This window comes from Lonchura striata, chromosome 6, assembly GCF_050655825.1.
Source record: "Lonchura striata isolate lonStrDom1 chromosome 6, ASM5065582v1, whole genome shotgun sequence".
In the NCBI taxonomy this organism is placed as follows: domain Eukaryota; kingdom Metazoa; phylum Chordata; class Aves; order Passeriformes; family Estrildidae; genus Lonchura; species Lonchura striata.
In genome coordinates, this window is record NC_140708.1 from 6,404,875 (window position 1) to 6,474,787 (window position 69,913).

A 69,913-nucleotide genomic window follows, 5' to 3' on the forward strand; every position below is an offset into this window, starting at 1 on the left:
TGAGGTGGGGACAACTTTGGTCTGCGATCCATCCTTTGATATAAGGATTTTTTGCAGTCAGGGCCCAGCCCAGGGCCAGCGGCCCCTGGGCACATCCTTTGTCCCTTTTCCCTGGGAAAGAAAACTCACAGGTCCAGGTTCCTGATGTCAGTTTGTAGGGCTCCCTTGGGTCTATCAGGGCAGCACAAGATTGAGGTGGGGACAACTTTGGTCTGGGGTCCATCCTTCGATATAAGTATTTTTTGCAGTCAGATCCCAGCCCAGGAGCCCCTGGGCACATCCTTTGGCCATCTTCCCTTGGAAAGAAAACTCACAGGTCCAGGTTCCTGATGTCAGTTTGTAGGGCTCCCTTGGGTCTATCAGGGCAGCACAAGTTTGTGGAGGGGACAACTTTAGTCTGGGGTCCATCCTTCGATATAAGGATTTTGTGCAGTCAGGGCCAAGCTCAGGGCCAGGGGCCCCTGGGCACATCCTTTGTCCCTTTTCCCTGGGAAAGAAAACTCACAGGTCCAGGTTCCTTATGTCAGTTTGTAGGGCTGCCTTGGGTCTACAAGGGCAGCACAAGTTTGTGGTGGGGACAACTTTGGTCTTGGGTCCATCCTTCGATATAAGGATTTTTTGCAGTCAGGTCCCCGGCCAGGGGTCCCTGGGCACATCCTTTGGCCATTTCCCCTTGGAAAGAAAACTCACAGGTCCAGGTTCCTGATGTCAGTTTGTAGGGCTCCCTTGGGTCTATCAGGGCAGCACAAGTTTGTGATGGGGACAACTTTAGTCTGGGGTCCATCCTTCGATATAAGGATTTTGTGCAGTCAGGGCCCAGCTCAGGGCCAGGGGCCCCTGGGCACATCCTTTGTCCCTTTTCCCTGGGAAAGAAAACTCACAGTTCCAGGTTCCTGATGTCAGTTTGTAGGGCTCTCTTGGGTCTATCAGGGCAGCACAAGTTTGTGGTGGGACAACTTTAGTCTGGGGTCCATCCTTCGATATAAGGATTTTTTGCAGTCATGTCCTGGGCCAGGGGCCCCTGGGCACATCCTTTGTCCCTTTTCCCTGGGAAAGAAAACTCACAGGTCCAGGTTCCTGATGTCAGTTTGTAGGGCTCCCTTGGGTCTATCAGGGCAGCACAAGTTTGAGGTGGGGACAACTTTGGTCTGTGATCGATCCTTCGATATAAGGATTTTTCGAAGACAGGTCATGGGCCTGGGGCCCTTGGGCACATCCTGTGTCCCTTTTCCCTGGGAAAGAAACTCACAGGTCCAGGTTCCTGATGTCAGTTTGTAGGGCTCCCTTGGGTCTATCAGGGCTGCACAAGTTTGAGGTGGGGACAACTTTGGTCTGGGGTCCATCCTTCGGTATATCGATTTTTTGAACTCAGGGCCCAGCCCTGGGGACCCTGGGCACATCCTTTGTCCCTTTTCCCTGGGAAAGAAAACTCACAGGTCCAGGTTCCTGATGTCAGTTTGTAGGGCTCCCTTGGGTCTATCAGGGCAGCACAAGATTGAGGTGGGGACAACTTTGGTCTGGGGTCCATCCTTCGATATAAGGATTTTTTGCAGTCAGGTCCCGGGCCAGGGGCCCCTGGGCACATTCTTTGTCCCTTTTCCCTGGGAAAGAAAACTCACAGGTCCAGGTTCCTGATGTCAGTTTGTAGGGCTCCCTTGGGTCTATCAGGGCAGCACAAGATTGAGGTGGGGACAACTTTGGTCTGGGGTCCATCCTTCGATATAAGGACTTTTTGCAGTCAGGTCCCAGCCCAGGGGCCCCTGGGCACATCCATTGGACATTTTCCCTTGGAAAGAAAACTCACAGGTCCAGGTTCCTGATGTCAGTTTGTAGGGCTGCCTTGGGTCTACAAGGGTAGCACAAGTTTGAGGTGGGGACAATTTTGGTCTGGGGTCCATCCTTCGATATAAGGATTTTTTGCAGTCAGGTCCCGGGCCAGGTGCCCCTGGGCACATCCTTTGTCCGTTTTCCCTGGAAAAGGAAAGTCACAGGTCCAGGTTCCTGATGTCAGTTTGTAGGGCTCCCTTGGGTCTATCAGGGCAGCACAAGTTTGAGGTGGGGACAACTTTGGTCTGCGATCCATCCTTTGATATAAGGATTTTTTGCAGTCAGGGCCCAGCCCAGGGCCAGCGGCCCCTGGGCACATCCTTTGTCCCTTTTCCCTGGGAAAGAAAACTCACAGGTCCAGGTTCCTGATGTCAGTTTGTAGGGCTCCCTTGGGTCTATCAGGGCAGCACAAGTTTGAGGTGGGGACAACTTTGGTGTGTGATCGATCCTTCGATATAAGGATTTTTCGAAGACAGGTCCCGGGCAAGGGGCCCTTGGGCACATCCTGTGTCCCTTTTCCCTGGGAAAGAAACTCACAGGTCCAGGTTCCTGATGTCAGTTTGTAGGGCTCCCTTGGGTCTATCAGGGCAGCACAAGTTTGAGGAGGGGACAACTTTGTTCTGCGATCCACCCTTCGATATAAGGATTTTTTGCAGTCAGGGCCCAGCCCAGGGCCTGGGGCCCCTGGGCACAACCTTTGTCCCTTTTCCCTGGGAAAGAAAACTCACAGGTCCAGGTTCCTGATGTCAGTTTATAGGGCTCCCTTGGGTCTATCAGGGCAGCACAAGTTTGAGGTGGGGACAACTTTGGTCTGGGGTCCATCCTTCGATATAAGGATTTTTTGAACTCAGGGCCCAGCCCTGGGGACCCTGGGCACATCCTTTGTCCCTTTTCCCTGGGAAAGAAAACTCACAGGTCCAGGTTCCTGATGTAAGTTTGTAGGGCTCTCTTGGGTCTATCAGGGCAGCACAAGTTTGTGGTTGGGACAACTTTAGTCTGGGGTCCATCCTTCGATATAAGGATTTTTTGCAGTCAGGTCCCAGCCCAGGGGCCCCTGGGCACATCCTTTATCCCTTTTCCCTGGGAAAGAAAATTCACAGGTCCAGGTTCCTGATGTCAGTTTGTAGGGCTCCCTTGGGTCTATCAGGGCAGCACAAGTTTGAGGAGGGGACAACTTTGGTCTGCGATCCATCCTTCGATATAAGGATTTTGTGCAGTCAGGGCCCACCTCAGGGCCAGGGGCCCCTGGGCACATCCTTTGTCCCTTTTCCCTGGGAAAGAAAACTCACAGGTCCAGGTTCCTGATGTCAGTTTGTAGGGCTGCCTTGGGTCTACAAGGGCAGCACAAGTTTGAGGTGGGGACAACTTTGGTCTGGGGTCCATCCTTCGATATAAGGATTTTTTGCAGTCAGGTCCCAGCCCAGGGGCCCCTGGGCACATCCTTTGTCCCTTTTCCCTGGGAAAGAAAACTCACAGGTCCAGGTTCCTGATGTCAGTTCGTAGGGCTCCCTTTGGGTCTATCAGGGCAGCACAAGTTTGAGGTGGGGACAACTTTGGTGTGTGATCGATCCTTCGATATAAGGATTTTTTGAAGACAGGTCGCGGGCCAGGAGCCCTTGGGCACATCCTTTGTCCCTTTTCCCTAGGAAAGAAACTCACAGGTCCAGGTTCCTGATGTCAGTTTGTAGGGCTCCCTTGGGTCTATCAGGGCAGCACAAGTTTGAGGAGGGGACAACTTTGTTCTGCGATCCATCCTTCGATATAAGGATTTTTTGCAGTCAGGGCCCAGCCCAGGGCCAGCGGCCCCTGGGCACATGCTTTGTCCCTTTTCCCTGGGAAAGAAAACTCACAGGTCCAGGTTCCTGATGTCAGTTTGTAGGGCTCCCTTGGGTCTATCAGGGCAGCACAAGATTGAGGTGGGGACAACTTTGGTCTGGGGTCCATCCTTCGATATAAGGATTTTTTGCAGTCAGGTCCCGGGCCTGGGGCCCCTGGGCACATGCTTTGTCCCTTTTCCCTGGGAAAGAAAACTCACAGGTCCAGGTTCCTGATGTCAGTTTGTAGGGCTCCCTTGGGTCTATCAGGGCAGCACAAGATTGAGGTGGGGACAACTTTGGTCTGGGGTCCATCCTTCGATATAAGGACTTTTTGCAGTCAGGTCCCAGCCCAGGGGCCCCTGGGCACATCCTTTGGCCATTTTCCCTTGGAAAGAAAACTCACAGGTCCAGGTTCCTGATGTCAGTTTGTAGGGCTGCCTTGGGTCTACAAGGGCAGCACAAGTTTGAGGTGGGGACAACTTTGGTCTGGGGTCCATCCTTCGATATAAGGATTTTTTGCAGTCAGGTCCAGCCCAGGGGCCCCTGGGCACATCCTTTGTCCGTTTTCCCTGGAAAAGGAAACTCACAGGTCCAGGTTCCTGATGTCAGTTTGTAGGGCTCCCTTGGGTCTATCAGGGCAGCACAAGTTTGAGGTGGGGACAACTTTGGTCTGCGATCCATCCTTTGATATAAGGATTTTTTGCAGTCAGGGCCCAGCCCAGGGCCAGCGGCCCCTGGGCACATCCTTTGTCCCTTTTCCCTGGGAAAGAAAACTCACAGGTCCAGGTTCCTGATGTCAGTTTGTAGGGCTCCCTTGGGTCTATCAGGGCAGCACAAGATTGAGGTGGGGACAACTTTGGTCTGGGGTCCATCCTTCGATATAAGTATTTTTTGCAGTCAGATCCCAGCCCAGGAGCCCCTGGGCACATCCTTTGGCCATCTTCCCTTGGAAAGAAAACTCACAGGTCCAGGTTCCTGATGTCAGTTTGTAGGGCTCCCTTGGGTCTATCAGGGCAGCACAAGTTTGTGGTGGGGACAACTTTAGTCTGGGGTCCATCCTTCGATATAAGGATTTTGTGCAGTCAGGGCCCAGCTCAGGGCCAGGGGCCCCTGGGCACATCCTTTGTCCCTTTTCCCTGGGAAAGAAAACTCACAGGTCCAGGTTCCTGATGTCAGTTTGTAGGGCTGCCTTGGGTCTACAAGGGCAGAGCAAGTTTGAGGTGGGGACAACTTTGGTCTGGGGTCCATCCTTCGATATAAGGATTTTTTGCAGTCATGTCCTGGGCCAGGGGCCCCTGGGCACATCCTTTGTCCCTTTTCCCTGGGAAAGAAAACTCACAGGTCCAGGTTCCTGATGTCAGTTTGTAGGGCTCCCTTGGGTCTATCAGGGCAGCACAAGTTTGAGGAGGGGACAACTTTGGTCTGCGATCCATCCTTCGATATAAGGATTTTTTGCAGTCAGGGCCCAGCCCAGGGCCAGGGGCCCCTGGGCACATCCTTTGTCCCTTTTCCCTGGGAAAGAAAACTCACAGGTCCAGGTTCCTGATGTCAGTTTGTAGGGCTCCCTTGGGTCTATCAGGGCAGCACAAGATTGAGGTGGGGACAACTTTGGTCTGGGGTCCATCCTTCGATATAAGGATTTTTTGCAGTCAGGTCCCGGGCCAGGGGCCCCTGGGCACATCCTTTGGCCATTTTCCCTGGGAAAGAAAACTCACAGGTCCAGGTTCCTGATGTCAGTTTGTAGGGCTCTCTTGGGTCTACAAGGGCAGCACAAGTTTTAGGTGGGGACAACTTTGGTCTGGGGTCCATCCTTCGATATAAGGATTTTTTGCAGTCAGATCCCAGCCCAGGGGCCCCTGGGCACATCCTTTGGCCATTTTCCCTTGGAAAGAAAACTCAGAGGTCCAGGTTCCTGATGTCAGTTTGTAGGGCTCCCTTGGGTCTATCAGGGCAGCACAAGTTTGTGGTGGGGACAACTTCCGTCTACGATCCATCCTTCGATATAATGCTTTTTGCAGTCAGGTCCAGCCCAGGAGAGCCTGGGCACATCCATTGGACGTTTCCCCTGGGAAAGAAAACTCACCAGTCCAGGTTCCTGATGTCAGTTTGTAGGGCTGCCTTGGGTCTACAAGGGCAGCACAAGTTTGTGGTGGGGACAACTTTGGTCTGGGGTCCATCCTTCGATATAAGGATTTTTTGCAGTCAGGTCCCGGGCCAGGGGCCCCTGGGCACATCCTTTATCCCTTTTCCCTGGGAAAGAAACTCACAGGTCCAGGTTCCTGATGTCAGTTTGTAGGGCTCCCTTGGGTCTATCAGGGCAGCACAAGTTTGAGGAGGGGACAATTTTGGTCTGCGATCCACCCTTCGATATAAGGATATTTTGCAGTCAGGGCCCAGCCGAGGGCCTGGGGCCCCTGGGCACAACCTTTGCCCCTTTTCCCTGGGAAAGAAAACTCACAGGTCCAGGTTCCTGATGTCAGTTTGTAGGGCTCCCTTGGGTCTATCAGGGCAGCACAAGTTTGAGGTGGGGACAACTTTGGTCTGGGGTCCATCCTTCGATATAAGGATTTTTTGAACTCAGGGCCCAGCCCTGGGGACCCTGGGCACATCCTTTATCCCTTTTCCCTGGGAAAGAAAACTCACAGGTCCAGGTTCCTGATGTCAGTTTGTAGGGCTGCCTTGGGTCTACAAGGGCAGCACAAGTTTGAGGTGGGGACAACTTTGGTCTGGGGTCCATCCTTCGATATAAGGATTTTTTGCAGTCATGTCCTGGGCCTGGGGCCCCTGGGCACATCCTTTGTCCCTTTTCACTGGGAAAGAAAACTCACAGGTCCAGGTTCCTGATGTCAGTTTGTAGGGCTCCCTTGGGTCTATCAGGGCAGCACAAGTTTGTGGTGGGGACAACTTTGGTCTGGGGTCCATCCTTCGATATAAGGATTTTTTGCAGTCAGGTCCCCGGCCAGGGGTCCCTGGGCACATCCTTTGGCCATTTCCCCTTGGAAAGAAAACTCACAGGTCCAGGTTCCTGATGTCAGTTTGTAGGGCTCCCTTGGGTCTATCAGGGCAGCACAAGTTTGTGGTGGGGACAACTTTAGTCTGGGGTCCATCCTTCGATATAAGGATTTTGTGCAGTCAGGGCCCAGCTCAGGGCCAGGGGCCCCTGGGCACATCCTTTGTCCCTTTTCCCTGGGAAAGAAAACTCACAGTTCCAGGTTCCTGATGTCAGTTTGTAGGGCTGCCTTGGGTCTACAAGGGCAGCACAAGTTTGAGGTGGGGACAACTTTGGTCTGGGGTCCATCCTTCGATATAAGGATTTTTTGCAGTCATGTCCTGGGCCAGGGGCCCCATGGCACATCCTTTGTCCCTTTTCCCTGGGAAAGAAAACTCACAGGTCCAGGTTCCTGATGTCAGTTTGTAGGGCTCCCTTGGGTCTATCAGGGCAGCACAAGTTTGAGGTGGGGACAACTTTGGTCTGTGATCGATCCTTCGATATAAGGATTTTTCGAAGACAGGTCGTGGGCCTGGGGCCCTTGGGCATATCCTGTGTCCCTTTTCCCTGGGAAAGAAACTCACAGGTCCAGGTTCCTGATGTCAGTTTGTAGGGCTCCCTTGGGTCTATCAGGGCAGCACAAGTTTGAGGAGGGGACAACTTTGGTCTGCGATCCACCCTTCGATATAAGGATTTTTTGCAGTCAGGACCCAGCCCAGGGCCTGGGGCCCCTGGGCACAACCTTTATCGCTTTTCCCTGGGAAAGAAAACTCACAGGTCCAGGTTCCTGATGTCAGTTTGTAGGGCTCCCTTGGGTCTATCAGGGCAGCACAAGTTTGAGGTGGGGACAACTTTGGTCTGGGATCCATCCTTCGATATAACGATTTTTTGAACTAAGGGCCCAGCCCTGGGGACCCTGGGCACATCCTTTGTCCCTTTTCCCTGGGAAAGAAAACTCACCGGTCCAGGTTCCTGATGTCAGTTTGTAGGGCTCTCTTGGGTCTATCAGGGCAGCACAAGTTTGTGGTTGGGACAACTTTAGTCTGGGGTCCATCCTTCGATATAAGGATTTTTTGCAGTCAGGTCCCAGCCCAGGGGCCCCTGGGCACATCCTTTGGCCATTTTCCCTTGGAAAGAAAACTCACAGGTCCAGGTTCCTGATGTCAGTTTGTAGGGCTCCCTTGGGTCTATCAGGGCAGCACAAGTTTGTGGTGGGGACAACTTCCGTCTACGATCCATCCTTCGATATAAGGATTTTTTGCAGTCAGGTCCAGCCCAGTGGAGCCTGGGCACATCGATTGGACATTTCCCCTGGGAAAGAAAACTCACAGGTCCAGGTTCCTGATGTCAGTTTGTAGGGCTCCCTTGGGTCTATCAGGGCAGCACAAGTTTGTGGTGGGGACAACTTTAGTCTGGGGTCCATCCTTCGATATAAGGATTTTTTGCAGTCAGGGCCCAGCTCAGGGCCAGGGGCCCCTGGGCACATCCTTTGTCCCTTTTCCCTGGGAAAGAAAACTCACAGTTCCAGGTTCCTGATGTCAGTTTGTAGGGCTGCCTTGGGTCTACAAGGGCAGCACAAGTTTGAGGTGGGGACAACTTTGGTCTGGGGTCCATCCTTCGATATAAGGATTTTTTGCAGTCAGGTCCCGGGCCAGGGGCCCCTGGGCACATCCTTTGGCCATTTCCCCTTGGAAAGAAAACTCACAGGTCCAGGTTCCTGATGTCAGTTTGTAGGGCTCCCTTGGGTCTATCAGGGCAGCACAAGTTTGTGGTGGGGACAACTTTAGTCTGGGGTCCATCCTTCGATATAAGGATTTTGTGCAGTCAGGGCCCAGCTCAGGGCCAGGGGCCCCTGGGCACATCCTTTGTCCCTTTTCCCTGGGAAAGAAAACTCACAGTTCCAGGTTCCTGATGTCAGTTTGTAGGGCTGCCTTGGGTCTACAAGGGCAGCACAAGTTTGAGGTGGGGACAACTTTGGTCTGGGGTCCATCCTTCGATATAAGGATTTTTTGCAGTCATGTCCTGGGCCAGGGGCCCCTGGGCACATCCTTTATCCCTTTTCCCTGGGAAAGAAAACTCACAAGTCAAGGTTCCTGATGTCAGTTTGTAGGGCTCCCTTGGGTCTATCAGGGCAGCACAAGTTTGTGGTGGGGACAACTTCCGTCTACGATCCATCCTTCGATATAATGCTTTTTGCAGTCAGGTCCAGCCCAGGGGAGCCTGGGCACATCCATTGGACATTTCCCCTGGGAAAGAAAACTCACAGGTCCAGGTTCCTGATGTCAGTTTGTAGGGCTGCCTTGGGTCTACAAGGGCAGCACAAGTTTGTGGTGGGGACAACTTTGGTCTGGGGTCCATCCTTCGATATAAGGATTTTTTGCAGTCAGGTCCCGGGCCAGGGGCCCCTGGGCACATCCTTTGGCCATTTCCCCTTGGAAAGAAAACTCACAGGTCCAGGTTCCTGATGTCAGTTTGTAGGGCTCCCTTGGGTCTATCAGGGCAGCACAAGTTTGTGGTGGGGACAACTTTAGTCTGGGGTCCATCCTTCGATATAAGGATTTTGTGCAGTCAGGGCCCAGCTCAGGGCCAGGGGCCCCTGGGCACATCCTTTGTCCCTTTTCCCTGGGAAAGAAAACTCACAGTTCCAGGTTCCTGATGTCAGTTTGTAGGGCTGCCTTGGGTCTACAAGGGCAGCACAAGTTTGAGGTGGGGACAACTTTGGTCTGGGGTCCATCCTTCGATATAAGGATTTTTTGCAGTCATGTCCTGGGCCAGGAACCCCTGGGCACATCCTTTGTCCCTTTTCCCTGGGAAAGAAAACTCACAGGTCCAGGTTCCTGATGTCAGTTTGTAGGGCTCCCTTGGGTCTATCAGGGCAGCACAAGTTTGAGGAGGGGACAACTTTGGTCTGCGATCCACCCTTCGATATAAGGATTTTTTGCAGTCAGGGCCCAGCCCAGGGCCAGGGGCCCCTGGGCACATCCTTTGTCCCTTTTCCCTGGGAAAGAAAACTCACAGGTCCAGGTTCCTGATGTCAGTTTGTAGGGCTGCCTTGGGTCTATCAGGGCAGCACAAGATTGAGGTGGGGACAACTTTGGTCTGGGGTCCATCCTTCGATATAAGGATTTTTTGCAGTCAGGTCCCGGGCCAGGGGCCCCTGGGCACATCCTTTGGCCATTTTCCCTGGGAAAGAAAACTCACTGTTCCAGGTTCCTGATGTCAGTTTGTAGGGCTCTCTTGGGTCTATCAGGGCAGCACAAGTTTTAGGTGGGGACAACTTTGGTCTGGGGTCCATCCTTCGATATAAGGATTTTGTGCAGTCAGGGCCCACCCCAGGGCCAGGGGCCCCTGGGCACATCCTTTGTCCCTTTTCCCTGGGAAAGAAAACTCACAGTTCCAGGTTCCTGATGTCAGTTTGTAGGGCTGCCTTGGGTCTACAAGGGCAGCACAAGTTTGTGGTGGGGACAACTTTGGTCTGGGGTCCATCCTTCGATATAAGGATTTTTTGCAGTCAGGTCCCGGGCCAGGGGCCCCTGGGCACATCCTTTGGCCATTTCCCCTTGGAAAGAAAACTCACAGGTCCAGGTTCCTGATGTCAGTTTGTAGGGCTCCCTTGGGTCTATCAGGGCAGCACAAGTTTGTGGTGGGGACAACTTTAGTCTGGGGTCCATCCTTCGATATAAGGATTTTGTGCAGTCAGGGCCCAGCTCAGGGCCAGGGGCCCCTGGGCACATCCTTTGTCCCTTTTCCCTGGGAAAGAAAACTCACAGTTCCAGGTTCCTGATGTCAGTTTGTAGGGCTGCCTTGGGTCTACAAGGGCAGCACAAGTTTGAGGTGGGGACAACTTTGGTCTGGGGTCCATCCTTCGATATAAGTATTTTTTGCAGTCATGTCCTGGGCCAGGGGCCCCTGGGCACATCCTTTGTCCCTTTTCCCTGGGAAAGAAAACTCACAGGTCCAGGTTCCTGATGTCAGTTTGTAGGGCTCCCTTGGGTCTATCAGGGCAGCACAAGTTTGAGGTGGGGACAACTTTGGTCTGTGATCGATCCTTCGATATAAGGATTTTTCGAAGACAGGTCATGGGCAAGGGGCCCTTGGGCACATCCTTTGTCCCTTTTCCCTGGGAAAGAAAACTCACAGGTCCAGTTTCCTGATGTCAGTTTGTAGGGCTCCCTTGGGTCTATCAGGGCAGCACAAGTTTGAGGAGGGGACAACTTTCTTCTGCGATCCACCCTTCGATATAAGGATTTTTTGCAGTCAGGGCCCAGCCCAGGGCCAGGGGCCCCTGGGCACAACCTTTGTCCCTTTTCCCTGGGAAAGAAAACTCACAGGTCCAGGTTCCTGATGTCAGTTTGTAGGGCTTCCTTGGGTCTATCAGGGCAGCACAAGTTTGTGGTGGGGACAACTTTAGTCTGGGGTCCATCCTTCGATATAAGGATTTTGTGCAGTCAGGGCCCAGCTCAGGGCCAGGGGCCCCTGGGCACATCCTTTGTCCCTTTTCCCTGGGAAAGAAAACTCACAGTTCCAGGTTCCTGATGTCAGTTTGTAGGGCTCCCTTGGGTCTATCAGGGCAGCACAAGTTTGTGGTGGGGACAACTTTGGTCTGGGGTCCATCCTTCGATATAAGGATTTTTTGAACTCAGGGCCCAGCCCTGGGGACCCTGGGCACATCCTTTGTCCCTTTTCCCTGGGAAAGAAAACTCACAGGTCCAGGTTCCTGATGTAAGTTTGTAGGGCTCTCTTGGGTCTATCAGGGCAGCACAAGTTTGTGGTTGGGACAACTTTAGTCTGGGGTCCATCCTTCGATATAAGGATTTTTTGCAGTCAGGTCCCAGCCCAGGGGCCCCTGGGCACATCCTTTATCCCTTTTCCCTGGGAAAGAAAATTCACAGGTCCAGGTTCCTGATGTCAGTTTGTAGGGCTCCCTTGGGTCTATCAGGGCAGCACAAGTTTGAGGAGGGGACAACTTTGGTCTGCGATCCATCCTTCGATATAAGGATTTTGTGCAGTCAGGGCCCAGCTCAGGGCCAGGGGCCCCTGGGCACATCCTTTGTCCCTTTTCCCTGGGAAAGAAAACTCACAGGTCCAGGTTCCTGATGTCAGTTTGTAGGGCTGCCTTGGGTCTACAAGGGCAGCACAAGTTTGAGGTGGGGACAACTTTGGTCTGGGGTCCATCCTTCGATATAAGGATTTTTTGCAGTCAGGTCCTGGGCCAGGGGCCCCTGGGCACATCCTTTGTCCCTTTTCCCTGGGAAAGAAAACTCACAGGTCCAGGTTCCTGATGTCAGTTCGTAGGGCTCCCTTTGGGTCTATCAGGGCAGCACAAGTTTGAGGTGGGGACAACTTTGGTCTGGGGTCCATCCTTCGATATAAGGATTTTTTGCAGTCAGATCCCAGCCCAGGGGTTCCTGGGCACATCCTTTGGCCATTTTCCCTTGGAAAGAAAACTCAGAGGTCCAGGTTCCTGATGTCAGTTTGTAGGGCTCCCTTGGGTCTATCAGGGCAGCACAAGTTTGTGGTTGGGACAACTTCCGTCTACGATCCATCCTTCGATATAATGCTTTTTGCAGTCAGGTCCAGCCCAGGAGAGCCTGGGCACATCCATTGGACGTTTCCCCTGGGAAAGAAAACTCACCAGTCCAGGTTCCTGATGTCAATTTGTAGGGCTGCCTTGGGTCTACAAGGGCAGCACAAGTTTGAGGTGGGGACAACTTTCTTCTGCGATCCACCCTTCGATATAAGGATTTTTTGCAGTCAGGTCCCGGGCCAGGGGCCCCTGGGCACATCCTTTGGCCATTTCCCCTTGGAAAGAAAACTCACAGGTCCAGGTTCCTGATGTCAGTTTGTAGGGCTCCCTTGGGTCTATCAGGGCAGCACAAGTTTGAGGAGGGGACAACTTTGGTCTGCGATCCACCCTTCGATATAAGGATTTTTTGCAGTCAGGGCCCAGCCCAGGGCCAGGGGCCCCTGGGCACATCCTTTGTCCCTTTTCCCTGGGAAAGAAAACTCACAGGTCCAGGTTCCTGATGTCAGTTTGTAGGGCTGCCTTGGGTCTATCAGGGCAGCACAAGATTGAGGTGGGGACAACTTTGGTCTGGGGTCCATCCTTCGATATAAGGATTTTTTGCAGTCAGGTCCCGGGCCAGGGGCCCCTGGGCACATCCTTTGGCCATTTTCCCTGGGAAAGAAAACTCACAGGTCCAGGTTCCTGATGTCAGTTTGTAGGGCTCTCTTGGGTCTATCAGGGCAGCACAAGTTTGAGGTGGGGACAACTTTGGTCTGGGGTCCATCCTTCGATATAAGGATTTTTTGCAGTCAGGTCCCAGCCCAGGGGCCCCTGGGCACATCCTTTGGCCATTTTCCCTTGGAAAGAAAACTCAGAGGTCCAGGTTCCTGATGTCAGTTTGTAGGGCTCCCTTGGGTCTATCAGGGCAGCACAAGTTTGTGGTGGGGACAACTTCCGTCTACGATCCATCCTTCGATATAATGCTTTTTGCAGTCAGGTCCAGCCCAGGAGAGCCTGGGCACATCCATTGGACGTTTTCCCTGGGAAAGAAAACTCACCAGTCCAGGTTCCTGATGTCAATTTGTAGGGCTGCCTTGGGTCTACAAGGGCAGCACAAGTTTGAGGTGGGGACAACTTTGGTCTGTGATCGATCCTTCGATATAAGGATTTTTTGCAGTCAGGTCCCGGGCCAGGGGCCCCTGGGCACATCCTTTGGCCATTTCCCCTTGGAAGGAAAACTCACAGGTCCAGGTTCCTGATGTCAGTTTGTAGGGCTCCCTTGGGTCTATCAGGGCAGCACAAGTTTGTGGTGGGGACAACTTTAGTCTGGGGTCCATCCTTCGATATAAGGATTTTGTGCAGTCAGGGCCCAGCTCAGGACCAGGGGCCCCTGGGCACATCCTTTGTCCCTTTTCCCTGGGAAAGAAAACTCACAGTTCCAGGTTCCTGATGTCAATTTGTAGGGCTGCCTTGGGTCTACAAGGACAGCACAAGTTTGAGGAGGGGACAACTTTGGTCTGGGGTCCATCCTTCGATATAAGTATTTTTTGCAGTCATGTCCTGGGCCAGGGGCCCCTGGGCACATCCTTTGTCCCTTTTCCCTGGGAAAGAAAACTCACAGGTCCAGGTTCCTGATGTCAGTTTGTAGGGCTCCCTTGGGTCTATCAGGGCAGCACAAGTTTGAGGTGGGGACAACTTTGGTCTGCGATCCATCCTTCGATATAAGGATTTTTTGAACTCAGGGCCCAGCCCTGGGGACCCTGGGCACATCCTTTGTCCCTTTTCCCTGGGAAAGAAAACTCACAGGTCCAGGTTCCTGATGTCAGTTTGTAGGGCTCTCTTGGGTCTATCAGGGCAGCACAAGTTTGTGGTTGGGACAACTTTAGTCTGGGGTCCATCCTTCGATATAAGGATTTTTTGCAGTCAGGTCCCAGCCCAGGGGCCCCTGGGCACATCCTTTGTCCCTTTTCCCTGGGAAAGAAAACTCACAGGTCCAGGTTCCTGATGTCAGTTTGTAGGGCTCCCTTGGGTCTATCAGGGCAGCACAAGTTTGAGGTGGGGACAACTTTAGTCTGGGGTCCATCCTTCGATATAAGGATTTTGTGCAGTCAAGGCCAATCTCAGGGCCAGGGGCCCCTGGGCACATCCTTTGTCCCTTTTCCCTGGGAAAGAAAACTCACAGTTCCAGGTTCCTTATGTCAGTTTGTAGGGCTGCCTTGGGTCTACAAGGGCAGCACAAGTTTGTGGTGGGGACAACTTTGGTCTGGGGTCCATCCTTCGATATAAGGATTTTTTTCAGTCAGGTCCCCGGCCAGGGGTCCCTGGGCACATCCTTTGGCCATTTCCCCTTGGAAAGAAAACTCACCAGTCCTGGTTCCTGATGTCAGTTTGTAGGGCTCCCTTGGGTCTATCAGGGCAGCACAAGTTTGTGGTGGGGACAACTTTAGTCTGGGGTCCATCCTTCGATATAAGGATTTTGTGCAGTCAGGGCCCAGCTCAGGGCCAGGGGCCCCTGGGCACATCCTTTGTCCCTTTTCCCTGGGAAAGAAAACTCACAGTTCCAGGTTCCTGATGTCAGTTTGTAGGGCTGCCTTGGGTCTACAAGGGCAGCACAAGTTTGAGGTGGGGACAACTTTGGTCTGTGGTCCATCCTTCGCTATAAGGATTTTTTGCAGTCATGTCCTGGGCCAGGGGCCCCTGGGCACATCCTTTGTCCCTTTTCCCTGGGAAAGAAAACTCACAGGTCCAGGTTCCTGATGTCAGTTTGTAGGGCTCCCTTGGGTCTATCAGGGCAGCACAAGTTTGTGGTGGGGACAACTTCCGTCTACGATCCATCCTTCGATATAATGCTTTTTGCAGTTCAGGTCCAGCCCAGGAGAGCCTGGGCACATCCATTGGACGTTTCCCCTGGGAAAGAAAACTCACCAGTCCAGGTTCCTGATGTCAGTTTGTAGGGCTGCCTTGGGTCTACAAGGGCAGCACAAGTTTGTGGTGGGGACAACTTTGGTCTGGGGTCCATCCTTCGATATAAGGATTTTTTGCAGTCAGGTCCCGGGCCAGGGGCCCCTGGGCACATCCTTTGGCCATTTCCCCTTGGAAAGAAAACTCACAGGTCCAGGTTCCTGATGTCAGTTTGTAGGGCTCCCTTGGGTCTATCAGGGCAGCACAAGTTTGTGGTGGGGACAACTTTAGTCTGGGGTCCATCCTTCGATATAAGGATTTTGTGCAGTCAGGGCCCAGCTCAGGGCCAGGGGCCCCTGGGCACATCCTTTGTCCCTTTTCCCTGGGAAAGAAAACTCACAGTTCCAGGTTCCTGATGTCAGTTTGTAGGGCTGCCTTGGGTCTACAAGGACAGCACAAGTTTGAGGTGGGGACAACTTTGGTCTGGGGTCCATCCTTCGATATAAGTATTTTTTGCAGTCATGTCCTGGGCCAGGGGCCCCATGGCACATCCTTTGTCCCTTTTCCCTGGGAAAGAAAACTCACAGGTCCAGGTTCCTGATGTCAGTTTGTAGGGCTCCCTTGGGTCTATCAGGGCAGCACAAGTTTGAGGTGGGGACAACTTTGGTCTGTGATCGATCCTTCGATATAAGGATTTTTCGAAGACAGGTCGTGGGCCAGGGGCCCTTGGGCACATGCTTTGTCCCTTTTCCCTGGGAAAGAAACTCACAGGTCCAGGTTCCTGATGTCAGTTTGTAGGGCTCCCTTGGGTCTATCAGGGCAGCACAAGTTTGAGGAGGGGACAACTTTGGTCTGCGATCCACCCTTCGATATAAGGATATTTTGCAGTCAGGGCCCAGCCGAGGGCCTGGGGCCCCTGGGCACAACCTTTGTCCCTTTTCCCTGGGAAAGAAAACTCAGAGGTCCAGGTTCCTGATGTCAGTTTGTAGGGCTCCCTTGGGTCTATCAGGGCAGCACAAGTTTGAGGTGGGGACAACTTTGGTCTGCGATCCATCCTTCGATATAAGGATTTTTTGAACTCAGGGCCCAGCCCTGGGGACCCTGGGCATATCCTTTGTCCCTTTTCCCTGGGAAAGAAAACTCACAGGTCCAGGTTCCTGATGTCAGTTTGTAGGGCTCTCTTGGGTCTATCAGGGCAGCACAAGTTTGTGGTTGGGACAACTTTAGTCTGGGGTCCATCCTTCGATATAAGGATTTTTTGCAGTCAGGTCCCAGCCCAGGGGCCCCTGGGCACATCCTTTGTCCCTTTTCCCTGGGAAAGAAAACTCACAGGTCCAGGTTCCTGATGTCAGTTTGTAGGGCTCCCTTGGGTCTATCAGGGCAGCACAAGTTTGTGGTGGGGACAACTTTAGTCTGGGGTCCATCCTTCGATATAAGGATTTTGTGCAGTCAGGGCCCAGCTCAGGGCCAGGGGCCCCTGGGCACATCCTTTGTCCCTTTTCCCTGGGAAAGAAAACTCACAGTTCCAGGTTCCTGATGTCAGTTTGTAGGGCTGCCTTGGGTCTACAAGGGCAGCACAAGTTTGAGGTGGGGACAACTTTGGTCTGGGGTCCATCCTTCGATATAAGGATTTTTTGCAGTCATGTCCTGGGCCAGGGGCCCCTGGGCACATCCTTTGTCCCTTTTCCCTGGGAAAGAAAACTCACAGGTCCAGGTTCCTGATGTCAGTTTGTAGGGCTCCCTTGGGTCTATCAGGGCAGCACAAGTTTGAGGTGGGGACAACTTTGGTCTGTGATCGATCCTTCGATATAAGGATTTTTCGAAGACAGGTCGCGGGCCTGGGGCCCTTGGGCACATCCTGTGTCCCTTTTCCCTGGGAAAGAAACTCACAGGTCCAGGTTCCTGATGTCAGTTTGTAGGGCTCTCTTGGGTCTATCAGGGCAGCACAAGTTTGTGCTTGGGACAACTTTGGTCTGCGATCCATCCTTCGATATAAGGTTTTTTGCAGTCAGGTCCCAGCCCAGGGGCCCCTGGGCACATCCTTTATCCCTTTTCCCTGGGAAAGAAAATTCACAGGTCCAGGTTCCTGATGTCAGTTTGTAGGGCTGCCTTGGGTCTATCAGGGCAGCACAAGATTGAGGTGGGGACAACTTTGGTCTGGGGTCCATCCTTCGATATAAGGACTTTTTGCAGTCAGGTCCCAGCCCAGGGGCCCCTGGGCACATCCTTTGGCCATTTTCCCTTGGAAAGAAAACTCACAGGTCCAGGTTCCTGATGTCAGTTTGTAGGGCTCCCTTGGGTCTACAGGGGTAGCACAAGTTTGTGGTGGGGACAACTTCCGCCTACGATCCATCCTTCGATATAAGGATTTTTTGCAGTCAGGTCCAGCCCAGGGGAGCCTGGGCACATCCATTGGACATTTCCCCTGGGAAAGAAAACTCACAGGTCCAGGTTCCTGATGTCAGTTTGTAGGGCTGCCTTGGGTCTACAAGGGCAGCACAAGTTTGTGGTGGGGACAACTTTGGTCTGGGGTCCATCCTTCGATATAAGGATTTTGTGCAGTCAGGGCCCAGCTCAGGGCCAGGGGCCCCTGGGCACATCCTTTGTCCCTTTTCCCTGGGAAAGAAAACTCACAGGTCCAGGTTCCTGATGTCAGTTTGTAGGGCTGCCTTGGGTCTACAAAGGCAGCACAAGTTTGAGGTGGGGACAACTTTGGTCTGGGGTCCATCCTTCGATATAAGGATTTTTTGCAGTCAGGTCCTGGGCCAGGGGCCCCTGGGCACATCCTTTGGCCATTTCCCCTTGGAAAGAAAACTCACAGGTCCAGGTTCCTGATGTCAGTTTGTAGGGCTCCCTTGGGTCTATCAGGGCAGCACAAGTTTGTGGTGGGGACAACTTTAGTCTGGGGTCCATCCTTCGATATAAGGATTTTGTGCAGTCAGGGCCCAGCTCAGGACCAGGGGCCCCTGGGCACATCCTTTGTCCCTTTTCCCTGGGAAAGAAAACTCACAGTTCCAGGTTCCTGATGTCAGTTTGTAGGGCTGCCTTGGGTCTACAAGGGCAGCACAAGTTTGAGGTGGGGACAACTTTGGTCTGGGGTCCATCCTTCGATATAAGTATTTTTTGCAGTCATGTCCTGGGCCAGGGGCCCCTGGGCACATCCTTTGTCCCTTTTCCCTGGGAAAGAAAACTCACAGGTCCAGGTTCCTGATGTCAGTTTGTAGGGCTCCCTTGGGTCTATCAGGGCAGCACAAGTTTGAGGTGGGGACAACTTTGGTCTGTGATCGATCCTTCGATATAAGGATTTTTCGAAGACAGGTCGTGGGCCAGGGGCCCTTGGGCACATCCTTTGTCCCTTTTCCCTGGGAAAGAAACTCACAGGTCCAGGTTCCTGATGTCAGTTTGTAGGGCTCCCTTGGGTCTATCAGGGCAGCACAAGTTTGAGGAGGGGACAACTTTGGTCTGCGATCCACCCTTCGATATAAGGATATTTTGCAGTCAGGGCCCAGCCGAGGGCCTGGGGCCCCTGGGCACAACCTTTGTCCCTTTTCCCTGGGAAAGAAAACTCACAGGTCCAGGTTCCTGATGTCAGTTTGTAGGGCTCCCTTGGGTCTATCAGGGCAGCACAAGTTTGAGGTGGGGGCAACTTTGGTCTGGGGTCCATCCTTCGATATAAAAATTTTTTGAACTCAGGGCCCAGCCCTGGGGACCCTGGGCACATCCTTTGTCCCTTTTCCCTGGGAAAGAAAACTCACAGGTCCAGGTTCCTTATGTCAGTTTGTAGGGCTGCCTTGGGTCTACAAGGGCAGCACAAGTTTGTGGTGGGGACAACTTTGGTCTTGGGTCCATCCTTCGATATAAGGATTTTTTGCAGTCAGGTCCCCGGCCAGGGGTCCCTGGGCACATCCTTTGGCCATTTCCCCTTGGAAAGAAAACTCACAGGTCCAGGTTCCTGATGTCAGTTTGTAGGGCTCCCTTGGGTCTATCAGGGCAGCACAAGTTTGTGATGGGGACAACTTTAGTCTGGGGTCCATCCTTCGATATAAGGATTTTGTGCAGTCAGGGCCCAGCTCAGGGCCAGGGGCCCCTGGGCACATCCTTTGTCCCTTTTCCCTGGGAAAGAAAACTCACAGGTCCAGGTTCCTGATGTCAGTTTGTAGGGCTCCCTTGGGTCTATCAGGGCAGCACAAGTTTGAGGTGGGGACAACTTTGGTCTGTGATCGATCCTTCGATATAAGGATTTTTCGAAGACAGGTCATGGGCCTGGGGCCCTTGGGCACATCCTGTGTCCCTTTTCCCTGGGAAAGAAACTCACAGGTCCAGGTTCCTGATGTCAGTTTGTAGGGCTCCCTTGGGTCTATCAGGGCAGCACAAGTTTGAGGAGGGGACAACTTTGGTCTGCGATCCACCCTTCGATATAAGGTTTTTTTTGCAGTCAGGACCCAGCCAAGGGCCTGGGGCCCCGGGGCACAACCTTTGTCCCTTTTCCCTGGGAAAGAAAACTCACAGGTCCAGGTTCCTGATGTCAGTTTGTAGGGCTCCCTTGGGTCTATCAGGGCTGCACAAGTTTGAGGTGGGGACAACTTTGGTCTGGGGTCCATCCTTCGGTATATCGATTTTTTGAACTCAGGGCCCAGCCCTGGGGACCCTGGGCACATCCTTTGTCCCTTTTCCCTGGGAAAGAAAACTCACAGGTCCAGGTTCCTGATGTCAGTTTGTAGGGCTCCCTTGGGTCTATCAGGGCAGCACAAGATTGAGGTGGGGACAACTTTGGTCTGGGGTCCATCCTTCGATATAAGGATTTTTTGCAGTCAGGTCCCGGGCCAGGGGCCCCTGGGCATATTCTTTGTCCCTTTTCCCTGGGAAAGAAAACTCACAGGTCCAGGTTCCTGATGTCAGTTTGTAGGGCTCCCTTGGGTCTATCAGGGCAGCACAAGATTGAGGTGGGGACAACTTTGGTCTGGGGTCCATCCTTCGATATAAGGACTTTTTGCAGTCAGGTCCCAGCCCAGGGGCCCCTGGGCACATCCATTGGACATTTTCCCTTGGAAAGAAAACTCACAGGTCCAGGTTCCTGATGTCAGTTTGTAGGGCTGCCTTGGGTCTACAAGGGTAGCACAAGTTTGAGGTGGGGACAATTTTGGTCTGGGGTCCATCCTTCGATATAAGGATTTTTTGCAGTCAGGTCCCGGGCCAGGTGCCCCTGGGCACATCCTTTGTCCGTTTTCCCTGGAAAAGGAAAGTCACAGGTCCAGGTTCCTGATGTCAGTTTGTAGGGCTCCCTTGGGTCTATCAGGGCAGCACAAGTTTGAGGTGGGGACAACTTTGGTCTGCGATCCATCCTTTGATATAAGGATTTTTTGCAGTCAGGGCCCAGCCCAGGGCCAGCGGCCCCTGGGCACATGCTTTGTCCCTTTTCCCTGGGAAAGAAAACTCACAGGTCCAGGTTCCTGATGTCAGTTTGTAGGGCTCCCTTGGGTCTATCAGGGCAGCACAAGTTTGAGGTGGGGACAACTTTGGTGTGTGATCGATCCTTCGATATAAGGATTTTTCGAAGACAGGTCATGGGCAAGGGGCCCTTGGGCACATCCTGTGTCCCTTTTCCCTGGGAAAGAAACTCACAGGTCCAGGTTCCTGATGTCAGTTTGTAGGGCTCCCTTGGGTCTATCAGGGCAGCACAAGTTTGAGGAGGGGACAACTTTGTTCTGCGATCCACCCTTCGATATAAGGATTTTTTGCAGTCAGGGCCCAGCCCAGGGCCTGGGGCCCCTGGGCACAACCTTTGTCCCTTTTCCCTGGGAAAGAAAACTCACAGGTCCAGGTTCCTGATGTCAGTTTATAGGGCTCCCTTGGGTCTATCAGGGCAGCACAAGTTTGAGGTGGGGACAACTTTGGTCTGGGGTCCATCCTTCGATATAAGGATTTTTTGAACTCAGGGCCCAGCCCTGGGGACCCTGGGCACATCCTTTGTCCCTTTTCCCTGGGAAAGAAAACTCACAGGTCCAGGTTCCTGATGTAAGTTTGTAGGGCTCTCTTGGGTCTATCAGGGCAGCACAAGTTTGTGGTTGGGACAACTTTAGTCTGGGGTCCATCCTTCGATATAAGGATTTTTTGCAGTCAGGTCCCAGCCCAGGGGCCCCTGGGCACATCCTTTATCCCTTTTCCCTGGGAAACAAAATTCACAGGTCCAGGTTCCTGATGTCAGTTTGTAGGGCTCCCTTGGGTCTATCAGGGCAGCACAAGTTTGAGGAGGGGACAACTTTGGTCTGCGATCCATCCTTCGATATAAGGATTTTGTGCAGTCAGGGCCCACCTCAGGGCCAGGGGCCCCTGGGCACATCCTTTGTCCCTTTTCCCTGGGAAAGAAAACTCACAGGTCCAGGTTCCTGATGTCAGTTTGTAGGGCTGCCTTGGGTCTACAAGGGCAGCACAAGTTTGAGGTGGGGACAACTTTGGTCTGGGGTCCATCCTTCGATATAAGGATTTTTTGCAGTCAGGTCCCAGCCCAGGGGCCCCTGGGCACATCCTTTGTCCCTTTTCCCTGGGAAAGAAAACTCACAGGTCCAGGTTCCTGATGTCAGTTCGTAGGGCTCCCTTTGGGTCTATCAGGGCAGCACAAGTTTGAGGTGGGGACAACTTTGGTGTGTGATCGATCCTTCGATATAAGGATTTTTTGAAGACAGGTCGCGGGCCAGGGGCCCTTGGGCACATCCTTTGTCCCTTTTCCCTAGGAAAGAAACTCACAGGTCCAGGTTCCTGATGTCAGTTTGTAGGGCTCCCTTGGGTCTATCAGGGCAGCACAAGTTTGAGGAGGGGACAACTTTGTTCTGCGATCCATCCTTCGATATAAGGATTTTTTGCAGTCAGGGCCCAGCCCAGGGCCAGCGGCCCCTGGGCACATGCTTTGTCCCTTTTCCCTGGGAAAGAAAACTCACAGGTCCAGGTTCCTGATGTCAGTTTGTAGGGCTCCCTTGGGTCTATCAGGGCAGCACAAGATTGAGGTGGGGACAACTTTGGTCTGGGGTCCATCCTTCGATATAAGGATTTTTTGCAGTCAGGTCCCGGGCCTGGGGCCCCTGGGCACATGCTTTGTCCCTTTTCCCTGGGAAAGAAAACTCACAGGTCCAGGTTCCTGATGTCAGTTTGTAGGGCTCCCTTGGGTCTATCAGGGCAGCACAAGATTGAGGTGGGGACAACTTTGGTCTGGGGTCCATCCTTCGATATAAGGACTTTTTGCAGTCAGGTCCCAGCCCAGGGGCCCCTGGGCACATCCTTTGGCCATTTTCCCTTGGAAAGAAAACTCACAGGTCCAGGTTCCTGATGTCAGTTTGTAGGGCTGCCTTGGGTCTACAAGGGCAGCACAAGTTTGAGGTGGGGACAACTTTGGTCTGGGGTCCATCCTTCGATATAAGGATTTTTTGCAGTCAGGTCCCACCCAGGGGCCCCTGGGCACATCCTTTGTCCGTTTTCCCTGGAAAAGGAAACTCACAGGTCCAGGTTCCTGATGTCAGTTTGTAGGGCTCCCTTGGGTCTATCAGGGCAGCACAAGTTTGAGGTGGGGACAACTTTGGTCTGCGATCCATCCTTTGATATAAGGATTTTTTGCAGTCAGGGCCCAGCCCAGGGCCAGCGGCCCCTGGGCACATCCTTTGTCCCTTTTCCCTGGGAAAGAAAACTCACAGGTCCAGGTTCCTGATGTCAGTTTGTAGGGCTCCCTTGGGTCTATCAGGGCAGCACAAGATTGAGGTGGGGACAACTTTGGTCTGGGGTCCATCCTTCGATATAAGTATTTTTTGCAGTCAGATCCCAGCCCAGGAGCCCCTGGGCACATCCTTTGGCCATCTTCCCTTGGAAAGAAAACTCACAGGTCCAGGTTCCTGATGTCAGTTTGTAGGGCTCCCTTGGGTCTATCAGGGCAGCACAAGTTTGTGGTGGGGACAACTTTAGTCTGGGGTCCATCCTTCGATATAAGGATTTTGTGCAGTCAGGGCCCAGCTCAGGGCCAGGGGCCCCTGGGCACATCCTTTGTCCCTTTTCCCTGGGAAAGAAAACTCACAGGTCCAGGTTCCTGATGTCAGTTTGTAGGGCTGCCTTGGGTCTACAAGGGCAGCACAAGTTTGAGGTGGGGACAACTTTGGTCTGGGGTCCATCCTTCGATATAAGGATTTTTTGCAGTCATGTCCTGGGCCAGGGGCCCCTGGGCACATCCTTTGTCCCTTTTCCCTGGGAAAGAAAACTCACAGGTCCAGGTTCCTGATGTCAGTTTGTAGGGCTCCCTTGGGTCTATCAGGGCAGCACAAGTTTGAGGAGGGGACAACTTTGGTCTGCGATCCATCCTTCGATATAAGGATTTTTTGCAGTCAGGGCCCAGCCCAGGGCCAGGGGCCCCTGGGCACATCCTTTGTCCCTTTTCCCTGGGAAAGAAAACTCACAGGTCCAGGTTCCTGATGTCAGTTTGTAGGGCTCCCTTGGGTCTATCAGGGCAGCACAAGATTGAGGTGGGGACAACTTTGGTCTGGGGTCCATCCTTCGATATAAGGATTTTTTGCAGTCAGGTCCCGGGCCAGGGGCCCCTGGGCACATCCTTTGGCCATTTTCCCTGGGAAAGAAAACTCACAGGTCCAGGTTCCTGATGTCAGTTTGTAGGGCTCTCTTGGGTCTACAAGGGCAGCACAAGTTTTAGGTGGGGACAACTTTGGTCTGGGGTCCATCCTTCGATATAAGGATTTTTTGCAGTCAGATCCCAGCCCAGGGGCCCCTGGGCACATCCTTTGGCCATTTTCCCTTGGAAAGAAAACTCAGAGGTCCAGGTTCCTGATGTCAGTTTGTAGGGCTCCCTTGGGTCTATCAGGGCAGCACAAGTTTGTGGTGGGGACAACTTCCGTCTACGATCCATCCTTCGATATAATGCTTTTTGCAGTCAGGTCCAGCCCAGGAGAGCCTGGGCACATCCATTGGACGTTTCCCCTGGGAAAGAAAACTCACCAGTCCAGGTTCCTGATGTCAATTTGTAGGGCTGCCTTGGGTCTACAAGGGCAGCACAAGTTTGTGGTGGGGACAACTTTGGTCTGGGGTCCATCCTTCGATATAAGGATTTTTTGCAGTCAGGTCCCGGGCCAGGGGCCCCTGGGCACATCCTTTATCCCTTTTCCCTGGGAAAGAAACTCACAGGTCCAGGTTCCTGATGTCAGTTTGTAGGGCTCCCTTGGGTCTATCAGGGCAGCACAAGTTTGAGGAGGGGACAATTTTGGTCTGCGATCCACCCTTCGATATAAGGGTATTTTGCAGTCAGGGCCCAGCCGAGGGCCTGGGGCCCCTGGGCACAACCTTTGTCCCTTTTCCCTGGGAAAGAAAACTCACAGGTCCAGGTTCCTGATGTCAGTTTGTAGGGCTCCCTTGGGTCTATCAGGGCAGCACAAGTTTGAGGTGGGGACAACTTTGGTCTGGGGTCCATCCTTCGATATAAGGATTTTTTGAACTCAGGGCCCAGCCCTGGGGACCCTGGGCACATCCTTTATCCCTTTTCCCTGGGAAAGAAAACTCACAGGTCCAGGTTCCTGATGTCAGTTTGTAGGGCTGCCTTGGGTCTACAAGGGCAGCAAAAGTTTGAGGTGGGGACAACTTTGGTCTGGGGTCCATCCTTCGATATAAGGATTTTTTGCAGTCATGTCCTGGGCCTGGGGCCCCTGGGCACATCCTTTGTCCCTTTTCACTGGGAAAGAAAACTCACAGGTCCAGGTTCCTGATGTCAGTTTGTAGGGCTCCCTTGGGTCTATCAGGGCAGCACAAGTTTGTGGTGGGGACAACTTTGGTCTGGGGTCCATCCTTCGATATAAGGATTTTTTGCAGTCAGGTCCCCGGCCAGGGGTCCCTGGGCACATCCTTTGGCCATTTCCCCTTGGAAAGAAAACTCACAGGTCCAGGTTCCTGATGTCAGTTTGTAGGGCTCCCTTGGGTCTATCAGGGCAGCACAAGTTTGTGGTGGGGACAACTTTAGTCTGGGGTCCATCCTTCGATATAAGGATTTTGTGCAGTCAGGGCCCAGCTCAGGGCCAGGGGCCCCTGGGCACATCCTTTGTCCCTTTTCCCTGGGAAAGAAAACTCACAGTTCCAGGTTCCTGATGTCAGTTTGTAGGGCTCCCTTGGGTCTATCAGGGCAGCACAAGTTTGAGGAGGGGACAACTTTGGTCTGTGATCGATCCTTCGATATAAGGATTTTTCGAAGACAGGTCGTGGGCCAGGGGCCCTTGGGCATATCCTGTGTCCCTTTTCCCTGGGAAAGAAACTCACAGGTCCAGGTTCCTGATGTCAGTTTGTAGGGCTCCCTTGGGTCTATCAGGGCAGCAAAAGTTTGAGGAGGGGACAACTTTGGTCTGCGATCCACCCTTCGATATAAGGATTTTTTGCAGTCATGACCCAGCCCAGGGCCTGGGGCCCCTGGGCACAACCTTTGTCCCTTTTCCCTGGGAAAGAAAACTCACAGGTCCAGGTTCCTGATGTCAGTTTGTAGGGCTCCCTTGGGTCTATCAGGGCAGCACAAGTTTGAGGTGGGGACAACTTTGGTCTGGGATCCATCCTTCGATATAACGATTTTTTGAACTAAGGGCCCAGCCCTGGGGACCCTGGGCACATCCTTTGTCCCTTTTCCCTGGGAAAGAAAACTCACCGGTCCAGGTTCCTGATGTCAGTTTGTAGGGCTCTCTTGGGTCTATCAGGGCAGCACAAGTTTGTGGTTGGGACAACTTTAGTCTGGGGTCCATCCTTCGATATAAGGATTTTTTGCAGTCAGGTCCCAGCCCAGGGGCCCCTGGGCACATCCTTTATCCCTTTTCCCTGGGAAAGAAAATTCACAGGTCCAGGTTCCTGATGTCAGTTTGTAGGGCTGCCTTGGGTCTATCAGGGCAGCACGAGATTGAGGTGGGGACAACTTTGGTCTGGGGTCCATCCTTCGATATAAGGACTTTTTGCAGTCAGGTCCCAGCCCAGGGGCCCCTGGGCACATCCTTTGGCCATTTTCCCTTGGAAAGAAAACTCACAGGTCCAGGTTCCTGATGTCAGTTTGTAGGGCTCCCTTGGGTCTATCAGGGCAGCACAAGTTTGTGGTGGGGACAACTTCCGTCTACGATCCATCCTTCGATATAAGGATTTTTTGCAGTCAGGTCCAGCCCAGGGGAGCCTGGGCACATCGATTGGACATTTCCCCTGGGAAAGAAAACTCACAGGTCCAGGTTCCTGATGTCAGTTTGTAGGGCTCCCTTGGGTCTATCAGGGCAGCACAAGTTTGTGGTGGGGACAACTTTAGTCTGGGGTCCATCCTTCGATATAAGGATTTTTTGCAGTCAGGGCCCAGCTCAGGGCCAGGGGCCCCTGGGCACATCCTTTGTCCCTTTTCCCTGGGAAAGAAAACTCACAGGTCCAGGTTCCTGATGTCAGTTTGTAGGGCTGCCTTGGGTCTACAAGGGCAGCACAAGTTTGTGGTGGGGACAACTTTGGTCTGGGGTCCATCCTTCGATATAAGGATTTTTTGCAGTCAGGTCCCGGGCCAGGGGCCCCTGGGCACATCCTTTGGCCATTTCCCCTTGGAAAGAAAACTCACAGGTCCAGGTTCCTGATGTCAGTTTGTAGGGCTCCCTTGGGTCTATCAGGGCAGCACAAGTTTGTGGTGGGGACAACTTTAGTCTGGGGTCCATCCTTCGATATAAGGATTTTTTGAACTCAGGGCCCAGCCCTGGGGACCCTGGGCACAACCTTTGTCCCTTTTCCCTGGGAAAGAAAACTCACAGGTCCAGGTTCCTGATGTCAGTTTGTAGGTCTCTCTTGGGTCTATCAGGGCAGCACAAGTTTGTGGTTGGGACAACTTTAGTCTGGGGTCCATCCTTCGATATAAGGATTTTTTGCAGTCAGGTCCCAGCCCAGGGGCCCCTGGGCACATCCTTTATCCCTTTTCCCTGGGAAAGAAAATTCACAGGTCCAGGTTCCTGATGTCAGTTTGTAGGGCTCCCTTGGGTCTATCAGGGCAGCACAAGTTTGAGGAGGGGACAACTTTGGTCTGCGATCCATCCTTCGATATAAGGATTTTGTGCAGTCAGGGCCCAGCTCAGGGCCAGGGGCCCCTGGGCACATCCTTTGTCCCTTTTCCCTGGGAAAGAAAACTCACAGGTCCAGGTTCCTGATGTCAGTTTGTAGGGCTGCCTTGGGTCTACAAGGGCAGCACAAGTTTGAGGTGGGGACAACTTTAGTCTGGGGTCCATCCTTCGATATAAGGATTTTTTGCAGTCAGGTCCTGGGCCAGGGGCCCCTGGGCACATCCTTTGTCCCTTTTCCCTGGGAAAGAAAACTCACAGGTCCAGGTTCCTGATGTCAGTTCGTAGGGCTCCCTTTGGATCTATCAGGGCAGCACAAGTTTGAGGTGGGGACAACTTTGGTGTGTGATCGATCCTTCGATATAAGGATTTTTTGAAGACAGGTCGCAGGCCAGGGGCCCTTGGGCACATCCTTTGTCCCTTTTCCCTAGGAAAGAAACTCACAGGTCCAGGTTCCTGATGTCAGTTTGTAGGGCTCCCTTGGGTCTATCAGGGCAGCACAAGTTTGAGGAGGGGACAACTTTGGTCTGCGATCCATCCTTTGATATAAGGATTTTTTGCAGTCAGGGCCCAGCCCAGGGCCAGCGGCCCCTCGGCACATGCTTTGTCCCTTTTCCCTGGGAAAGAAAACTCACAGGTCCAGGTTCCTGATGTCAGTTTGTAGGGCTCCCTTGGGTCTATCAGGGCAGCACAAGATTGAGGTGGGGACAACTTTGGTCTGGGGTCCATCCTTCGATATAAGGATTTTTTGCAGTCAGATCCCAGCCCAGGAGCACCTGGGCACATCCTTTGGCCATTTTCCCTTGGAAAGAAAACTCACAGGTCCAGGTTCCTGATGTCAGTTTGTAGGGCTCCCTTGGGTCTATCAGGGCAGCACAAGTTTGTGGTGGGGACAACTTTAGTCTGGGGTCCATCCTTCGATATAAGGATTTTGTGCAGTCAGGGCCCAGCTCAGGGCCAGGGGCCCCTGGGCACATCCTTTGTCCCTTTTCCCTGGGAAAGAAAACTCACAGTGCCAGGTTCCTGATGTCAGTTTGTAGGGCTGCCATGGGTCTACAAGGGCAGCACAAGTTTGAGGTGGGGACAACTTTGGTCTGGGGTCCATCCTTCGATATAAGGATTTTTTGCAGTCAGGTCCCGGGCCAGGGGCCCCTGGGCACATCCTTTGGCCATTTCCCCTTGGAAAGAAAACTCACAGGTCCAGGTTCCTGATGTCAGTTTGTAGGGCTCCCTTGGGTCTATCAGGGCAGCACAAGTTTGTGGTGGGGACAACTTTAGTCTGGGGTCCATCCTTCGATATAAGGATTTTGTGCAGTCAGGGCCCAGCTCAGGGCCAGGGGCCCCTGGGCACATCCTTTGTCCCTTTTCCCTGGGAAAGAAAACTCACAGTTCCAGGTTCCTGATGTCAGTTTGTAGGGCTGCCTTGGGTCTACAAGGGCAGCACAAGTTTGAGGTGGGGACAACTTTGGTCTGGGGTCCATCCTTCGATATAAGGATTTTTTGCAGTCAGGTCCCGGGCCAGGTGCCCCTGGGCACATCCTTTGTCCGTTTTCCCTGGAAAAGAAAACTCACAGGTCCAGGTTCCTGATGTCAGTTTGTAGGGCTCCCTTGGGTCTATCAGGGCAGCACAAGTTTGAGGTGGGGACAACTTTGGTCTGCGATCCATCCTTCGATATAAGGATTTTTTGCAGTCAGGGCCCAGCCCAGGGCCAGCGGCCCCTGGGCACATCCTTTGTCCCTTTTCCCTGGGAAAGAAAACTCACAGGTCCAGGTTCCTGATGTCAGTTTGTAGGGCTCCCTTGGGTCTATCAGGGCAGCACAAGTTTGAGGTGGGGACAACTTTGGTCTGGGGTCCATCCTTCGATATAAGGATTTTTTGCAGTCAGGTCCCGGGCCAGGGGCCCCTGGGCACATCCTTTGGCCATTTCCCCTTGGAAAGAAAACTCACAGGTCCAGGTTCCTGATGTCAGTTTGTAGGGCTCCCTTGGGTCTATCAGGGCAGCACAAGTTTGAGGAGGGGACAACTTTGGTCTGGGGTCCATCCTTCGATATAAGGATTTTGTGCAGTCAGGGCCCAGCTCAGGGCCAGGGGCCCCTGGGCACATCCTTTGTCCCTTTTCCCTGGGAAAGAAAACTCACAGTTCCAGGTTCCTGATGTCAGTTTGTAGGGCTGCCTTGGGTCTACAAGGGCAGCACAAGTTTGAGGTGGGGACAACTTTGGTCTGGGGTCCATCCTTCGATATAAGGATTTTTTGCAGTCATGTCCTGGGCCAGGGGCCCCTGGGCACATCCTTTGTCCCTTTTCCCTGGGAAAGAAAACTCACAAGTCAAGGTTCCTGATGTCAGTTTGTAGGGCTCCCTTGGGTCTATCAGGGCAGCACAAGTTTGTGGTGGGGACAACTTCCGTCTACGATCCATCCTTCGATATAATGCTTTTTGCAGTCAGGTCCAGCCCAGGGGAGCCTGGGCACATCCATTGGACATTTCCCCTGGGAAAGAAAACTCACCAGTCCAGGTTCCTGATGTCAGTTTGTAGGGCTGCCTTGGGTCTACAAGGGCAGCACAAGTTTGTGGTGGGGACAACTTTGGTCTGGGGTCCATCCTTCGATATAAGGATTTTTTGCAGTCAGGTCCCGGGCCAGGGGCCCCTGGGCACATCCTTTGGCCATTTCCCCTTGGAAAGAAAACTCACAGGTCCAGGTTCCTGATGTCAGTTTGTAGGGCTCCCTTGGGTCTATCAGGGCAGCACAAGTTTGTGGTGGGGACAACTTTAGTCTGGGGTCCATCCTTCGATATAAGGATTTTTTGAACTCAGGGCCCAGCCCTGGGGACCCTGGGCACACCCTTTGTCCCTTTTCCCTGGGAAAGAAAACTCACAGGTCCAGGTTCCTGATGTCAGTTTGTAGGTCTCTCTTGGGTCTATCAGGGCAGCACAAGTTTGTGGTTGGGACAACTTTAGTCTGGGGTCCATCCTTCGATATAAGGATTTTTTGCAGTCAGGTCCCAGCCCAGGGGCCCCTGGGCACATCCTTTATCCCTTTTCCCTGGGAAAGAAAATTCACAGGTCCAGGTTCCTGATGTCAGTTTGTAGGGCTCCCTTGGGTCTATCAGGGCAGCACAAGTTTGAGGAGGGGACAACTTTGGTCTGCGATCCATCCTTCGATATAAGGATTTTGTGCAGTCAGGGCCCAGCTCAGGGCCAGGGGCCCCTGGGCACATCATTTGTCCCTTTTCCCTGGGAAAGAAAACTCACAGGTCCAGGTTCCTGATGTCAGTTTGTAGGGCTGCCTTGGGTCTACAAGGGCAGCACAAGTTTGAGGTGGGGACAACTTTAGTCTGGGGTCCATCCTTCGATATAAGGATTTTTTGCAGTCAGGTCCTGGGCCAGGGGCCCCTGGGCACATCCTTTGTCCCTTTTCCCTGGGAAAGAAAACTCACAGGTCCAGGTTCCTGATGTCAGTTCGTAGGGCTCCCTTTGGGTCTATCAGGGCAGCACAAGTTTGAGGTGGGGACAACTTTGGTGTGTGATCGATCCTTCGATATAAGGATTTTTTGAAGACAGGTCGCGGGCCAGGGGCCCTTGGGCACATCCTTTGTCCCTTTTCCCTAGGAAAGAAACTCACAGGTCCAGGTTCCTGATGTCAGTTTGTAGGGCTCCCTTGGGTCTATCAGGGCAGCACAAGTTTGAGGTGGGGACAACTTTGGTCTGCGATCCATCCTTTGATATAAGGATTTTTTGCAGTCAGGGCCCAGCCCAGGGCCAGCGGCCCCTGGGCACATGCTTTGTCCCTTTTCCCTGGGAAAGAAAACTCACAGGTCCAGGTTCCTGATGTCAGTTTGTAGGGCTCCCTTGCGTCTATCAGGGCAGCACAAGTTTGAGGTGGGGACAACTTTGGTCTGGGGTCCATCCTTCGATATAAGGATTTTTTGCAGTCAGGTCCCGGGCCAGGGGCCCCTGGGCACCTCCTTTGGCCATTTCCCCTTGGAAAGAAAACTCACAGGTCCAGGTTCCTGATGTCAGTTTGTAGGGCTCCCTTGGGTCTATCAGGGCAGCACAAGTTTGTGGTGGGGACAACTTTAGTCTGGGGTCCATCCTTCGATATAAGGATTTTGTGCAGTCAGGGCCCAGCTCAGGGCCAGGGGCCCCTGGGCACATCCTTTGTCCCTTTTCCCTGGGAAAGAAAACTCACAGGTCCAGGTTCCTGATGTCAGTTTGTAGGGCTCCCTTGGGTCTATCAGGGCAGCACAAGTTTGTGGTTGGGACAACTTTAGTCTGGGGTCCATCCTTCGATATAAGGATTTTTTGCAGTCAGGTCCCACCCAGGGGCCCCTGGGCACATCCTTTATCCCTTTTCCCTGGGAAAGAAAATTCACAGGTCCAGGTTCCTGATGTCAGTTTGTAGGGCTCCCTTGGGTCTATCAGGGCAGCACAAGTTTGAGGAGGGGACAACTTTGGTCTGCGATCCATCCTTCGATATAAGGATTTTGTGCAGTCAGGGCCCAGCTCAGGGCCAGGGGCCCCTGGGCACATCCTTTGTCCCTTTTCCCTGGGAAAGAAAACTAACAGGTCCAGGTTCCTGATGTCAGTTTGTAGGGCTGCCTTGGGTCTACAAGGGCAGCACAAGTTTGTGGTGGGGACAACTTTGGTCTGGGGTCCATCCTTCGATATAAGGATTTTTTGCAGTCAGGTCCCAGCCCAGGGGCCCCTGGGCACATCCTTTGTCCCTTTTCCCTGGGAAAGAAAACTCACAGGTCCAGGTTCCTGATGTCAGTTCGTAGGGCTCCCTTTGGGTCTATCAGGGCAGCACAAGTTTGAGGTGGGGACAACTTTGGTGTGTGATCGATCCTTCGATATAAGGATATTTTGAAGACAGGTCGCGGGCCAGGGGCCCTTGGGCACATCCTTTGTCCCATTTCCCTAGGAAAGAAACTCACAGGTCCAGGTTCCTGATGTCAGTTTGTAGGGCTCCCTTGGGTCTATCAGGGCAGCACAAGTTTGAGGAGGGGACAACTTTGTTCTGCGATCCATCCTTCGATATAAGGATTTTTTGCAGTCAGGGCCCAGCCCAAGGCCAGCGGCCCCTGGGCACATGCTTTGTCCCTTTTCCCTGGGAAAGAAAACTCACAGGTCCAGGTTCCTGATGTCAGTTTGTAGGGCTCCCTTGGGTCTATCAGGGCAGCACAAGATTGAGGTGGGGACAACTTTGGTCTGGGGTCCATCCATCGATATAAGGACTTTTTGCAGTCAGGTCCCAGCCCAGGGGCCCCTGGCCACATCCTTTGGCCATTTTCCCTTGGAAAGAAAACTCACAGGTCCAGGTTCCTGATGTCAGTTTGTAGGGCTGCCTTGGGTCTACAAGGGCAGCACAAGTTTGAGGTGGGGACAACTTTGGTCTGGGGTCCATCCTTCGATATAAGGATTTTTTGCAGTCATGTCCTGGGCCAGGGGCCCCTGGGCACATCCTTTGTCAGTTTTCCCTGGAAAAGCTAACTCACAGGTCCAGGTTCCTGATGTCAGTTTGTAGGGCTCCCTTGGGTCTATCAGGGCAGCACAAGTTTGAGGTGGGGACAACTTTGGTCTGCGATCCATCCTTTGATATAAGGATTTTTTGCAGTCAGGGCCCAGCCCAGGGCCAGCGGCCCCTGGGCACATCCTTTGTCCCTTTTCCCTGGGAAAGAAAACTCACAGGTCCAGGTTCCTGATGTCAGTTTGTAGGGCTCCCTTGGGTCTATCAGGGCAGCACAAGATTGAGGTGGGGACAACTTTGGTCTGGGGTCCATCCTTCGATATAAGGATTTTTTGCAGTCAGATCCCAGCCCAGGAGCCCCTGGGCACATCCTTTGGCCATCTTCCCTTGGAAAGAAAACTCACAGGTCCAGGTTCCTGATGTCAGTTTGTAGGGCTCCCTTGGGTCTATCAGGGCAGCACAAGTTTGTGGTGGGGACAACCTTAGTCTGGGGTCCATCCTTCGATATAAGGATTTTGTGCAGTCAGGGCCCAGCTCAGGGCCAGGGGCCCCTGGGCACATCCTTTGTCCCTTTTCCCTGGGAAAGAAAACTCACAGGTCCAGGTTCCTGATGTCAGTTTGTAGGGCTGCCTTGGGTCTACAAGGGCAGCACAAGTTTGAGGTGGGGACAACTTTGGTCTGGGGTCCATCCTTCGATATAAGGATTTTTTGCAGTCATGTCCTGGGCCAGGGGCCCCTGGGCACATCCTTTGTCCCTTTTCCCTGGGAAAGAAAACTCACAGGTCCAGGTTCCTGATGTCAGTTTGTAGGGCTCCCTTGGGTCTATCAGGGCAGCACAAGTTTGAGGAGGGGACAACTTTGGTCTGCGATCCATCCTTCGATATAAGGATTTTTTGCAGTCAGGGCCCAGCCCAGGGCCAGGGGCCCCTGGGCACATCCTTTGTCCCTTTTCCCTGGGAAAGAAAACTCACAGGTCCAGGTTCCTGATGTCAGTTTGTAGGGCTCCCTTGGTTCTATCAGGGCAGCACAAGTTTGAGGTGGGGACAACTTTGGTCTGGGGTCCATCCTTCGATATAAGGATTTTTTGCAGTCAGGTCCCGGGCCAGGGGCCCCTGGGCACATCCTTTGGCCATTTTCCCTGGGAAAGAAAACTCACAGGTCCAGGTTCCTGATGTCAGTTTGTAGGGCTCTCTTGGGTCTACAAGGGCAGCACAAGTTTTAGGTGGGGACAACTTTGGTCTGGGGTCCATCCTTCGATATAAGGATTTTTTGCAGTCAGATCCCAGCCCAGGGGCCCCTGGGCACATCCTTTGGCCATTTTCCCTTGGAAAGAAAACTCAGAGGTCCAGGTTCCTGATGTCAGTTTGTAGGGCTCCCTTGGGTCTATCAGGGCAGCACAAGTTTGTGGTGGGGACAACTTCCGTCTACGATCCATCCTTCGATATAATGCTTTTTGCAGTCAGGTCCAGCCCAGGAGAGCCTGGGCACATCCATTGGACGTTTCCCCTGGGAAAGAAAACTCACCAGTCCAGGTTCCTGATGTCAATTTGTAGGGCTGCCTTGGGTCTACAAGGGCAGCACAAGTTTGTGGTGGGGACAACTTTGGTCTGGGGTCCATCCTTCGATATAAGGATTTTTTGCAGTCAGGTCCCGGGCCAGGGGCCCTTGGGCACATCCTTTGTCCCTTTTCCCTGGGAAAGAAACTCACAGGTCCAGGTTCCTGATGTCAGTTTGTAGGGCTCCCTTGGGTCTATCAGGGCAGCACAAGTTTGAGGAGGGGACAACTTTGGTCTGCGATCCACCCTTCGATATAAGGATATTTTGCAGTCAGGGCCCAGCCGAGGGCCTGGGGCCCCTGGGCACAACCTTTGTCCCTTTTCCCTGGGAAAGAAAACTCACAGGTCCAGGTTCCTGATGTCAGTTTGTAGGGCTCCCTTGGGTCTATCAGGGCAGCACAAGTTTGAGGTGGGGACAACTTTGGTCTGGGGTCCATCCTTCGATATAAGGATTTTTTGAACTCAGGGCCCAGCCCTGGGGACCCTGGGCACATCCTTTATCCCTTTTCCCTGGGAAAGAAAACTCACAGGTCCAGGTTCCTGATGTCAGTTTGTAGGGCTGCCTTGGGTCTACAAGGGCAGCACAAGTTTGAGGTGGGGACAACTTTGGTCTGGGGTCCATCCTTCGATATAAGGATTTTTTGCAGTCATGTCCTGGGCCTGGGGCCCCTGGGCACATCCTTTGTCCCTTTTCCCTGGGAAAGAAAACTCACAGGTCCAGGTTCCTGATGTCAGTTTGTAGGGCTCCCTTGGGTCTATCAGGGCAGCACAAGTTTGAGGTGGGGACAACTTTGGTCTGGGGTCCATCCTTCGATATAAGGATTTTTTGCAGTCAGGTCCCCGGCCAGGGGTCCCTGGGCACATCCTTTGGCCATTTCCCCTTGGAAAGAAAACTCACAGGTCCAGGTTCCTGATGTCAGTTTGTAGGGCTCCCTTGGGTCTATCAGGGCAGCACAAGTTTGTGGTGGGGACAACTTTAGTCTGGGGTCCATCCTTCGATATAAGGATTTTGTGCAGTCAGGGCCCAGCTCAGGGCCAGGGGCCCCTGGGCACATCCTTTGTCCCTTTTCCCTGGGAAAGAAAACTCACAGTTCCAGGTTCCTGATGTCAGTTTGTAGGGCTGCCTTGGGTCTACAAGGGCAGCACAAGTTTGAGGTGGGGACAACTTTGGTCTGGGGTCCATCCTTCGATATAAGGATTTTTTGCAGTCATGTCCTGGGCCAGGGGCCCCATGGCACATCCTTTGTCCCTTTTCCCTGGGAAAGAAAACTCACAGGTCCAGGTTCCTGATGTCAGTTTGTAGGGCTCCCTTGGGTCTATCAGGGCAGCACAAGTTTGAGGTGGGGACAACTTTGGTCTGTGATCGATCCTTCGATATAAGGATTTTTCGAAGACAGGTCGTGGGGCAGGGGCCCTTGGGCACATCCTGTGTCCCTTTTCCCTGGGAAAGAAACTCACAGGTCCAGGTTCCTGATGTCAGTTTGTAGGGCTCCCTTGGGTCTATCAGGGCAGCACAAGTTTGAGGAGGGGACAACTTTGGTCTGCGATCCACCCTTCGATATAAGGATTTTTTGCAGTCAGGACCCAGCCCAGGGCCTGGGGCCCCTGGGCACAATCTTTGTCCCTTTTCCCTGGGAAAGAAAACTCACAGGTCCAGGTTCCTGATGTCAGTTTGTAGGGCTCCCTTGGGTCTATCAGGGCAGCACAAGTTTGAGGTGGGGACAACTTTGGTCTGGGATCCATCCTTCGATATAACGATTTTTTGAACTCAGGGCCCAGCCCTGGGGACCCTGGGCACATCCTTTGTCCCTTTCCCCTGGGAAAGAAAACTCACAGGTCCAGGTTCCTGATGTCAGTTTGTAGGGCTCTCTTGGGTCTATCAGGGCAGCACAAGTTTGTGGTTGGGACAACTTTAGTCTGGGGTCCATCCTTCGATATAAGGATTTTTTGCAGTCAGGTCCCAGCCCAGGGGCCCCTGGGCACATCCTTTATCCCTTTTCCCTGGGAAAGAAAATTCACAGGTCCAGGTTCCTGATGTCAGTTTGTAGGGCTGCCTTGGGTCTATCAGGGCAGCACAAGATTGAGGTGGGGACAACTTTGGTCTGGGGTCCATCCTTCGATATAAGGACTTTTTGCAGTCAGGTTCCAGCCCAGGGGCCCCTGGGCACATCCTTTGCCCATTTTCCCTTGGAAAGAAAACTCACAGGTCCAGGTTCCTGATGTCAGTTTGTAGGGCTCCCTTGGGTCTATCAGGGCAGCACAAGTTTGTGGTGGGGACAACTTCCGTCTACGATCCATCCTTCGATATAAGGATTTTTTGCAGTCAGGTCCAGCCCAGGGGAGCCTGGGCACATCGATTGGACCTTTCCCCTGGGAAAGAAAACTCACAGGTCCAGGTTCCTGATGTCAGTTTGTAGGGCTCCCTTGGGTCTATCAGGGCAGCACAAGTTTGTGGTGGGGACAACTTTAGTCTGGGGTCCATCCTTCGATATAAGGATTTTTTGCAGTCAGGGCCCAGCTCAGGGCCAGGGGCCCCTGGGCACATCCTTTGTCCCTTTTCCCTGGGAAAGAAAACTCACAGTTCCAGGTTCCTGATGTCAGTTTGTAGGGCTGCCTTGGGTCTACAAGGGCAGCACAAGTTTGAGGTGGGGACAACTTTGGTCTGGGGTCCATCCTTCGATATAAGGATTTTTTGCAGTCAGGTCCCGGGCCAGGTGCCCCTGGGCACATCCTTTGTCCGTTTTCCCTGGAAAAGAAAACTCACAGGTCCAGGTTCCTGATGTCAGTTTGTAGGGCTCCCTTGGGTCTATCAGGGCAGCACAAGTTTGAGGTGGGGACAACTTTGGTCTGCGATCCATCCTTCGATATAAGGATTTTTTGCAGTCAGGGCCCAGCCCAGGGCCAGCGGCCCCTGGGCACATCCTTTGTCCCTTTTCCCTGGGAAAGAAAACTCACAGGTCCAGGTTCCTGATGTCAGTTTGTAGGGCTCCCTTGGGTCTATCAGGGCAGCACAAGTTTGAGGTGGGGACAACTTTGGTCTGGGGTCCATCCTTCGATATAAGGATTTTTTGCAGTCAGGTCCCGGGCCAGGGGCCCCTGGGCACATCCTTTGGCCATTTCCCCTTGGAAAGAAAACTCACAGGTCCAGGTTCCTGATGTCAGTTTGTAGGGCTCCCTTGGGTCTATCAGGGCAGCACAAGTTTGTGGTGGGGACAACTTTGGTCTGGGGTCCATCCTTCGATATAAGGATTTTGTGCAGTCAGGGCCCAGCTCAGGGCCAGGGGCCCCTGGGCACATCCTTTGTCCCTTTTCCCTGGGAAAGAAAACTCACAGTTCCAGGTTCCTGATGTCAGTTTGTAGGGCTGCCTTGGGTCTACAAGGGCAGCACAAGTTTGAGGTGGGGACAACTTTGGTCTGGGGTCCATCCTTCGATATAAGGATTTTTTGCAGTCAGGTCCTGGGCCAGGGGCCCCTGGGCACATCCTTTGTCCCTTTTCCCTGGGAAAGAAAACTCACAAGTCAAGGTTCCTGATGTCAGTTTGTAGGGCTCCCTTGGGTCTATCCGTCGATATAATGCTTTTTGCAGTCAGGTCCAGCCCAGGGGAGCCTGGGCACATCCATTGGACATTTCCCCTGGGAAAGAAAACTCACAGGTCCAGGTTCCTGATGTCAGTTTGTAGGGCTGCCTTGGGTCTACAAGGGCAGCACAAGTTTGTGGTGGGGACAACTTTGGTCTGGGGTCCATCCTTCGATATAAGGATTTTTTGCACTCAGGTCCCGGGCCAGGGGCCCCTGGGCACATCCTTTGGCCATTTCCCCTTGGAAAGAAAACTCACAGGTCCAGGTTCCTGATGTCAGTTTGTAGGGCTGCCTTGGGTCTACAAGGGCAGCACAAGTTTGAGGTGGGGACAACTTTGGTCTGGGGTCCATCCTTCGATATAAGGATTTTTTGCAGTCATGTCCTGGGCCTGGGGCCCCTGGGCACATCCTTTGTCCCTTTTCCCTGGGAAAGAAAACTCACAGGTCCAGGTTCCTGATGTCAGTTTGTAGGGCTCCCTTGGGTCTATCAGGGCAGCACAAGTTTGAGGTGGGGACAACTTTGGTCTGGGGTCCATCCTTCGATATAAGGATTTTTTGCAGTCAGGTCCCCGGCCAGGGGTCCCTGGGCACATCCTTTGGCCATTTCCCCTTGGAAAGAAAACTCACAGGTCCAGGTTCCTGATGTCAGTTTGTAGGGCTCCCTTGGGTCTATCAGGGCAGCACAAGTTTGTGGTGGGGACAACTTTAGTCTGGGGTCCATCCTTCGATATAAGGATTTTGTGCAGTCAGGGCCCAGCTCAGGGCCAGGGGCCCCTGGGCACATCCTTTGTCCCTTTTCCCTGGGAAAGAAAACTCACAGTTCCAGGTTCCTGATGTCAGTTTGTAGGGCTGCCTTGGGTCTACAAGGGCAGCACAAGTTTGAGGTGGGGACAACTTTGGTCTGGGGTCCATCCTTCGATATAAGGATTTTTTGCAGTCATGTCCTGGGCCAGGGGCCCCATGGCACATCCTTTGTCCCTTTTCCCTGGGAAAGAAAACTCACAGGTCCAGGTTCCTGATGTCAGTTTGTAGGGCTCCCTTGGGTCTATCAGGGCAGCACAAGTTTGAGGTGGGGACAACTTTGGTCTGTGATCGATCCTTCGATATAAGGATTTTTCGAAGACAGGTCGTGGGGCAGGGGCCCTTGGGCACATCCTGTGTCCCTTTTCCCTGGGAAAGAAACTCACAGGTCCAGGTTCCTGATGTCAGTTTGTAGGGCTCCCTTGGGTCTATCAGGGCAGCACAAGTTTGAGGAGGGGACAACTTTGGTCTGCGATCCACCCTTCGATATAAGGATTTTTTGCAGTCAGGACCCAGCCCAGGGCCTGGGGCCCCTGGGCACAATCTTTGTCCCTTTTCCCTGGGAAAGAAAACTCACAGGTCCAGGTTCCTGATGTCAGTTTGTAGGGCTGCCTTGGGTCTACAAGGGCAGCACAAGTTTGAGGTGGGGACAACTTTAGTCTGGGGTCCATCCTTCGATATAAGGATTTTTTGCAGTCAGGTCCTGGGCCAGGGGCCCCTGGGCACATGCTTTGTCCCTTTTCCCTGGGAAAGAAAACTCACAGGTCCAGGTTCCTGATGTCAGTTCGTAGGGCTCCCTTTGGGTCTATCAGGGCAGCACAAGTTTGAGGTGGGGACAACTTTGGTGTGTGATCGATCCTTCGATATAAGGATTTTTTGAAGACAGGTCGCGGGCCAGGGGCCCTTGGGCACATCCTTTGTCCCTTTTCCCTAGGAAAGAAACTCACAGGTCCAGGTTCCTGATGTCAGTTTGTAGGGCTCCCTTGGGTCTATCAGGGCAGCACAAGTTTGAGGTGGGGACAACTTTGGTCTGCGATCCATCCTTTGATATAAGGATTTTTTGCAGTCAGGGCCCAGCCCAGGGCCAGCGGCCCCTGGGCACATGCTTTGTCCCTTTTCCCTGGGAAAGAAAACTCACAGGTCCAGGTTCCTGATGTCAGTTTGTAGGGCTCCCTTGGGTCTATCAGGGCAGCACAAGATTGAGGTGGGGACAACTTTGGTCTGGGGTCCATCCTTCGATATAAGGATTTTTTGCAGTCAGATCCCAGCCCAGGAGCCCCTGGGCACATCCTTTGGCCATTTTCCCTTGGAAAGAAAACTCACAGGTCCAGGTTCCTGATGTCAGTTTGTAGGGCTCCCTTGGGTCTATCAGGGCAGCACAAGTTTGTGGTGGGGACAACTTTAGTCTGGGGTCCATCCTTCGATATAAGGATTTTGTGCAGTCAGGGCCCAGCTCAGGGCCAGGGGCCCCTGGGCACATCCTTTGTCCCTTTTCCCTGGGAAAGAAAACTCACAGTTCCAGGTTCCTGATGTCAGTTTGTAGGGCTGCCTTGGGTCTACAAGGGCAGCACAAGTTTGAGGTGGGGACAACTTTGGTCTGGGGTCCATCCTTCGATATAAGGATTTTTTGCAGTCAGGTCCTGGGCCAGGGGCCCCTGGGCACATCCTTTGTCCCTTTTCCCTGGGAAAGAAAACTCACAGGTCCAGGTTCCTGATGTCAGTTTGTAGGGCTCCCTTGGGTCTATCAGGGCAGCACAAGTTTGTGGTTGGGACAACTTTAGTCTGGGGTCCATCCTTCGATATAAGGATTTTTTGCAGTCAGGTCCCACCCAGGGTCCCCTGGGCACATCCTTTATCCCTTTTCCCTGGGAAAGAAAATTCACAGGTCCAGGTTCCTGATGTCAGTTTGTAGGGCTCCCTTGGGTCTATCAGGGCAGCACAAGATTGAGGAGGGGACAACTTTGGTCTGCGATCCATCCTTCGATATAAGGATTTTGTGCAGTCAGGGCCCAGCTCAGGGCCAGGGGCCCCTGGGCACATCCTTTGTCCCTTTTCCCTGGGAAAGAAAACTAACAGGTCCAGGTTCCTGATGTCAGTTTGTAGGGCTGCCTTGGGTCTACAAGGGCAGCACAAGTTTGTGGTGGGGACAACTTTGGTCTGGGGTCCATCCTTCGATATAAGGATTTTTTGCAGTCAGGTCCCCGGCCAGGGGTCCCTGGGCACATCCTTTGGCCATTTCCCCTTGGAAAGAAAACTCACAGGTCCAGGTTCCTGATGTCAGTTTGTAGGGCTCCCTTGGGTCTATCAGGGCAGCACAAGTTTGTGGTGGGGACAACTTTAGTCTGGGGTCCATCCTTCGATATAAGGATTTTGTGCAGTCAGGGCCCAGCTCAGGGCCAGGGGCCCCTGGGCACATCCTTTGTCCCTTTTCCCTGGGAAAGAAAACTCACAGTTCCAGGTTCCTTATGTCAGTTTGTAGGGCTGCCTTGGGTCTACAAGGGCAGCACAAGTTTGAGGTGGGGACAACTTTGGTCTGGGGTCCATCCTTCGATATAAGGATTTTTTGCAGTCATGTCCTGGGCCAGGGGCCCCTGGGCACATCCTTTGTCCCTTTTCCCTGGGAAAGAAAACTCACAGGTCCAGGTTCCTGATGTCAGTTTGTAGGGCTCCCTTGGGTCTATCAGGGTAGCACAAGTTTGAGGTGGGGACAACTTTGGTCTGTGATCGATCCTTCGATATAAGGATTTTTCGAAGACAGGTCGTGGGCCAGGGGCCCTTGGGCACATCCTGTGTCCCTTTTCCCTGGGAAAGAAACTCACAGGTCCAGGTTCCTGATGTCAGTTTGTAGGGCTCCCTTGGGTCAATCAGGGCAGCACAAGTTTGAGGAGGGGACAACTTTGGTCTGCGATCCACCCTTCGATATAAGGATTTTTTGCAGTTAGGACCCAGCCCAGGGCCTGGGGCCCCTGGGCACAACCTTTGTCCCTTTTCCCTGGGAAAGAAAATTCACAGGTCCAGGTTCCTGATGTCAGTTTGTAGGGCTCCCTTGGGTCTATCAGGGCAGCACAAGTTTGAGGTGGGGACAACTTTGGTCTGGGGTCCATCCTTCGATATAACGATTTTTTGAACTCAGGGCCCAGCCCTGGGGACCCTGGGCACATCCTTTGTCCCTTTTCCCTGGGAAAGAAAACTCACAGGTCCAGGTTCCTGATGTCAGTTTGTAGGGCTCTCTTGGGTCTATCAGGGCAGCACAAGTTTGTGGTTGGGACAACTTTAGTCTGGGGTCCATCCTTCGATATAAGGATTTTTTGCAGTCAGGTCCCAGCCCAGGGGCCCCTGGGCACATCCTTTATCCCTTTTCCCTGGGAAAGAAAATTCACAGGTCCAGGTTCCTGATGTCAGTTTGTAGGGCTGCCTTGGGTCTATCAGGGCAGCACAAGATTGAGGTGGGGACAACTTTGGTCTGGGGTCCATCCTTCGATATAAGGATTTTTTGCAGTCAGGTCCCCGGCCAGGGGTCCCTGGGCACATCCTTTGGCCATTTCCCCTTGGAAAGAAAACTCACAGGTCCAGGTTCCTGATGTCAGTTTGTAGGGCTCCCTTGGGTCTATCAGGGCAGCACAAGTTTGTGGTGGGGACAACTTTAGTCTGGGGTCCATCCTTCGATATAAGGATTTTGTGCAGTCAGGGCCCAGCTCAGGGCCAGGGGCCCCTGGGCACATCCTTTGTCCCTTTTCCCTGGGAAAGAAAACTCACAGGTCCAGGTTCCTGATGTCAGTTTGTAGGGCTGCCTTGGGTCTACAAGGGCAGCACAAGTTTGAGGTGGGGACAACTTTGGTCTGGGGTCCATCCTTCGATATAAGGATTTTTTGCAGTCATGTCCTGGGCCAGGGGCCCCTGGGCACATCCTTTGTCCCTTTTCCCTGGGAAAGAAAACTCACAGGTCCAGGTTCCTGATGTCAGTTTGTAGGGCTCCCTTGGGTCTATCAGGGCAGCACAAGTTTGAGGTGGGGACAACTTTGGTCTGGGGTCCATCCTTCGATATAACGATTTTTTGAACTCAGGGCCCAGCCCTGGGGACCCTGGGCACATCCTTTGTCCCTTTTCCCTGGGAAAGAAAACTCACAGGTCCAGGTTCCTGATGTCAGTTTGTAGGGCTCTCTTGGGTCTATCAGGGCAGCACAAGTTTGTGGTTGGGACAACTTTAGTCTGGGGTCCATCCTTCGATATAAGGATTTTTTGCAGTCAGGTCCCAGCCCAGGGGCCCCTGGGCAAATCCTTTATCCCTTTTCCCTGGGTATGAAAATTCACAGGTCCAGGTTCCTGATGTCAGTTTGTAGGGCTGCCTTGGGTCTATCAGGGCAGCACAAGATTGAGGTGGGGACAACTTTGGTCTGGGGTCCATCCTTCGATATAAGGACTTTTTGCAGTCAGGTCCCAGCCCAGGGGCCCCTGGGCACATCCTTTGGCCATTTTCCCTTGGAAAGAAAACTCACAGGTCCAGGTTCCTGATGTCAGTTTGTAGGGCTCCCTTGGGTCTATCAGGGCAGCACAAGTTTGTGGTGGGGACAACTTCCGTCTACGATCCATCCTTCGATATAAGGATTTTTTGCAGTCAGGTCCAGCCCAGGGGAGCCTGGGCACATCGATTGGACATTTACCCTGGGAAAGAAAACTCACAGGTCCAGGTTCCTGATGTCAGTTTGTAGGGCTCCCTTGGGTCTATCAGGGCAGCACAAGTTTGTGGTGGGGACAACTTTAGTCTGGGGTCCATCCTTCGATATAAGGATTTTGTGCAGTCAGGGCCCAGCTCAGGGCCAGGGGCCCCTGGGCACATCCTTTGTCCCTTTTCCCTGGGAAAGAAAACTCACAGTTCCAGGTTCCTGACGTCAGTGTGTAGGGCTGCCTTGGGTCTACAAGGGCAGCACAAGTTTGAGGTGGGGACAACTTTGGTCTGGGGTCCATCCTTCGATATAAGGATTTTTTGCAGTCATGTCCTGGGCCAGGGGCCCCTGGGCACATCCTTTGTCCCTTTTCCCTGGGAAAGAAAACTCACAAGTCAAGGTTCCTGATGTCAGTTTGTAGGGCTCCCTTGGGTCTATCAGGGCAGCACAAGTTTGTGGTGGGGACAACTTCCGTCTACGATCCATCCTTCGATATAATGCTTTTTGCAGTCAGGTCCAGCCCAGGGGAGCCTGGGCACATCCATTGGACATTTCCCCTGGGAAAGAAAACTCACAGGTCCAGGTTCCTGATGTCAGTTTGTAGGGCTGCCTTGGGTCTACAAGGGCAGCACAAGTTTGTGGTGGGGACAACTTTGGTCTGGGGTCCATCCTTCGATATAAGGATTTTTTGAACTCAGGGCCCAGCCCTGGGGACCCTGGGCACATGCTTTGTCCCTTTTCCCTGGGAAAGAAAACTCACAGGTCCAGGTTCCTGATGTCAGTTTGTAGGGCTCTCTTGGGTCTATCAGGGCAGCACAAGTTTGTGGTTGGGACAACTTTAGTCTGGGGTCCATCCTTCGATATAAGGATTTTTTGCAGTCAGGTCCCAGCCCAGGGGCCCCTGGGCACATCCTTTATCCCTTTTCCCTGGGAAAGAAAATTCACAGGTCCAGGTTCCTGATGTCAGTTTGTAGGGCTCCCTTGGGTCTATCAGGACAGCACAAGTTTGAGGAGGGGACAACTTTGGTCTGCGATCCATCCTTCGATATAAGGATTTTGTGCAGTCAGGGCCCAGCTCAGGGCCAGGGGCCCCTGGGCACATCCTTTGGCCATTTCCCCTTGGAAAGAAAACTCACAGGTCCAGGTTCCTGATGTCAGTTTGTAGGTCTCTCTTGGGTCTATCAGGGCAGCACAAGTTTGTGGTTGGGACAACTTTAGTCTGGGGTCCATCCTTCGATATAAGGATTTTTTGCAGTCAGGTCCCAGCCCAGGGGCCCCTGGGCACATCCTTTATCCCTTTTCCCTGGGAAAGAAAATTCACAGGTCCAGGTTCCTGATGTCAGTTTGTAGGGCTCCCTTGGGTCTATCAGGGCAGCACAAGTTTGAGGAGGGGACAACTTTGGTCTGCGATCCATCCTTCGATATAAGGATTTTGTGCAGTCAGGGCCCAGCTCAGGGCCAGGGGCCCCTGGGCACATCCTTTGTCCCTTTTCCCTGGGAAAGAAAACTAACAGGTCCAGGTTCCTGATGTCAGTTTGTAGGGCTGCCTTGGGTCTACAAGGGCAGCACAAGTTTGAGGTGGGGACAACTTTGGTCTGGGGTCCATCCTTCGATATAAGGATTTTTTGCAGTCAGGTCCCGGGCCAGGGGCCCCTGGGCACATCCTTTGGCCATTTCCCCTTGGAAAGAAAACTCACAGGTCCAGGTTCCTGATGTCAGTTTGTAGGGCTCCCTTGGTTCTATGAGGGCAGCACAAGTTTGTGGTGGGGACAACTTTAGTCTGGGGTCCATCCTTCGATATAAGTATTTTGTGCAGTCAGGGCCCAGCTCAGGGCCAGGGGCCCCTGGGCACATCCTTTGTCCCTTTTCCCTGGGAAAGAAAACTCACAGTTCCAGGTTCCTGATGTCAGTTTGTAGGGCTGCCTTGGGTCTACAAGGGCAGCACAAGTTTGAGGTGGGGACAACTTTGGTCTGGGGTCCATCCTTCGATATAAGGATTTTTTGCAGTCATGTCCTGGGCCCGGGGCCCCTGGGCACATCCTTTGTCCCTTTTCCCTGGGAAAGAAAACTCACAGGTCCAGGTTCCTGATGTCAGTTTGTAGGGCTCCCTTGGGTCTATCAGGGCAGCACAAGTTTGTGGTTGGGACAACTTTAGTCTGGGGTCCATCCTTCGATATAAGGAATTTTTGCAGTCAGGGCCCTGGCCAGGGGCCCCTGGGCACATCCTTTATCCCTTTTCCCTGGGAAAGAAAATTCACAGGTCCAGGTTCCTGATGTCAGTTTGTAGGGCTCCCTTTGGGTCTATCAGGGCAGCACAAGTTTGAGGAGGGGACAACTTTGGTCTGCGATCCATCCTTCGATATAAGGATTTTGTGCAGTCAGGGCCCAGCTCAGGGCCAGGGGCCCCTGGGCACATCCTTTGTCCCTTTTCCCTGGGAAAGAAAACTAACAGGTCCAGGTTCCTGATGTCAGTTTGTAGGGCTGCCTTGGGTCTACAAGGGCAGCACAAGTTTGAGGTGGGGACAACTTTAGTCTGGGGTCCATCCTTCGATATAAGGATTTTTTGAACTCAGGGCCCAGCCCTGGGGACCCTGGGCACACCCTTTGTCCCTTTTCCCTGGGAAAGAAAACTCACAGGTCCAGGTTCCTGATGTCAGTTTGTAGGTCTCTCTTGGGTCTATCAGGGCAGCACAAGTTTGAGGAGGGGACAACTTTGTTCTGCGATCCATCCTTCGATATAAGGATTTTTTGCAGTCAGGGCCCAGCCAAGGGCCAGCGGCCCCTGGGCACATGCTTTGTCCCTTTTCCCTGGGAAAGAAAACTCACAGGTCCAGGTTCCTGATGTCAGTTTGTAGGGCTCCCTTGGGTCTATCAGGGCAGCACAAGTTTGAGGTGGGGACAACTTTGGTCTGGGGTCCATCCTTCGATATAAGGATTTTTTGCAGTCAGGTCCCGGGCCAGGGGCCCCTGGGCACATGCTTTGTCCCTTTTCCCTGGGAAAGAAAACTCACAGGTCCAGGTTCCTGATGTCAGTTTGTAGGGCTCCCTTGGGTCTATCAGGGCAGCACAAGATTGAGGTGGGGACAACATTGGTCTGGGGTCCATCCTTCGATATAAGGACTTTTTGCAGTCAGGTCCCAGCCCAGGGGCCCCTGGGCACATCCTTTGGCCATTTTCCCTTGGAAAGAAAACTCACAGTGCCAGGTTCCTGATGTCAGTTTGTAGGTCTCCCTTGGGTCTATCAGGGCAGCACAAGTTTGTGGTGGGGACAACTTCCGTCTACGATCCATCCTTCGATATAAGGATTTTTTGCAGTTAGGTCCAGCCCAGGGGAGCCTGGGCACATCGATTGGACATTTCCCCTGGGAAAGAAAACTCACAGGTCCAGGTTCCTGATGTCAGTTTGTAGGGCTCCATTGGGTCTATCAGGGCAGCACAAGTTTGTGGTGGGGACAACTTTGGTCTGGGGTCCATCCTTCGATATAAGGATTTTTTGCAGTCAGGTCCAGGGCCAGGTGCCCCTGGGCACATCCTTTGTCCGTTTTCCCTGGAAAAGAAAACTCACAGGTCCAGGTTCCTGATGTCAGTTTGTAGGGCTCCCTTGGGTCTATCAGGGCAGCACAAGTTTGAGGTGGGGACAACTTTGTTCTGCGATCCATCCTTCGATATAAGGATTTTTTGCAGTCAGGGCCCAGCCCAGGGCCAGCGGCCCCTGGGCACATCCTTTGTCCCTTTTCCCTGGGAAAGAAAACTCACAGGTCCAGGTTCCTGATGTCAGTTTGTAGGGCTCCCTTGGGTCTATCAGGGCAGCACAAGATTGAGGTGGGGACAACTTTAGTCTGGGGTCCATCCTTCGATATAAGGATATTTTGCAGTCAGATCCCAGCCCAGGAGCCCCTGGGCACATCCTTTGGCCATTTTCCCTTGGAAAGAAAACTCACAGGTCCAGGTTCCTGATGTCAGTTTGTAGGGCTCCCTTGGGTCTACAAGGGCAGCACAAGTTTGAGGTGGGGACAACTTTAGTCTGGGGTCCATCCTTCGATATAAGGATTTTGTGCAGTCAGGGCCCAGCTCAGGGCGAGGGGCCCCTGGGCACATCCTTTGTCCCTTTTCCCTGGGAAAGAAAACTCACAGTTCCAGGTTCCTGATGTCAGTTTGTAGGGCTGCCTTGGGTCTACAAGGGCAGCACAAGTTTGAGGTGGGGACAACTTTGGTCTGGGGTCCATCCTTCGATATAAGGATTTTTTGCAGTCATGTCCTGGGCAAGGGGCCCCTGGGCACATCCTTTGTCCCTTTTCCCTGGGAAAGAAAACTCACAAGTCAAGGTTCCTGATGTCAGTTTGTAGGGCTCCCTTGGGTCTATCAGGGCAGCACAAGTTTGTGGTGGGGACAACTTTAGTCTACGATCCATCCTTCGATATAATGCTTTTTGCAGTCAGGTTCAGCCCAGGGGAGCCTGGGCACATCCATTGGACATTTCCCCTGGGAAAGAAAACTCACAGGTCCAGGTTCCTGATGTCAGTTTGTAGGGCTGCCTTGGGTCTACAAGGGCAGCACAAGTTTGTGGTGGGGACAACTTTGGTCTGGGGTCCATCCTTCGATATAAGGATTTTTTGCAGTCAGGTCCCGGGCCAGGGGCCCCTGGGCACATCCTTTGGCCATTTCCCCTTGGAAAGAAAACTCACAGGTCCAGGTTCCTGATGTCAGTTTGTAGGTCTCTCTTGGGTCTATCAGGGCAGCACAAGTTTGTGGTTGGGACAACTTTAGTCTGGGGTCCATCCTTCGATATAAGGATTTTGTGCAGTCAGGGCCCAGCTCAGGGCCAGGGGCCCCTGGGCACATCCTTTATCCCTTTTCCCTGGGAAAGAAAATTCACAGGTCCAGGTTCCTGATGTCAGTTTGTAGGGCTCCCTTGGGTCTATCAGGGCAGCACAAGTTTGAGGAGGGGACAACTTTGGTCTGCGATCCATCCTTCGATATAAGGATTTTGTGCAGTCAGGGCCCAGCTCAGGGCCAGGGGCCCCTGGGCACATCCTTTGTCCCTTTTCCCTGGGAAAGAAAACTAACAGGTCCAGGTTCCTGATGTCAGTTTGTAGGGCTGCCTTGGGTCTACAAGGGCAGCACAAGTTTGAGGTGGGGACAACTTTGGTGTGTGATCGATCCTTCGATATAAGGATTTTTTGAAGACAGGTCGCGGGCCAGGGGCCCTTGGGCACATCCTTTGTCCCTTTTCCCTAGGAAAGAAACTCACAGGTCCAGGTTCCTGATGTCAGTTTGTAGGGCTCCCTTGGGTCTATCAGGGCAGCACAAGTTTGAGGTGGGGACAACTTTGGTCTGCGATCCATCCTTTGATATAAGGATTTTTTGCAGTCAGGGCCCAGCCCAGGGCCAGCGGCCCCTGGGCACATCCTTTGTCCCTTTTCCCTGGGAAAGAAAACTCACAGGTCCAGGTTCCTGATGTCAGTTTGTAGGGCTCCCTTGGGTCTATCAGGGCAGCACAAGATTGAGGTGGGGACAACTTTAGTCTGGGGTCCATCCTTCGATATAAGGATTTTGTGCAGTCAGGGCCCAGCTCAGGGCCAGGGGCCCCTGGGCACATCCTTTGTCCCTTTTCCCTGGGAAAGAAAACTCACAGTTCCAGGTTCCTGATGTCAGTTTGTAGGGCTGCCATGGGTCTACAAGGGCAGCACAAGTTTGAGGTGGGGACAACTTTGGTCTGGGGTCCATCCTTCGATATAAGGATTTTTTGCAGTCAGGTCCCGGGCCAGGGGCCCCTGGGCACATCCTTTGGCCATTTCCCCTTGGAAAGAAAACTCACAGGTCCAGGTTCCTGATGTCAGTTTGTAGGGCTCCCTTGGGTCTATCAGGGCAGCACAAGTTTGTGGTGGGGACAACTTTAGTCTGGGGTCCATCCTTCGATATAAGGATTTTGTGCAGTCAGGGCCCAGCTCAGGGCCAGGGGCCCCTGGGCACATCCTTTGTCCCTTTTCCCTGGGAAAGAAAACTCACAGTTCCAGGTTCCTGATGTCAGTTTGTAGGGCTGCCTTGGGTCTACAAGGGCAGCACAAGTTTGAGGTGGGGACAACTTTGGTCTGGGGTCCATCCTTCGATATAAGGATTTTTTGCAGTCAGGTCCTGGGCCAGGGGCCCCTGGGCACATCCTTTGTCCCTTTTCCCTGGGAAAGAAAACTCACAGGTCCAGGTTCCTGATGTCAGTTTGTAGGGCTCCCTTGGGTCTATCAGGGCAGCACAAGTTTGAGGAGGGGACAACTTTGTTCTGCGATCCATCCTTCGATATAAGGATTTTTTGCAGTCAGGGCCCAGCCAAGGGCCAGCGGCCCCTGGGCACATGCTTTGTCCCTTTTCCCTGGGAAAGAAAACTCACAGGTCCAGGTTCCTGATGTCAGTTTGTAGGGCTCCCTTGGGTCTATCAGGGCAGCACAAGGTTGAGGTGGGGTCAACTTTGGTCTGGGGTCCATCCTTCGATATAAGGATTTTTTGCATTCAGGTCCCGGGCCGGGGGCCCCTGGGCACATGCTTTGTCCCTTTTCCCTGGGAAAGAAAACTCACAGGTCCAGGTTCCTGATGTCAGTTTGTAGGGCTCCCTTGGGTCTATCAGGGCAGCACAAGATTGAGGTGGGGACAACTTTGGTCTGGGGTCCATCCTTCGATATAAGGGTTTTTTGAAGTCAGGTCCCAGCCCAGGGGCCCCTGGGCACATCCTTTGGCCATTTTCCCTTGGAAAGAAAACTCACAGGTCCAGGTTCCTGATGTCAGTTTGTAGGGCTCCCTTGGGTCTATCAGGGCAGCACAAGTTTGTGGTGGGGACAACTTCCGTCTACGATCCATCCTTCGATATAAGGATTTTTTGCAGTCAGGTCCAGCCCAGGGGAGCCTGGGCACATCGATTGGACATTTCCCCTGGGAAAGAAAACTCACAGGTCCAGGTTCCTGATGTCAGTTTGTAGGGCTCTCTTGGATCTATCAGGGCAGCACAAGTTTGAGGTGGGGACAACTTTGGTCTGCGATCCATGCTTTGATATAAGGATGTTTTGCAGTCAGGGCCCAGCCCAGGGCCAGCGGCCCCTGGGCACATCCTTTGTCCCTTTTCCCTGGGAAAGAAAACTCACAGGTCCAGGTTCCTGATGTCAGTTTGTAGGGCTCCCTTGGGTCTATCAGGGCAGCACAAGATTGAGGTGGGGACAACTTTGGTCTGGGGTCCATCCTTCGATATAAGGATTTTTTGCAGTCAGATCCCAGCCCAGGAGCCCCTGGGCACATCCTTTGGCCATTTTCCCTTGGAAAGAAAACTCACAGGTCCAGGTTCCTGATGTCAGTTTGTAGGGCTCCCTTGGGTCTATCAGGGCAGCACAAGTTTGTGGTGGGGACAACTTTAGTCTGGGGTCCATCCTTCGATATAAGGATTTTGTGCAGTCATGGCCCAGCTCAGGGCCAGGGGCCCCTGGGCACATCCTTTGTCCCTTTTCCCTGGGAAAGAAAACTCACAGTTCCAGGTTCCTGATGTCAGTTTGTAGGGCTGCCATGGGTCTACAAGGGCAGCACAAGTTTGAGGTGGGGACAACTTTGGTCTGGGGTCCATCCTTCGATATAAGGATTTTTTGCAGTCAGGTCCCGGGCCAGGGGCCCCTGGGCACATCCTTTGGCCATTTCCCCTTGGAAAGAAAACTCACAGGTCCAGGTTCCTGATGTCAGTTTGTAGGGCTCCCTTGGTTCTATCAGGGCAGCACAAGTTTGTGGTGGGGACAACTTTAGTCTGGGGTCCATCCTTCGATATAAGGATTTTTTGAACTCAGGGCCCAGCCCTGGGGACCCTGGGCACACCCTTTGTCCCTTTTCCCTGGGAAAGAAAACTCACAGGTCCAGGTTCCTGATGTCAGTTTGTAGGTCTCTCTTGGGTCTATCAGGGCAGCTCAAGTTTGAGGAGGGGACAACTTTGTTCTGCGATCCATCCTTCGATATAAGGATTTTTTGCAGTCAGGGCCCAGCCAAGGGCCAGCGGCCCCTGGGCACATGCTTTGTCCCTTTTCCCTGGGAAAGAAAACTCACAGGTCCAGGTTCCTGATGTCAGTTTGTAGGGCTCCCTTGGGTCTATCAGGGCAGCACAAGATTGAGGTGGGGACAACTTTGGTCTGGGGTCCATCCTTCGATATAAGGATTTTTTGCAGTCAGGTCCCGGGCCAGGGGCCCCTGGGCACATGCTTTGTCCCTTTTCCCTGGGAAAGGAAACTCACAGGTCCAGGTTCCTGATGTCAGTTTGTAGGGCTCCCTTGGGTCTATCAGGGCAGCACAAGATTGAGGTGGGGACAACTTTGGTCTGGGGTCCATCCTTCGATATAAGGACTTTTTGCAGTCAGGTCCCAGCCCAGGGGCCCCTGGGCACATCCTTTGGCCATTTTCCCTTGGAAAGAAAACTCACAGGTCCAGGTTCCTGATGTCAGTTTGTAGGTCTCCCTTGGGTCTATCAGGGCAGCACAAGTTTGTGGTGGGGACAACTTCCGTCTACGATCCATCCTTCGATATAAGGATTTTTTGCAGTCAGGTCCAGCCCAGGGGAGCCTGGGCACATCGATTGGACATTTCCCCTGGGAAAGAAAACTCACAGGTCCAGGTTCCTGATGTCAGTTTGTAGGGCTCCCTTGGGTCTATCAGGGCAGCACAAGTTTGTGGTGGGGACAACTTTGGTCTGGGGTCCATCCTTCGATATAAGGATTTTTTGCAGTCAGGTCCCGGGCCAGGTGCCCCTGGGCACATCCTTTGTCCGTTTTCCCTGGAAAAGAAAACTCACAGGTCCAGGTTCCTGATGTCAGTTTGTAGGGCTCCCTTGGGTCTATCACGGCAGCACAAGTTTGAGGTGGGGACAACTTTGCTCTGCGATCCATCCTTCGATATAAGGATTTTTTGCAGTCAGGGCCCAGCCCAGGGCCAGCGGCCCCTGGGCACATCCTTTGTCCCTTTACCCTGGGAAAGAAAACTCACAGGTCCAGGTTCCTGATGTCAGTTTGTAGGGCTCCCTTGGGTCTATCAGGGCAGCACAAGATTGAGGTGGGGACAACTTTAGTCTGGGGTCCATCCTTCGATAGAAGGATATTTTGCAGTCAGATCCCAGCCCAGGAGCCCCTGGGCACATCCTTTGGCCATTTTCCCTTGGAAAGAAAACTCACAGGTCCAGGTTCCTGATGTCAGTTTGTAGGGCTCCCTTGGGTCTACAAGGGCAGCACAAGTTTGAGGTGGGGACAACTTTGGTCTGGGGTCCATCCTTCGATATAAGGATTTTTTGCAGTCAGGTCCCGGGCCAGGGGCCCCTGGGCACATCCTTTGGCCATTTCCCCTTGGAAAGAAAACTCACAGGTCCAGGTTCCTGATGTCAGTTTGTAGGGCTCCCTTGGGTCTATCAGGGCAGCACAAGTTTGTGGTGGGGACAACTTTAGTCTGGGGTCCATCCTTCGATATAAGGATTTTGTGCAGTCAGGGCCCAGCTCAGGGCCAGGGGCCCCTGGGCACATCCTTTGTCCCTTTTCCCTGGGAAAGAAAACTCACAGGTCCAGGTTCCTGATGTCAGTTTGTAGGGCTCCCTTGGGTCTATCAGGGCAGCACAAGTTTGAGGTGGGGACAACTTTGGTCTGGGGTCCATCCTTCGATATAACGATTTTTTGAACTCAGGGCCCAGCCCTGGGGACCCTGGGCACATGCTTTGTCCCTTTTCCCTGGGAAAGAAAACTCACAGGTCCAGGTTCCTGATGTCAGTTTGTAGGGCTCTCTTGGGTCTATCAGGGCAGCACAAGTTTGTGGTTGGGACAACTTTAGTCTGGGGTCCATCCTTCGATATAAGGATTTTTTGCAGTCAGGTCCCAGCCCAGGGGCCCCTGGGCACATCCTTTATCCCTTTTCCCTGGGAAAGAAAATTCACAGGTCCAGGTTCCTGATGTCAGTTTGTAGGGCTGCCTTGGGTCTATCAGGGCAGCACAAGATTGAGGTGGGGACAACTTTGGTCTGGGGTCCATCCTTCAATATAAGGACTTTTTGCAGTCAGGTCCCAGCCCAGGGGCCCCTGGGCACATCCTTTGGCCATTTTCCCTTGGAAAGAAAACTCACAGGTCCAGGTTCCTGATGTCAGTTTGTAGGGCTCCCTTGGGTCTATCAGGGCAGCACAAGTTTGAGGTGGGGACAACTTTGGTCTGGGGTCCATCCTTCGATATAAGGATTTTTTGCAGTCAGGTCCCGGGCCAGGGGCCCCTGGGCACATCCTTTGGCCATTTCCCCTTGGAAAGAAAACTCACAGGTCCAGGTTCCTGATGTCAGTTTGTAGGGCTCCCTTGGGTCTATCAGGGCAGCACAAGTTTGTGGTGGGGACAACTTTAGTCTGGGGTCCATCCTTCGATATAAGGATTTTGTGCAGTCAGGGCCCAGCTCAGGGCCAGGGGCCCCTGGGCACATCCTTTGTCCCTTTTCCCTGGGAAAGAAAACTCACAGTTCCAGGTTCCTGATGTCAGTTTGTAGGGCTGCCTTGGGTCTACAAGGGCAGCACAAGTTTGAGGTGGGGACAACTTTGGTCTGGGGTCCATCCTTCGATATAAGGATTTTTTGCAGTCATGTCCTGGGCCAGGGGCCCCTGGGCACATCCTTTGTCCCTTTTCCCTGGGAAAGAAAACTCACAAGTCAAGGTTCCTGATGTCAGTTTGTAGGGCTCCCTTGGGTCTATCAGGGCAGCACAAGTTTGTGGTGGGGACAACTTCCGTCTACGATCCATCCTTCGATATAATGCTTTTTGCAGTCAGGTCCAGCCCAGGGGAGCCTGGGCACATCCATTGGACATTTCCCCTGGGAAAGAAAACTCACAGGTCCAGGTTCCTGATGTCAGTTTGTAGGTCTCTCTTGGGTCTATCAGGGCAGCACAAGTTTGTGGTTGGGACAACTTTAGTCTGGGGTCCATCCTTCGATATAAGGATTTTTTGCAGTCAGGTCCCAGCCCAGGGGCCCCTGGGCACATCCTTTATCCCTTTTCCCTGGGAAAGAAAATTCACAGGTCCAGGTTCCTGATGTCAGTTTGTAGGGCTCCCTTGGGTCTATCAGGGCAGCACAAGTTTGAGGAGGGGACAACTTTGGTCTGCGATCCATCCTTCGATATAAGGATTTTGTGCAGTCAGGGCCCAGCTCAGGGCCAGGGGCCCCTGGGCACATCCTTTGTCCCTTTTCCCTGGGAAAGAAAACTAACAGGTCCAGGTTCCTGATGTCAGTTTGTAGGGCTGCCTTGGGTCTACAAGGGCAGCACAAGTTTGAGGTGGGGACAACTTTGGTCTGGGGTCCATCCTTCGATATAAGGATTTTTTGCAGTCAGGTCCCGGGCCAGGGGCCCCTGGGCACATCCTTTGGCCATTTCCCCTTGGAAAGAAAACTCACAGGTCCAGGTTCCTGATGTCAGTTTGTAGGGCTCCCTTGGTTCTATCAGGGCAGCACAAGTTTGTGGTGGGGACAACTTTAGTCTGGGGTCCATCCTTCGATATAAGGATTTTGTGCAGTCAGGGCCCAGCTCAGGGCCAGGGGCCCCTGGGCACATCCTTTGTCCCTTTTCCCTGGGAAAGAAAACTCACAGGTCCAGGTTCCTGATGTCAGTTTGTAGGGCTGCCTTGGGTCTACAAGGGCAGCACAAGTTTGAGGTGGGGACAACTTTGGTCTGGGGTCCATCCTTCGATATAAGGATTTTTTGCAGTCATGTCCTGGGCCAGGGGCCCCTGGGCACATCCTTTGTCCCTTTTCCCTGGGAAAGAAAACTCACAGGTCCAGGTTCCTGATGTCAGTTTGTAGGGCTCCCTTGGGTCTATCAGGGCAGCACAAGTTTGTGGTTGGGACAACTTTAGTCTGGGGTCCATCCTTCGATATAAGGATTTTTTGCAGTCAGGGCCCGGGCCAGGGGCCCCTGGGCACATCCTTTATCCCTTTTCCCTGGGAAAGAAAATTCACAGGTCCAGGTTCCTGATGTCAGTTTGTAGGGCTCCCTTTGGGTCTATCAGGGCAGCACAAGTTTGAGGAGGGGACAACTTTGGTCTGCGATCCATCCTTCGATATAAGGATTTTGTGCAGTCAGGGCCCAGCTCAGGGCCAGGGGCCCCTGGGCACATCCTTTGTCCCTTTTCCCTGGGAAAGAAAACTAACAGGTCCAGGTTCCTGATGTCAGTTTGTAGGGCTCCCTTGGGTCTATCAGGGCAGCACAAGTTTGTGGTGGGGACAACTTCCGTCTACGATCCATCCTTCGATATAAGGATTTTTTGCAGTCAGGTCCAGCCCAGGGGAGCCTGGGCACATCGATTGGACATTTCCCCTGGGAAAGAAAACTCACAGGTCCAGGTTCCTGATGTCAGTTTGTAGGGCTCTCTTGGATCTATCAGGGCAGCACAAGTTTGAGGTGGGGACAACTTTGGTCTGCGATCCATGCTTTGATATAAGGATGTTTTGCAGTCAGGGCCCAGCCCAGGGCCAGCGGCCCCTGGGCACATCCTTTGTCCCTTTTCCCTGGGAAAGAAAACTCACAGGTCCAGGTTCCTGATGTCAGTTTGTAGGGCTCCCTTGGGTCTATCAGGGCAGCACAAGATTGAGGTGGGGACAACTTTGGTCTGGGGTCCATCCTTCGATATAAGGATTTTTTGCAGTCAGATCCCAGCCCAGGAGCCCCTGGGCACATCCTTTGGCCATTTTCCCTTGGAAAGAAAACTCACAGGTCCAGGTTCCTGATGTCAGTTTGTAGGGCTCCCTTGGGTCTATCAGGGCAGCACAAGTTTGTGGTGGGGACAACTTTAGTCTGGGGTCCATCCTTCGATATAAGGATTTTGTGCAGTCATGGCCCAGCTCAGGGCCAGGGGCCCCTGGGCACATCCTTTGTCCCTTTTCCCTGGGAAAGAAAACTCACAGTTCCAGGTTCCTGATGTCAGTTTGTAGGGCTGCCATGGGTCTACAAGGGCAGCACAAGTTTGAGGTGGGGACAACTTTGGTCTGGGGTCCATCCTTCGATATAAGGATTTTTTGCAGTCAGGTCCCGGGCCAGGGGCCCCTGGGCACATCCTTTGGCCATTTCCCCTTGGAAAGAAAACTCACAGGTCCAGGTTCCTGATGTCAGTTTGTAGGGCTCCCTTGGTTCTATCAGGGCAGCACAAGTTTGTGGTGGGGACAACTTTAGTCTGGGGTCCATCCTTCGATATAAGGATTTTTTGAACTCAGGGCCCAGCCCTGGGGACCCTGGGCACACCCTTTGTCCCTTTTCCCTGGGAAAGAAAACTCACAGGTCCAGGTTCCTGATGTCAGTTTGTAGGTCTCTCTTGGGTCTATCAGGGCAGCTCAAGTTTGAGGAGGGGACAACTTTGTTCTGCGATCCATCCTTCGATATAAGGATTTTTTGCAGTCAGGGCCCAGCCAAGGGCCAGCGGCCCCTGGGCACATGCTTTGTCCCTTTTCCCTGGGAAAGAAAACTCACAGGTCCAGGTTCCTGATGTCAGTTTGTAGGGCTCCCTTGGGTCTATCAGGGCAGCACAAGATTGAGGTGGGGACAACTTTGGTCTGGGGTCCATCCTTCGATATAAGGATTTTTTGCAGTCAGGTCCCGGGCCAGGGGCCCATGGGCACATGCTTTGTCCCTTTTCCCTGGGAAAGGAAACTCACAGGTCCAGGTTCCTGATGTCAGTTTGTAGGGCTCCCTTGGGTCTATCAGGGCAGCACAAGATTGAGGTGGGGACAACTTTGGTCTGGGGTCCATCCTTCGATATAAGGACTTTTTGCAGTCAGGTCCCAGCCCAGGGGCCCCTGGGCACATCCTTTGGCCATTTTCCCTTGGAAAGAAAACTCACAGGTCCAGGTTCCTGATGTCAGTTTGTAGGTCTCCCTTGGGTCTATCAGGGCAGCACAAGTTTGTGGTGGGGACAACTTCCGTCTACGATCCATCCTTCGATATAAGGATTTTTTGCAGTCAGGTCCAGCCCAGGGGAGCCTGGGCACATCGATTGGACATTTCCCCTGGGAAAGAAAACTCACAGGTCCAGGTTCCTGATGTCAGTTTGTAGGGCTCCCTTGGGTCTATCAGGGCAGCACAAGTTTGTGGTGGGGACAACTTTGGTCTGGGGTCCATCCTTCGATATAAGGATTTTTTGCAGTCAGGTCCCGGGCCAGGTGCCCCTGGGCACATCCTTTGTCCGTTTTCCCTGGAAAAGAAAACTCACAGGTCCAGGTTCCTGATGTCAGTTTGTAGGGCTCCCTTGGGTCTATCACGGCAGCACAAGTTTGAGGTGGGGACAACTTTGCTCTGCGATCCATCCTTCGATATAAGGATTTTTTGCAGTCAGGGCCCAGCCCAGGGCCAGCGGCCCCTGGGCACATCCTTTGTCCCTTTACCCTGGGAAAGAAAACTCACAGGTCCAGGTTCCTGATGTCAGTTTGTAGGGCTCCCTTGGGTCTATCAGGGCAGCACAAGATTGAGGTGGGGACAACTTTAGTCTGGGGTCCATCCTTCGATAGAAGGATATTTTGCAGTCAGATCCCAGCCCAGGAGCCCCTGGGCACATCCTTTGGCCATTTTCCCTTGGAAAGAAAACTCACAGGTCCAGGTTCCTGATGTCAGTTTGTAGGGCTCCCTTGGGTCTACAAGGGCAGCACAAGTTTGAGGTGGGGACAACTTTGGTCTGGGGTCCATCCTTCGATATAAGGATTTTTTGCAGTCAGGTCCCGGGCCAGGGGCCCCTGGGCACATCCTTTGGCCATTTCCCCTTGGAAAGAAAACTCACAGGTCCAGGTTCCTGATGTCAGTTTGTAGGGCTCCCTTGGGTCTATCAGGGCAGCACAAGTTTGTGGTGGGGACAACTTTAGTCTGGGGTCCATCCTTCGATATAAGGATTGTGTGCAGTCAGGGCCCAGCTCAGGGCCAGGGGCCCCTGGGCACATCCTTTGTCCCTTTTCCCTGGGAAAGAAAACTCACAGGTCCAGGTTCCTGATGTCAGTTTGTAGGGCTCCCTTGGGTCTATCAGGGCAGCACAAGTTTGAGGTGGGGACAACTTTGGTCTGGGGTCCATCCTTCGATATAACGATTTTTTGAACTCAGGGCCCAGCCCTGGGGACCCTGGGCACATGCTTTGTCCCTTTTCCCTGGGAAAGAAAACTCACAGGTCCAGGTTCCTGATGTCAGTTTGTAGGGCTCTCTTGGGTCTATCAGGGCAGCACAAGTTTGTGGTTGGGACAACTTTAGTCTGGGGTCCATCCTTCGATATAAGGATTTTTTGCAGTCAGGTCCCAGCCCAGGGGCCCCTGGGCACATCCTTTATCCCTTTTCCCTGGGAAAGAAAATTCACAGGTCCAGGTTCCTGATGTCAGTTTGTAGGGCTGCCTTGGGTCTATCAGGGCAGCACAAGATTGAGGTGGGGACAACTTTGGTCTGGGGTCCATCCTTCAATATAAGGACTTTTTGCAGTCAGGTCCCAGCCCAGGGGCCCCTGGGCACATCCTTTGGCCATTTTCCCTTGGAAAGAAAACTCACAGGTCCAGGTTCCTGATGTCAGTTTGTAGGGCTCCCTTGGGTCTATCAGGGCAGCACAAGTTTGAGGTGGGGACAACTTTGGTCTGGGGTCCATCCTTCGATATAAGGATTTTTTGCAGTCAGGTCCCGGGCCAGGGGCCCCTGGGCACATCCTTTGGCCATTTCCCCTTGGAAAGAAAACTCACAGGTCCAGGTTCCTGATGTCAGTTTGTAGGGCTCCCTTGGGTCTATCAGGGCAGCACAAGTTTGTGGTGGGGACAACTTTAGTCTGGGGTCCATCCTTCGATATAAGGATTTTGTGCAGTCAGGGCCCAGCTCAGGGCCAGGGGCCCCTGGGCACATCCTTTGTCCCTTTTCCCTGGGAAAGAAAACTCACAGTTCCAGGTTCCTGATGTCAGTTTGTAGGGCTGCCTTGGGTCTACAAGGGCAGCACAAGTTTGAGGTGGGGACAACTTTGGTCTGGGGTCCATCCTTCGATATAAGGATTTTTTGCAGTCATGTCCTGGGCCAGGGGCCCCTGGGCACATCCTTTGTCCCTTTTCCCTGGGAAAGAAAACTCACAAGTCAAGGTTCCTGATGTCAGTTTGTAGGGCTCCCTTGGGTCTATCAGGGCAGCACAAGTTTGTGGTGAGGACAACTTCCGTCTACGATCCATCCTTCGATATAATGCTTTTTGCAGTCAGGTCCAGCCCAGGGGAGCCTGGGCACATCCATTGGACATTTCCCCTGGGAAAGAAAACTCACAGGTCCAGGTTCCTGATGTCAGTTTGTAGGTCTCTCTTGGGTCTATCAGGGCAGCACAAGTTTGTGGTTGGGACAACTTTAGTCTGGGGTCCATCCTTCGATATAAGGATTTTTTGCAGTCAGGTCCCAGCCCAGGGGCCCCTGGGCACATCCTTTATCCCTTTTCCCTGGGAAAGAAAATTCACAGGTCCAGGTTCCTGATGTCAGTTTGTAGGGCTCCCTTGGGTCTATCAGGGCAGCACAAGTTTGAGGAGGGGACAACTTTGGTCTGCGATCCATCCTTCGATATAAGGATTTTGTGCAGTCAGGGCCCAGCTCAGGGCCAGGGGCCCCTGGGCACATCCTTTGTCCCTTTTCCCTGGGAAAGAAAACTAACAGGTCCAGGTTCCTGATGTCAGTTTGTAGGGCTGCCTTGGGTCTACAAGGGCAGCACAAGTTTGAGGTGGGGACAACTTTGGTCTGGGGTCCATCCTTCGATATAAGGATTTTTTGCAGTCAGGTCCCGGGCCAGGGGCCCCTGGGCACATCCTTTGGCCATTTCCCCTTGGAAAGAAAACTCACAGGTCCAGGTTCCTGATGTCAGTTTGTAGGGCTCCCTTGGTTCTATCAGGGCAGCACAAGTTTGTGGTGGGGACAACTTTAGTCTGGGGTCCATCCTTCGATATAAGGATTTTGTGCAGTCAGGGCCCAGCTCAGGGCCAGGGGCCCCTGGGCACATCCTTTGTCCCTTTTCCCTGGGAAAGAAAACTCACAGGTCCAGGTTCCTGATGTCAGTTTGTAGGGCTGCCTTGGGTCTACAAGGGCAGCACAAGTTTGAGGTGGGGACAACTTTGGTCTGGGGTCCATCCTTCGATATAAGGATTTTTTGCAGTCATGTCCTGGGCCAGGGGCCCCTGGGCACATCCTTTGTCCCTTTTCCCTGGGAAAGAAAACTCACAGGTCCAGGTTCCTGATGTCAGTTTGTAGGGCTCCCTTGGGTCTATCAGGGCAGCACAAGTTTGTGGTTGGGACAACTTTAGTCTGGGGTCCATCCTTCGATATAAGGATTTTTTGCAGTCAGGGCCCGGGCCAGGGGCCCCTGGGCACATCCTTTATCCCTTTTCCCTGGGAAAGAAAATTCACAGGTCCAGGTTCCTGATGTCAGTTTGTAGGGCTCCCTTTGGGTCTATCAGGGCAGCACAAGTTTGAGGAGGGGACAACTTTGGTCTGCGATCCATCCTTCGATATAAGGATATTTTGCAGTCAGATCCCAGCCCAGGAGCCCCTGGGCACATCCTTTGGCCATTTTCCCTTGGAAAGAAAACTCACAGGTCCAGGTTCCTGATGTCAGTTTGTAGGGCTCCCTTGGGTCTACAAGGGCAGCACAAGTTTGAGGTGGGGACAACTTTGGTCTGGGGTCCATCCTTCGATATAAGGATTTTTTGCAGTCAGGTCCCGGGCTAGGGGCCCCTGGGCACATCCTTTGGCCATTTCCCCTTGGAAAGGAAACTCACAGGTCCAGGTTCCTGATGTCAGTTTGTAGGGCTCCCTTGGGTCTATCAGGGCAGCACAAGTTTGTGGTGGGGACAACTTTAGTCTGGGGTCCATCCTTCGATATAAGGATTTTGTGCAGTCATGGCCCAGCTCAGGGCCAGGGGCCCCTGGGCACATCCTTTGTCCCTTTTCCCTGGGAAAGAAAACTCACAGTTCCAGGTTCCTGATGTCAGTTTGTAGGGCTGCCATGGGTCTACAAGGGCAGCACAAGTTTGAGGTGGGGACAACATTGGTCTGGGGTCCATCCTTCGATATAAGGATTTTTTGCAGTCAGGTCCCGGGCCAGGGGCCCCTGGGCACATCCTTTGGCCATTTCCCCTTGGAAAGAAAACTCACAGGTCCAGGTTCCTGATGTCAGTTTGTAGGGCTCCCTTGGTTCTATCAGGGCAGCACAAGTTTGTGGTGGGGACAACTTTAGTCTGGGGTCCATCCTTCGATATAAGGATTTTTTGAACTCAGGGCCCAGCCCTGGGGACCCTGGGCACACCCTTTGTCCCTTTTCCCTGGGAAAGAAAACTCACAGGTCCAGGTTCCTGATGTCAGTTTGTAGGTCTCTCTTGGGTCTATCAGGGCAGCTCAAGTTTGAGGAGGGGACAACTTTGTTCTGCGATCCATCCTTCGATATAAGGATTTTTTGCAGTCAGGGCCCAGCCAAGGGCCAGCGGCCCCTGGGCACATGCTTTGTCCCTTTTCCCTGGGAAAGAAAACTCACAGGTCCAGGTTCCTGATGTCAGTTTGTAGGGCTCCCTTGGGTCTATCAGGGCAGCACAAGATTGAGGTGGGGACAACTTTGGTCTGGGGTCCATCCTTCGATATAAGGATTTTTTGCAGTCAGGTCCCGGGCCAGGGGCCCATGGGCACATGCTTTGTCCCTTTTCCCTGGGAAAGGAAACTCACAGGTCCAGGTTCCTGATGTCAGTTTGTAGGGCTCCCTTGGGTCTATCAGGGCAGCACAAGATTGAGGTGGGGACAACTTTGGTCTGGGGTCCATCCTTCGATATAAGGACTTTTTGCAGTCAGGTCCCAGCCCAGGGGCCCCTGGGCACATCCTTTGGCCATTTTCCCTTGGAAAGAAAACTCACAGGTCCAGGTTCCTGATGTCAGTTTGTAGGTCTCCCTTGGGTCTATCAGGGCAGCACAAGTTTGTGGTGGGGACAACTTCCGTCTACGATCCATCCTTCGATATAAGGATTTTTTGCAGTCAGGTCCAGCCCAGGGGAGCCTGGGCACATCGATTGGACATTTCCCCTGGGAAAGAAAACTCACAGGTCCAGGTTCCTGATGTCAGTTTGTAGGGCTCCCTTGGGTCTATCAGGGCAGCACAAGTTTGTGGTGGGGACAACTTTGGTCTGGGGTCCATCCTTCGATATAAGGATTTTTTGCAGTCAGGTCCCGGGCCAGGTGCCCCTGGGCACATCCTTTGTCCGTTTTCCCTGGAAAAGAAAACTCACAGGTCCAGGTTCCTGATGTCAGTTTGTAGGGCTCCCTTGGGTCTATCACGGCAGCACAAGTTTGAGGTGGGGACAACTTTGCTCTGCGATCCATCCTTCGATATAAGGATTTTTTGCAGTCAGGGCCCAGCCCAGGGCCAGCGGCCCCTGGGCACATCCTTTGTCCCTTTTCCCTGGGAAAGAAAACTCACAGGTCCAGGTTCCTGATGTCAGTTTGTAGGGCTCCCTTGGGTCTATCAGGGCAGCACAAGATTGAGGTGGGGACAACTTTAGTCTGGGGTCCATCCTTCGATAGAAGGATATTTTGCAGTCAGATCCCAGCCCAGGAGCCCCTGGGCACATCCTTTGGCCATTTTCCCTTGGAAAGAAAACTCACAGGTCCAGGTTCCTGATGTCAGTTTGTAGGGCTCCCTTGGGTCTACAAGGGCAGCACAAGTTTGAGGTGGGGACAACTTTGGTCTGGGGTCCATCCTTCGATATAAGGATTTTTTGCAGTCAGGTCCCGGGCCAGGGGCCCCTGGGCACATCCTTTGGCCATTTCCCCTTGGAAAGAAAACTCACAGGTCCAGGTTCCTGATGTCAGTTTGTAGGGCTCCCTTGGGTCTATCAGGGCAGCACAAGTTTGTGGTGGGGACAACTTTAGTCTGGGGTCCATCCTTCGATATAAGGATTTTGTGCAGTCAGGGCCCAGCTCAGGGCCAGGGGCCCCTGGGCACATCCTTTGTCCCTTTTCCCTGGGAAAGAAAACTCACAGGTCCAGGTTCCTGATGTCAGTTTGTAGGGCTCCCTTGGGTCTATCAGGGCAGCACAAGTTTGAGGTGGGGACAACTTTGGTCTGGGGTCCATCCTTCGATATAACGATTTTTTGAACTCAGGGCCCAGCCCTGGGGACCCTGGGCACATGCTTTGTCCCTTTTCCCTGGGAAAGAAAACTCACAGGTCCAGGTTCCTGATGTCAGTTTGTAGGGCTCTCTTGGGTCTATCAGGGCAGCACAAGTTTGTGGTTGGGACAACTTTAGTCTGGGGTCCATCCTTCGATATAAGGATTTTTTGCAGTCAGGTCCCAGCCCAGGGGCCCCTGGGCACATCCTTTATCCCTTTTCCCTGGGAAAGAAAATTCACAGGTCCAGGTTCCTGATGTCAGTTTGTAGGGCTGCCTTGGGTCTATCAGGGCAGCACAAGATTGAGGTGGGGACAACTTTGGTCTGGGGTCCATCCTTCAATATAAGGACTTTTTGCAGTCAGGTCCCAGCCCAGGGGCCCCTGGGCACATCCTTTGGCCATTTTCCCTTGGAAAGAAAACTCACAGGTCCAGGTTCCTGATGTCAGTTTGTAGGGCTCCCTTGGGTCTATCAGGGCAGCACAAGTTTGAGGTGGGGACAACTTTGGTCTGGGGTCCATCCTTCGATATAAGGATTTTTTGCAGTCAGGTCCCGGGCCAGGGGCCCCTGGGCACATCCTTTGGCCATTTCCCCTTGGAAAGAAAACTCACAGGTCCAGGTTCCTGATGTCAGTTTGTAGGGCTCCCTTGGGTCTATCAGGGCAGCACAAGTTTGTGGTGGGGACAACTTTAGTCTGGGGTCCATCCTTCGATATAAGGATTTTGTGCAGTCAGGGCCCAGCTCAGGGCCAGGGGCCCCTGGGCACATCCTTTGTCCCTTTTCCCTGGGAAAGAAAACTCACAGTTCCAGGTTCCTGATGTCAGTTTGTAGGGCTGCCTTGGGTCTACAAGGGCAGCACAAGTTTGAGGTGGGGACAACTTTGGTCTGGGGTCCATCCTTCGATATAAGGATTTTTTGCAGTCATGTCCTGGGCCAGGGGCCCCTGGGCACATCCTTTGTCCCTTTTCCCTGGGAAAGGAAACTCACAAGTCAAGGTTCCTGATGTCAGTTTGTAGGGCTCCCTTGGGTCTATCAGGGCAGCACAAGTTTGTGGTGGGGACAACTTCCGTCTACGATCCATCCTTCGATATAATGCTTTTTGCAGTCAGGTCCAGCCCAGGGGAGCCTGGGCACATCCATTGGACATTTCCCCTGGGAAAGAAAACTCACAGGTCCAGGTTCCTGATGTCAGTTTGTAGGTCTCTCTTGGGTCTATCAGGGCAGCACAAGTTTGTGGTTGGGACAACTTTAGTCTGGGGTCCATCCTTCGATATAAGGATTTTTTGCAGTCAGGTCCCAGCCCAGGGGCCCCTGGGCACATCCTTTATCCCTTTTCCCTGGGAAAGAAAATTCACAGGTCCAGGTTCCTGATGTCAGTTTGTAGGGCTCCCTTGGGTCTATCAGGGCAGCACAAGTTTGAGGAGGGGACAACTTTGGTCTGCGATCCATCCTTCGATATAAGGATTTTGTGCAGTCAGGGCCCAGCTCAGGGCCAGGGGCCCCTGGGCACATCCTTTGTCCCTTTTCCCTGGGAAAGAAAACTAACAGGTCCAGGTTCCTGATGTCAGTTTGTAGGGCTGCCTTGGGTCTACAAGGGCAGCACAAGTTTGAGGTGGGGACAACTTTGGTCTGGGGTCCATCCTTCGATATAAGGATTTTTTGCAGTCAGGTCCCGGGCCAGGGGCCCCTGGGCACATCCTTTGGCCATTTCCCCTTGGAAAGAAAACTCACAGGTCCAGGTTCCTGATGTCAGTTTGTAGGGCTCCCTTGGTTCTATCAGGGCAGCACAAGTTTGTGGTGGGGACAACTTTAGTCTGGGGTCCATCCTTCGATATAAGGATTTTGTGCAGTCAGGGCCCAGCTCAGGGCCAGGGGCCCCTGGGCACATCCTTTGTCCCTTTTCCCTGGGAAAGAAAACTCACAGGTCCAGGTTCCTGATGTCAGTTTGTAGGGCTGCCTTGGGTCTACAAGGGCAGCACAAGTTTGAGGTGGGGACAACTTTGGTCTGGGGTCCATCCTTCGATATAAGGATTTTTTGCAGTCATGTCCTGGGCCAGGGGCCCCTGGGCACATCCTTTGTCCCTTTTCCCTGGGAAAGAAAACTCACAGGTCCAGGTTCCTGATGTCAGTTTGTAGGGCTCCCTTGGGTCTATCAGGGCAGCACAAGTTTGTGGTGGGGACAACTTTAGTCTGGGGTCCATCCTTCGATATAAGGATTTTTTGCAGTCAGGGCCCGGGCCAGGGGCCCCTGGGCACATCCTTTATCCCTTTTCCCTGGGAAAGAAAATTCACAGGTCCAGGTTCCTGATGTCAGTTTGTAGGGCTCCCTTTGGGTCTATCAGGGCAGCACAAGTTTGAGGAGGGGACAACTTTGGTCTGCGATCCATCCTTCGATATAAGGATTTTGTGCAGTCAGGGCCCAGCTCAGGGCCAGGGGCCCCTGGGCACATCCTTTGTCCCTTTTCCCTGGGAAAGAAAACTAACAGGTCCAGGTTCCTGATGTCAGTTTGTAGGGCTGCCTTGGGTCTACAAGGGCAGCACAAGTTTGAGGTGGGGACAACTTTAGTCTGGGGTCCATCCTTCGATATAAGGATTTTTTGAACTCAGGGCCCAGCCCTGGGGACCCTGGGCACACCCTTTGTCCCTTTTCCCTGGGAAAGAAAACTCACAGGTCCAGGTTCCTGATGTCAGTTTGTAGGTCTCTCTTGGGTCTATCAGGGCAGCACAAGTTTGAGGAGGGGACAACTTTGTTCTGCGATCCATCCTTCGATATAAGGATTTTTTGCAGTCAGGGCCCAGCCAAGGGCCAGCGGCCCCTGGGCACATGCTTTGTCCCTTTTCCCTGGGAAAGAAAACTCACAGGTCCAGGTTCCTGATGTCAGTTTGTAGGGCTCCCTTGGGTCTATCAGGGCAGCACAAGATTGAGGTGGGGACAACTTTGGTCTGGGGTCCATCCTTCGATATAAGGATTTTTTGCAGTCAGGTCCCGGGCCAGGGGCCCCTGGGCACATGCTTTGTCCCTTTTCCCTGGGAAAGAAAACTCACAGGTCCAGGTTCCTGATGTCAGTTTGTAGGGCTCCCTTGGGTCTATCAGGGCAGCACAAGATTGAGGTGGGGACAACATTGGTCTGGGGTCCATCCTTCGATATAAGGACTTTTTGCAGTCAGGTCCCAGCCCAGGGGCCCCTGGGCACATCCTTTGGCCATTTTCCCTTGGAAAGAAAACTCACAGGTCCAGGTTCCTGATGTCAGTTTGTAGGTCTCCCTTGGGTCTATCAGGGCAGCACAAGTTTGTGGTGGGGACAACTTCCGTCTACGATCCATCCTTCGATATAAGGATTTTTTGCAGTTAGGTCCAGCCCAGGGGAGCCTGGGCACATCGATTGGACATTTCCCCTGGGAAAGAAAACTCACAGGTCCAGGTTCCTGATGTCAGTTTGTAGGGCTCCATTGGGTCTATCAGGGCAGCACAAGTTTGTGGTGGGGACAACTTTGGTCTGGGGTCCATCCTTCGATATAAGGATTTTTTGCAGTCATGTCCTGGGCCAGGTGCCCCTGGGCACATCCTTTGTCCGTTTTCCCTGGAAAAGAAAACTCACAGGTCCAGGTTCCTGATGTCAGTTTGTAGGGCTCCCTTGGGTCTATCAGGGCAGCACAAGTTTGAGGTGGGGACAATTTGCTCTGCGATCCATCCTTCGATATAAGGATTTTTTGCAGTCAGGGCCCAGCCCAGGGCCAGCGGCCCCTGGGCACATCCTTTGTCCCTTTTCCCTGGGAAAGAAAACTCACAGGTCCAGGTTCCTGATGTCAGTTTGTAGGGCTCCCTTGGGTCTATCAGGGCAGCACAAGATTGAGGTGGGGACAACTTTAGTCTGGGGTCCATCCTTCGATATAAGGATATTTTGCAGTCAGATCCCAGCCCAGGAGCCCCTGGGCACATCCTTTGGCCATTTTCCCTTGGAAAGAAAACTCACAGGTCCAGGTTCCTGATGTCAGTTTGTAGGGCTCCCTTGGGTCTACAAGGGCAGCACAAGTTTGAGGTGGGGACAACTTTAGTCTGGGGTCCATCCTTCGATATAAGGATTTTTTGCAGTCAGGTCCCGGGCTAGGGGCCCCTGGGCACATCCTTTGGCCATTTCCCCTTGGAAAGGAAACTCACAGGTCCAGGTTCCTGATGTCAGTTTGTAGGGCTCCCTTGGGTCTATCAGGGCAGCACAAGTTTGTGGTGGGGACAACTTTAGTCTGGGGTCCATCCTTCGATATAAGGATTTTGTGCAGTCAGGGCCCAGCTCAGGGCCAGGGGCCCCTGGGCACAGCCTTTGTCCCTTTTCCCTGGGAAAGAAAACTCACAGTTCCAGGTTCCTGATGTCAGTTTGTAGGGCTGCCTTGGGTCTACAAGGGCAGCACAAGTTTGAGGTGGGGACAACTTTGGTCTGGGGTCCATCCTTCGATATAAGGATTTTTTGCAGTCATGTCCTGGGCCAGGGGCCCCTGGGCACATCCTTTGTCCCTTTTCCCTGGGAAAGAAAACTCACAAGTCAAGTTTCCTGATGTCAGTTTGTAGGGCTCCCTTGGGTCTATCAGGGCAGCACAAGTTTGTGGTGGGGACAACTTCCGTCTACGATCCATCCTTCGATATAATGCTTTTTGCAGTCAGGTCCAGCCCAGGGGAGCCTGGGCACATCCATTGGACATTTCCCCTGGGAAAGAAAACTCACCAATCCAGGTTCCTGATGTCAGTTTGTAGGGCTGCCTTGGGTCTACAAGGGCAGCACAAGTTTGTGGTGGGGACAACTTTGGTCTGGGATCCATCCTTCGATATAAGGATTTTTTGCAGTCAGGTCCCGGGCCAGGGGCCCCTGGGCACATCCTTTGGCCATTTCCCCTTGGAAAGAAAACTCACAGGTCCAGGTTCCTGATGTCAGTTTGTAGGTCTCTCTTGGGTCTATCAGGGCAGCACAAGTTTGTGGTTGGGAAAACTTTAGTCTGGGGTCCATCCTTCGATATAAGGATTTTGTGCAGTCAGGGCCCAGCTCAGGGCCAGGGGCCCCTGGGCACATCCTTTATCCCTTTTCCCTGGGAAAGAAAATTCACAGGTCCAGGTTCCTGATGTCAGTTTGTAGGGCTCCCTTGGGTCTATCAGGGCAGCACAAGTTTGAGGAGGGGACAACTTTGGTCTGCGATCCATCCTTCGATATAAGGATTTTGTGCAGTCAGGGCCCAGCTCAGGGCCAGGGGCCCCTGGGCACATCCTTTGTCCCTTTTCCCTGGGAAAGAAAACTAACAGGTCCAGGTTCCTGATGTCAGTTTGTAGGGCTGCCTTGGGTCTACAAGGGCAGCACAAGTTTGAGGTGGGGACAACTTTGATGTGTGATCGATCCTTCGATATAAGGATTTTTTGCAGTCAGGTCGCGGGCCAGGGGCCTTTGGGCACATCCTTTGTCCCTTTTCCCTAGGAAAGAAACTCACAGGTCCAGGTTCCTGATGTCAGTTTGTAGGGCTCCCTTGGGTCTATCAGGGCAGCACAAGTTTGAGGTGGGGACAACTTTGGTCTGCGATCCATCCTTTGATATAAGGATTTTTTGCAGTCAGGGCCCAGCCCAGGGCCAGCGGCCCCTGGGCACATCCTTTGTCCCTTTTCCCTGGGATAGAAAACTCACAGGTCCAGGTTCCTGATGTCAGTTTGTAGGGCTCCCTTGGGTCTATCAGGGCAGCACAAGATTGAGGTGGGGACAACTTTAGTCTGGGGTCCATCCTTCGATATAAGGATTTTGTGCAGTCAGGGCCCAGCTCAGGGCCAGGGGCCCCTGGGCACATCCTTTGGCCATTTTCCCTTGGAAAGAAAACTCACAGTTCCAGGTTCCTGATGTCAGTTTGTAGGGCTGCCATGGGTCTACAAGGGCAGCACAAGTTTGAGGTGGGGACAACTTTGGTCTGGGGTCCATCCTTCGATATAAGGATTTTTTGCAGTCAGGTCCCGGGCCAGGGGCCCCTGGGCACATCCTTTGGCCATTTCCCCTTGGAAAGAAAACTCACAGGTCCAGGTTCCTGATGTCAGTTTGTAGGGCTCCCTTGGGTCTATCAGGGCAGCACAAGTTTGTGGTGGGGACAACTTTAGTCTGGGGTCCATCCTTCGATATAAGGATTTTGTGCAGTCAGGGCCCAGCTCAGGGCCAGGGGCCCCTGGGCACATCCTTTGTCCCTTTTCCCTGGGAAAGAAAACTCACAGTTCCAGGTTCCTGATGTCAGTTTGTAGGGCTGCCTTGGGTCTACAAGGGCAGCACAAGTTTGAGGTGGGGACAACTTTGGTCTGGGGTCCATCCTTCGATATAAGGATTTTTTGCAGTCAGGTCCTGGGCCAGGGGCCCCTGGGCACATCCTTTGTCCCTTTTCCCTGGGAAAGAAAACTCACAGGTCCAGGTTCCTGATGTCAGTTTGTAGGGCTCCCTTGGGTCTATCAGGGCAGCACAAGTTTGAGGAGGGGACAACTTTGTTCTGCGATCCATCCTTCGATATAAGGATTTTTTGCAGTCAGGGCCCAGCCAAGGGCCAGCGGCCCCTGGGCACATGCTTTGTCCCTTTTC